Source organism: Lactuca saligna, chromosome 5 (assembly GCF_052625555.1).
Source record: "Lactuca saligna cultivar CGN05327 chromosome 5, ASM5262555v1, whole genome shotgun sequence".
Classification (NCBI taxonomy): Eukaryota; Viridiplantae; Streptophyta; class Magnoliopsida; order Asterales; family Asteraceae; genus Lactuca; species Lactuca saligna.
This window is the reverse complement of record NC_136421.1, coordinates 268,932,564-269,004,652: the sequence shown is the minus strand read 5'-3', so window position 1 is coordinate 269,004,652 and position 72,089 is coordinate 268,932,564. Positions and strand designations below refer to the sequence as shown.

At 35.3% G+C, this 72,089-nt stretch overlaps 2 pseudogenes; one reads left to right on the top strand and one right to left on the bottom strand.

Annotated features, from left to right (window-relative positions):
* Positions 1–42,706: 42,706 nt before the first annotated feature.
* On the bottom strand, positions 42,707–53,398 carry LOC145046649 (protein DETOXIFICATION 53 pseudogene; annotated as a pseudogene).
* Positions 53,399–66,030: 12,632 nt separating this feature from the next.
* On the top strand, positions 66,031–67,804 carry LOC145046648 (transcription factor TCP18-like; annotated as a pseudogene).
* Positions 67,805–72,089: the final 4,285 nt, after the last annotated feature.

Genomic DNA, 72,089 nt, shown 5'->3' with positions numbered 1-72,089 from the left:
TAGTATCAATTCCACTAGGGTTTAGTCTAACTTCAATTGTGACTAATTAATAGTCTAGCTATTATTATTATTATTATATAAGCGTTAAATAACACTCAATATAATTGTTAATGATAGCACAAATAATTATTTGAAGGACCTAATAACATTATTATAATTATTTGAAAGCTATATTAAAAATTGCGTAAGCGTAGCTCACTTACAGCGGATTTTAAAGAAAACCGGACTTTATTTGGAGCAGTGTTTTGAAACCGAAAGACTCTTTTTCTCGGGACTCCGGGAGCCTTGGGGCTTCCTTAGGGTGCTAGGGGATCACCTAGGCTTAGGGGAGGGTTAAAAACCTTAGAGAGAGAAACTTTAGAGAGAAGAAATGAAGAAAGGTGTGAGATTTTCGGAATGGCTCGCATGCTATTTATAGTAGGTTTTTATGACACTCACGTCGTGAATCTCATGATTCACTCCGTTGACTTACCATTTGCATCCCTAGCTTCGGATGGTGGCCATGACACCTCACATCGTGAGTGTCATAAAGCTCACGTCGTGAATTGGATCTTATCCTATTGCAGCTTCTAGATTCGGAATTATGACAGAATGTAGTGAGCGTCATAAATCTCACGTCGTGAATTGGATCTTATCCTCTCGCAGCTTCTAGATTCCAAATTATGACAGAATTTCGTAAGCGTCATAATTATCACGTCGTGAATTAGCTAGTTTAGGGTTTTTAAAAGCTAAATCTTCGGAATGCCATAACTTTTGCATACGAACTCCGTTTTTGACGTTCTTTATATCCACGCGTAGGTGGAGGTGTATTCTACAACTTTCATTTATATCTCTAAGGCTAAAATGTAACATCCCGGAATCACAAAAGTAGAGTTGAAGGGCTAAAAGTGTAAGTTTTAGAGGATGACTCGGCGAGTCCATGGATGACTCGGCGAGTCAGTTCGCGGTCATGGTCGCGTGTCAAGTGGCCTACTTGGCGAGTCCCTAGGATGGACTTGGCGAGTAGGTGCTGTATGGAGAAAACCCTAATTTTCGGGGTTGAGCCCTATATAAAGAGCATTATACTCCTCCACAGCCTCCCTTATTCCCCCCTTGAGTTCCAGAAACCCTAAATTCGTGGAGAGATCATTTGTGGAGCAAATTAGAGCTTGGAGAGGTGTTGTTTGAAGAGATCTTGAAGGAGAAGTGGCTTGGATCAAAGGGCTTTGCTTGGATTCGAGTTTGGCTGCTATTGAGGCATCTTTTGGAGGTAATATCTTCGTCCTTAGGCTGTGCATTCCTAGTTTCATCATTTTGGGGTTTGTGGGGAGTATGTCTTGGAATGTTTTGGAGTTTGGAGGATAGATCTGAGGTTGCTACCTCAGATCTGGAATATTGAAGGCCTAGAGTGCATTAAAGTCCCTGTGTTTGAGTGCTTAGTGAAGCCACCATGTCCCAAACCTTGGTTTTAAGGTGAATATGGCTTAGATCTCGTTAGATTCACGTAAAGTTTGCCACTTTACGTGATGGATGGATTGTAGGAGGTTGGATCTATGTTTTGGATTAATTGCATGGCCTGAGATGCTTCTGTATGGATTCAGAACGGTGGTACTCGACGAGTCACATGGGTGGACTCGACGAGTTGCTTGAAGATGGCCTGGGACTCGACGAGTTGGAAGAACAACTCGGCGAGTAGGTTGAAGATGGCCTTGGACTCGACGAGTCCATTTGGACTCGGCGAGTCTTGTCGAGGAAGTCCCAATATTTCTGGTTGAGTCGATGAATCGGTGAGTCAAGGGATGACTCGGTGAGTTGGGTATGAGTGGACTCAGAGTTGTTGGACTCGACGAGTCTTGGGGCGACTCGGCGAGTTGGGTCGCTGATTTAAGGAAGTTCTGAGCATATGGACTCGGCGAGTCATCGGGTTGACTCGACGAGTAGGGTTAGTCAGGGGTTGACTTTGACTTGTCCGTGGTTGACCAGCTGTCTTCCAGGGGTATTTTGGTAATTAAGGGTATTTATTGAGTTGTATGTTTGATGTTTAGTGGAGGAGTTCGTGTTAGAGTTCGGAGCAGCGAGATCTTATCTTTTCAGCCGACAGTTTCGAAGTGAGTTATCCTCACTATATCAACAGGGTCTAAGGCACCAAGGTCGGCCCTTTATTGTATTGAGATTCGGTTATGGTTATTATGTTATTGTTTGATGTGTCTGCATCCTGGTAGCTAGGATGGTACATGCTAGGAGGCCTTGTTAAGGTCAGTTTTCCCGATATACAGAGTGATGCTATGCTAGTGACCCGTTAGGTCGGTAACCCGGTTAGGGTAATGATATGCTATGTGATCTGCTTGTTCGGTTTGTTGACTATGACTGTTATATGAATGTATGTTTTGTGCACATGGTTGTTTGGACTGGAGATGGGTTGAGGCGGGTCCTGCTTTGTGCTGTAGGCCAAGATACCCAAGGCGGACCGGTTGTTCCGAAGTCCCAGCGAGCGGTCCGGATAGGCTGTAGGCCCCACGAGGGCGGAGCAGACATGCCGAGGCTCGGAGAGTGGACCAGGTGGGTTGAAGGCCGATGCGGGCAGACCAACCCCACTGTAGACTCGAAGGACATGACTAGACCTGGAGGATGGATCCGTTGGACTGAAGGCCCGATACGGCGGACCAGTCACACGGTAGACCCGATATGCATGGCTGTTCTATGTTCTGTTATGTTATGTATGTTTTATACGTTTTGGACCGGAAGGTCGCAGCCTGAAAGGGCGTCTACGTGGTTGGTATTTTGGGGGTATCTCACTAAGCTTTCGGGCTTACAATTGTGGTTTAATGTTTTTCAGGTTCTTCAGGAGACTGTGGCAAGGTGAAGGTGCGATCGTACCGCTCCTCATGATTTTGTAGCAATGTGATTCTGGGAATACTCTAATGACTTGTATTGAAAACCTTTTTGTAAACATTTTAATGAAAATCAGGTTGTTTTGAAAATTTTAAATTGGTTGTATTTTTCGGATGTTACATAAAAAGTCCTCTATCTTAAATTCACTATTTACGTCTCCCGGTGCCGTGCCGGTTTTGCTGAAAAACTTCGACGGGCCATAACTTCTTTTATAACTCGGATTTCAGCGTTATTTATATGTACGGAGCCCTTGAGACATATTATACAACTTGGTTAAGATTATTTATTATAAATAATCTTTTGTCGAAAAATCGTTTGCGACCCCTATTATCTCTAAATTGACTAGCTAGGATCTACGGGTGTTACAAAATTCTATGAGAATGATATACCTAAACTAATAAAAACTCTTGAATTATGAAAACATGAGGCTTTAGATAGAATTCTAATTTTTTTCGTTACATTTTTAAACAAAAAAAAAATACTTTATGTACTATCATATGATAAAAAAACATTTACTAATAGCAAACAAACACAATTAGTAGATTATTCTATAAGAATATACTATTACATATAATATTATTATTCTATTATAGATTATTCTGTCAGAATATAACGATGAATAATACTATCTTTGGTGATTATTGTTTATCTTGATCTCACACACTATCATCCAACCTTAGGATCCTTAATCATCATGTTTCCTTCACGCAGTCTATGAGAATAACTCCCATCAAATCGAATTATATAATAATAGCATTTTGTGAGAATGTTTTTATAGGACTAATAATAGAACACACTTGATTAAATACATTAAATTCTTAAAAAATGCTTGTTAACATTCTTCAAGAATAAAGAACAAAAATTAAATATATAATGAAATCAAACTTAAATATATACATAAAAGAGAAATTAAATATCCTCCTACTATTTGTTCCTACTTTTCCCCTACCCTATCAAATTTTGATATGTGTCACTTTTAGTTACACATTTAATAATCATTTAATATACTTGTCAACATTTGATAAGGTAGGAAGAAAAACAGGAACAAATGGTAGGAGGATATTTAATTTCTCATAAAATAAAGGTTTTAAAACCAAAAGCTAATCGTAATTCTTCTATTACATACACGATTATACACCTCAACGTTAGATTACCTCAAATCTAAAATTTTAAGCGTTTTTGTAAATCAATTTGACCAGCGATCAATCTCCTCCAAACTTGATTGTAGAAACTTCATGGGTTGCAATATAATTTTACGTATGATTTTTAAATTTTTATTCTTGTAACTGTAAATATCATGTGGCAGATTGTCTATCACTAATCAATAAATATGATTCAGTTGAAGGGTTTATGACCTTTAAATTAAAACCCATTATATAGGCCATATATATAGGGATTTTTTTTTTGTAATTTGAACCCTACTATACATATGGAAAATGGTTGTATAAAGTAATTGGATTTGAAAAGTGATAAGCAAAATGGAACCTGTAATAATCGTGGTGATACAAGGGGCGTTAATGGTGGAGTATTTTGCAGCCGCCGGCAAGAAGCAAGGAGAAACCACAACTTTTTTTTTTTTTTTTTTTTTTTCGCCGAAGACTAATTTCCTGATGCCATAAATATAGCCTCGATCAAAACAGTTACCATAATAATATGATTTATCTTGAATGTAAATAATTAATTTAATGATTAATTTATAATCTATCCTTACCTATTTAATTAATTAATAAATATTAGGAATTAAAATGATTGGTTTATATTAATATCTACATCCACATAATAATTGTTCATCCACATATGAACCTACATCTCTCTCTCTCTCTCTCTATATATATATATATATATATATATATATATATATATATATATATATATATATATATGTGTGTGTGTGTGTGTGTGTGTGTTACATGCCCTAATTTCATTAACACAAAATTTTTCAGCCACCAAGAGAGTTAGAGAGTAAGAAGCAAAAGGGTTTTTTTTTTCTCAATTCCCGTTTTTGAAAATACACCTGTAATTTTCGGTAATATTCCGGAGATCTAATGGTCCGTTTTCTTTGATTTTTGGACAGCAACTTCCTAACATCGAGACCTTTAGATCCAACAATTGATTTTCAAGATCAGCTCCAGAGACTCGGGAATCATCGCTTTTGTTTGCTGTTGGAAATCAATAACGTTTTTTTTTGTGATATTCTTCTGTAAAAAACTTAGAAACTCATCTTCCCAACATCATCATCTATTATATCATTTTAGGACAAATAGACAGATGGTTTTCATTACTTACAAGAAAACCTCACTACATAAATCCTACTCTACTCTCTTATACAATCACTCATCCTAATCTATTTACGAAACAGAAAAATATGAAAGATGAAGAACGGATGAACATATGAAACCCTAAAACAAGAACTGAGAGGATCTTCGAGTACTTAGAGAGTGAAACAAACTCTTAACCTTTCCACAGTACTCAACTCTTGGCTTTATACCCCCAGATAATCGGGTATAAAGATCCGCGCCTCAACCCGTGCCTTGACCCGATAACTTAACAAATTTCCAATATTAACCCTGCATAAACCTCAAATGACAAGTTTGATAATACCAAAAATATTTAACACCCCTCCTCAAACTTGGCATTTAAAAATTAAAAAAAACAATATCAACAAAAAAGATTTATTAAGCCAATTTCATCAATTAAAAAATTATGTTGTGACACACTTAAAAACTTAGTTAACATATCAGCTCTTTGTTTTGAAGAACCTATTTTTTCAACTTTTAAAACTCCATTTGTAATTTTTTCCCTAACAAAATGTAAATCAATTTCAAAATGCTTTGTTTTTTCATGAAACACAGGATTTAAAGCTAATTTAATAGCAGATTCACTATCACAAAAAACTGAAACAGGTAATGAACTTTTCATTCCCAAATCAAACAACAATTTTAAAATCCAAATAATTTCACATGTAATAGAACCCAAAGCTCTGTATTCTGACTCTGTAGAAGATCTAGATACAGTAGCTTGTTTTTTACTTTTCCAGGAAATCAGTGAATTTCCAAAATAAACAAAATATCCAGTGACAGATTTTCTTGAATTAAGACATTTAGCCCAATCAGCATCTACATAACCCACCAAGTCACAATTTTCTGATTTAACAATAGAAACACCACGACCAGGACTATTTTTTAAATATCTAAGTAACCTAAAAGCAATGTTTAAATGTGACTTGTGTGGTTTATGCATAAACTGACTAAGAATTTGAACACAATAAGATATATCTGGCCTTGTAATAGTCAAATATATAAGCTTTCCAACCAATTTCTGAAATTCAGTAACATTTTCAAGTAAAGGATCATTACTGTCACAACTCCTTTTAGGAACAAAATTTGCCTCTAAAGGAGTCGAAGCAGGTTTACAACCCAACATACCAAATTCATGTAACAACTCAAGGCAATATTTTCTTTGGTTTAAACATATTCCTTTACTAGTATCTATTACTTCAATTCCAAGGAAGTAATTCAATTTTCCCAAATCTTTAATCAAAAACTTTGAGTTAAGAAAAGTTTTAACATTTTGAACTTCAATTTCATTACTTCCTGTGAGAAAAATATCATCCACATAAACCAACAGAACAACAATTGAATTACTGTTCTGTTTAATAAACAACGAGTAATCATTTATACTTTGAATAAAACCAAAACTAAACAGTTCAAAACACAACTTTTCATTCCATTTTCTAGGAGCCTGTTTTAACCCATATAAAGATTTAACTAGTTTACACACTCTAGTATCACCCTTAGTATGATACCCTTGAGGCAAACTCATATACACATCCTCAGTTAAATTTCCATAAAGAAAAGCATTATTAATATCTAACTGATATAAAGGCCAAGAATTATTAACAGACAAAGCAATAACTATACGAACTGTAACAATTTTTGCTACAGGAGAAAAAGTTTCCTGATAATCAACTCCTTCTCTTTGATTATAACCCTTAGCTACAAGACGAGCCTTATACCTCTCTACTTCCCCATTAGGTTTGTACTTAATCCTATAAACCCACTTACAGCCTATAGGTTTACGTTTTTTAGGAAGCTCTACAATATCCCAGGTATGATTACGATATAAAGCTTCCATTTCATTATTCATTGCTTCAATCCAATTTGGATCTAAACAAGCTTCTTCAAACGTTTTTGGTTCAACAGTTTTATTTAAATTAGAACAAAAACACTTATTTTCAGCACTAAGAACAGAATAATTCATCATATGTTCAATTCCATATCTATGTTTCCCTTCAACAATATAATCACTGAATTTAACAGGCATTCGAGACTCTCTTCTAGACCTAGACGCCCCTATTGACTGTCCTAGAGAAGGCAATGAAGCTGAATGACTATTTTCCTCAGTTGAATCTGAATGACTTGGCATAGTCCTATCAAATGAAGGTTCAGATACCTCGCTAGTCTGGTTATGACTATCAACAGTAGTATCAACCAAAGTTTCACCAAAATCCTGAGCTGCATTAGAGCCATCCATTTGATGGTTAACACTCAAGTCATTAAGATCTATTAAATCATTCACATAATCAGAATAATCATAACCATCATAGGAAAAAGGGTCTACTAAATCTCTAGAACCAAATTGATTATCAACAGTTGTTGATTTCAGTTTAAATGGAAAGACTGACTCATAAAACTTCACATCCCTGGAAACAAAAACAGAATTTGTATCAAGACTCAAAAGTTTATAACCCTTTTTTCCAGAAGAATACCCTAACAGAACACACTTTTCAGCTCTTTCAGAAAACTTATCAAAATTATTAAGTTTGGTAGCAAAACATAAACTGCCAAAGACCCTTATATGATCAAACACAGGCATTTTCTTAAACACTAACTCATAAGGAGACTGTCCTTTTAAAACCGAAGTTGGCATTCTGTTTATCAAGAACACTGAAGTGAGGACAACCTCTCCCCAATATTTAATTGGAAGACCAGACTGAAAAAGTAAAGACCTAGCAACATTAAGAATATGCCTATGTTTCCTTTCAATTGCCCCATTTTGCTGGGGTGTATAAACACAAGTAGTCTGATGAATAATACCATTAAGATTAAGAAAAGATTCCATTTTATGATTTAAAAACTCAGTTCCATTATCAGAACGAACTGTTTTAATTTTAGAGTCAAACTGATTTATCAAAACATGAAAAAAAGAAGTAAAACTAGTATAAACTTCATCTTTACTTTTCAAAAGGTAAACCCAAGTAGCCCTTGTGAAATCATCCACAACAGTCAAAAAAAACTTATAGCCTTCTCTAGTAGACACCCTATAGGGACCCCAAACATCTAGATGAACCAGTTCTCCAAGTTTAGAAGAACTATGATCACTACGAGGAAAAGACTCACGAGTTTGCTTTGCTTTGTGACAGATGTCACAAGGAGGAAGAAAAGAATTATCAAAACAAAGAACATCTTTTAAAGAATTTAAAGACTGTTCTGCAGGATGACCTAACCTACTATGCCATGTAAGTTTAGAAACACAACACTTAATCAAATTACAAGAACTAATACCTGAGGGAAAAGCATTCAGATAATACAATCCCCCAGACTCTCTACTACTCTCCACAACCTTCTTGGATTGTAAATCCTGAATTTTGCAACAAGATTCATTAAAAACAACTTCACAATTTGTGTCTTTACATATCTTGTGAACAGAAAGAAGATTTACACTAAAACCAGGAACAGCAAAGACATCAAATAGTGTTAATTTTTCAGAAAACTGTAAGTTTCCAATTTTTTCAATTTTAGCAGAAGAACCATTAGGATGATTAACAAGAAGATTCAATTTAGAAACATCAACAGTGTCTTGTAACAAAGACTCAGATGAAGTCATATGTTGATTTGCACCTGAGTCAACAATCCACTTTTGATGATTAATAGTAGAACTGCAGGCATTAAAAAAAGGAATACCTGCCATATTTGCACTAACTGAAGTATCCTCAGAAGTTGAGGATTTTTCATTGATAAGACTCAACAGTTTATGATATTGTTCACTTGTGAAACAATATGTCCCATCATTCCCAGGAACACTAGAAGAAGAAACACTACTAGAAGGAACAGAAGAAGAATTAACAGAAAAAGTCTTATTCTGTTTTCTTTGATTTTCATTAAGTGACTTAAAATCCTTTGGGTAGCCTATCAATTTATAACATCTGTCAATAAGATGTCCTTTTAAACCACAGTTTTTACATTGTAGATTTTGATTTCTGCCTCTAGTAAAATTAGAATTAGAATTAGAATTAGAATTAGAACTCTTCTTATCATTAAATTTACTGTTAAACGCAGAAGATTGAATTTTAGACACATTAGAAACAGAAGTCAAAACTCCATTCTTTTGATGAGACTCCTCCCTAGAAATAATTGAGAAAGCAGTCTTAACATTTGGAAGAGGTTCCATCAAAAGAATGTGACTCTTTACTTGATTAAAAGAGTCATCAAGACCACTTAAAAATTGCATTAGCTTCATAAGCTTAGAATGATCATTATATTTAGCAGCAGCCTCACAAGTACATTCAGCAAGATTAGTAAGACCATCAAACTCTTTCCAAAGTGTATCTAGCTTATTAAAGTATTCAGACAGAGAGGAACCATCCTGTTTAAGTGCATTAATTTTTTGATGTATATTAAAAATAACAGATCCATCTGCCTTATTGTATGTTTCAAAGAGTTCATTCCAAATATCTACAGCAGATTCAGAATAAGCATGACCAGAATAAATTGATTCAGACAAAGACCCAAGAATCCAAGAACACACTACAACATTAGCTCGTTCCCATTTTGAGGATTTGATTATATCAGTGGAGTCATTCTTTACAGTTCCTTCTACAAACCCTAGTTTATTTCTAGCCTTAAGACTCCTAATCATAGAGCTGCGCCATATACGAAAATTATCTGTCCCAGTCAACTTAAAACTCACAATTGTGGTTACAGTATTATCAGATGGATGTATGTAAAGAGGATCATCGTAGTTCAAGGGATCAACCTTTGAACTACTACTAGTCTCAGGAGGAGAATCAGCCATACTAACATAAAATCAATCCAATGACAAATAAAGAAACAAACAAAAAACTCCTATGATCCTTATATGTCCAGATGGTCACCACAGTATGTCGGGGCCCAAGACAAGAATCACAGAGTAAAAAAACCAGAAGATAAACGAGACTAACTGGTGTGCATAAGACAACCAGGAAACTCACATCTATAGCTAAGAAAGAGGAAGAAAAGGGCAAGAGAACATCTCACAGAGCTATAAGCAGATGGATGAAATGGATCGACTCCTGTTACTCCGTTCTCTTTGAGAAACAACGGTGATGAAATCCGTTGTTTAGAGTTATTTCAGAGAACAGGATTAATCGACCAGAAAATGAAGAATCGACTTATCAACCAAGGATCTCCACTTGATGATGACAACAATCACTCAAGGATCTCCACTTGAAGATAAACCTGCAAGATTACAAAGAAACTCGCAGTACCAGAATCTCAAGAACCAAAGACCAAAAAAAGATGATTCAGATCAAACTGATAATCACAAAAAAACGAAAAAAGAACCCTAGATGTTCACAGAAGAGTCAGATTTCTGAGATTTCAACGAAAATCACAGTACGAACCCAGCTATGAAGATCTACAAGGATCTAACAAAAGAAAATAGAAATCGAGATGAAGCGTACCTTTATGAAGAACAATCTTCAAGTACAGATCGAAAGCCCTAATGCTCTGATACCATGTAAAAAACTTAGAAACTCATCTTCCCAACATCATCATCTATTATATCATTTTAGGACAAATAGACAGATGGTTTTCATTACTTACAAGAAAACCTCACTACATAAATCCTACTCTACTCTCTTATACAATCACTCATCCTAATCTATTTACGAAACAGAAAAATATGAAAGATGAAGAACGGATGAACATATGAAACCCTAAAACAAGAACTGAGAGGATCTTCGAGTACTTAGAGAGTGAAACAAACTCTTAACCTTTCCACAGTACTCAGCTCTTGGCTTTATACCCCCAGATAATCGGGTATAAAGATCCGCGCCTCAATGCCTCTAGTACATCTAGAGAAGACTTTGTATTGCTCTAATATTGGTGATAGTGGATTTGAAGCGACTCTAGTTGTTCCGTGGTTTTACTCTCATTTCTTGAGAGGTTTCCATGCTAAAATTCCACTGTATTTATTGATTGGTTACTTATTGTTTTAGGTTTATTATATTAATCATATAACTTGCATTGCGGCTGATTTGTTGCAAGTGAAAATATCATATTTGTTTACATCTTAAAAGGTTCATTCAAGACGGGAATAGTTTAGTCAAACGAAGTATTATTCCACATTGTTATTTACCGTTGTGGCTACGTTTTTCCCATCAGATTGGTATCAGAGCCTGATTCTTGTTAGTAGGTTACTTGTTTGAACAATGGAAGCTAATACAAAAAGGATTGTAAATTTGAATGGTTTTAATTATCAAGTTTGGAGAGGTAAGATGGAAGACCTTCTTTATGTGAAGGATTATTATATGCATGTGTTTAATACTGAAAAACCTGAAGATAAAACAGATGTAGAGTGGAATATTTTGCAAAGAAATTTTTATGGGTATAAGCGACAATGGGTTGATGATAATGTTTTGAACCATATTAGCGCGGAGACTCGTGCTCGTACTTTGTGGAACAAGCTTGGGCAGTTTTACGCTTGGAAGACCGGGAACAATAAATGGTTCCTTATTAAACAGTTGATTGGCTTGAAGTACCATGATGGAAATCCTATTAGTGATCATTTGAATTCTTTCCAGGGAACTATTAATCAGCTTGCAGGAATGGGTAACAAGTTTGAAGATGAGTTACAAGGTTTATGGCTCCTTGGCACTTTACCGGATTCTTGGGAAATTTTTAGGACATCCTTGTCCAACTCTGCACCAAATGGAATTATCACCATGGAATTGGCTAAAGGTGATGTTTGAAATAAAGAGATGAGAAGAAAGTCACAAGGTTCCTCTTCACATTAAGATGTCTTGGTCACGAAAAGTAGGGGTAAGCGTAGGCGGGTACCCGTCATATTTGACTAGAGCTGGAACCGGAACCGGAACTGGTGGTTCCTTGAAATTTGGAGCTAGAACCAGAACCGGTGATACCGTTTCCTAAAATATTGGAACCGGAACTGGCGGGTAGCGATTCCAAAACCGGGTACTCGGTTCATTAGTTTTTTAGACTTTTAATATCTTAAAAAACCTATATATTTTGCATACTTACAAAAAAATAATTATAAATAAAATCAAACTAGTCATTCATTAAGCATCAAGAAGTAAGAACCGAACGATAACTGTAGCATAATTCTAAAAAGCATGTGTGACCCATTTAGATAGAAAATTTATCATGCAGACGTATTAACATTTTTTGTGTGCAGACATCAATTTGATATTAAATTTGAAACTAATTAATTGACATCACAGTAACCATTACACAATAACAAATCAAACTACTCAATAAATCTTTCATAACTGTGTAAGTCGTTTAAATTACTATATATATATATATATATATATATATATATAGATCCGGTAAGAATTTTTTTTTTTGCTAGGAAGGTAAGAAAATTTTTTTCGACTTATTTTTTTGGCCAAAAAAACAAATGAATCACTAAATGAATCAATAATAACATGATTCACCAAAAAAAAAATCCCGAAAAAACATTTCGATGAATCATTTTTATGATGATTTTGTTGATATTCACTAAAATTGTCATAAAAGCGATTTTTTTTTTAGATTTACTTAAAAATGAATCATGAAGGTGTTTTTTTCGGAATTTTTTCTTGTGAATCATCTTATTTTTGAATCATCTAATGATTCATTTCATTTTTTGCTAAGAAAATATGCATATAAAAAAATTTCTTACCTTCCTACCAAAAATTTATATATATATATATATATATATATATATATATATATATATATATATATATATATATATATATATATATATATATATATATATATATATATGTATGTATGCCGACAGTTACCCAACGGTTAGCGGTTCCAAAAAACTAAGAACCGGAACCGGAACGTTTGGGAACCGGAATCGGAACCGCCTAAGGCGGTTTCGGTTGCAGAACCGGTGGTTCCATGGCAGTTCCAGTTCCTAAAGCGAGTACCCTGTTCCGATGCTCACCCCTAATAGAAAGTAGGGGAAGAAGTCAAAGTAGAGGTCCGGATAACAAAAAGAAACATCGTAGTAAAGGAAAGTTTGATGATTATGAATGCAATCATTGTGGTAGAAAAGGGCACACAATATGATTCTGCAGACAGTTGAAAAGGGAGAACAAGAAGGCAAAGTACAACAATCAAAAGAACAACCACAAGAAAGATAATGGTGGTAATGACACTGCTGGAGTTAACACTACTACCGAAGAATTCTTTATTTGTTGTGATTATGATATGGTTAATCTCGCACATGGTGATTTGAGTTGGGTTATTGACAATGGTGCTACTTGTCATGTGACATCACAAAGGGATTTTTACACATCTTACACTCCTGGTGATTTTGGGAATGTTTAGATGGGTAATAATGATTTTCAAAGATTGTTGGTGTCGGAGATATTTGTTTGAAATTTGAGACTAGGATGGAGTTGGTTTTACACAATGTAAAACATGTTCCAGATATTAGACTTAATTTGATATCTACTGGCTTACGTAATGATGATGGTTACCATAGTACCTTTGGAGGTGGCATTTGGAAACTCACTCGTGGTTCTTTGATCGTGGAAAGAGGTGAAAGAACTCAAAGTTATACATGACACATCTCAAGATCTCCAAAGAATCGATCCATGCATCGATACATTGTGACATGACCGATTTGTGGCATAAGAGACTTGGCCACATGAGTGAAAAATGGATGTCTTTATTATTGAAGAAAAACATGTTGACCAATGTGCATGATGTGAATTTGAAGAGATGTTCTCATTGTCTAGCAGGTAAGCAAAATAGAGTTTCCTTTAAGATCCATCCTCCTTCCAGGAAGGAGAATATACTTGATCTTGTACATTCCAATGTATGTGGTCCCATGAAGACTAGGACACTTAGGGGTTGCTTGTATTTTGTCACATTAATTAATGACTATTCAAGGAATGTATAGGTTTATACTTTGAAGACTAAGGATCAAGTATTGGTGTGTTTAAGAAGTTTCATGACTTGTATGAGAGACAAAGTGGGAAGAGGTTGAAGTGTGTTCGGACAGATAATGGCGGTGAATACATTGGTCGTTTTGATGCTTATTATAGAGAGCATGGTATTCAGCACCAAAAGACTCCTCCAAGGCACCACATTTGAACGGTTTATCAGAACAGATGAATAGAACATTGGGTGAAAGAGTTAGATGTTTGCTTTTATATGTAGGATTGTCTTATTCTTTTTGGGAAAAGCTATAAATATGGCAGTACATGTTATTAATCTTACTCCTTGTGTTCCTTTGTCTTTTGATGTTCCTGATAGGGTTTGGAGTGGCAAAGATGTTTCATATCGTTATTTATCAGTCTTTGGATGCAAGGCTTTTGTGCATATTCCTAAAGATGAAAGATCAAATCTTGATGTGAAGACCAAGCCATGTATATTCCTTGGTTATAGCCAAGATGAATTCGATTAAATGTTATATGATCCAATTATGAAGAAACTTGTAAGGAGTCGTGATATTGTATTTTTTTTGAAGATTAGAGTTTAAAAGATATTGAGAAGACAAAGATAGTTCCTCAAACTACTGATGATCGTGTTGATTTGGATCCGGTCCCCCTCAACATTTTGAGCCAATTAATGAAGATGTTCGGAATGATGAACAACATGGTACTGATGAAAATGATGTTCCAGAGCAGTTGGAGTTGAATGAGGATCTTAATCCAGAGTTGTCGGTACCTGATATACCACCATTTGTCCCACTTAGGTGGTCTACGATAGATCGTCATCCTTCCATCCGTTATTCTACTGATGAATATGTTTTATTCATTGATGGGGGAGAACCTGATTGTTATGCCGAAGCTACGGAAGATGAGCATAAAAGAGAACGAGTTGAAGCTATGCAAGATGAGATGAATTCCTTGCATTAAAATAATACCTTTGAGTTGGTGAAGTTGCCTAAAGGCAAGAGAGCTTTGTAGAACAAGTGGGTCTATAAAGTAAAGACTGAAGAACATACCTCACGACCCAGGTACAAGGTTAGATTGGTGGTCGAAGGGTTCAGTCAAAGAAAGGGTATTGATTTTGATGAGATTTTCTCTCCGGTCGTGAAGATGGGTTCCATTCGGGTGATTCTTGGTTTGGCTGCTAGTCTTGATCTTGAGGTTGAGCAGATGGATGTCAAGACAACTTTCCTTCATGGTGATTAGGACTAGGAAATCTATATGGAGAAACCCGAAGGTTTTCAAGTTAAAGGCAAAGAAGACTATGTGTGTAGGCTTCAAAAAAGTCTTTATGGGTTGAAGCAAGCACCAAGACAGTGGTAACAAAAATTTAAGTCGGTCTTGGGTGAGCAAGGCTACCACAAGACTACTTCAGATCATTGTGTTTTCTTCTAGAGGTTTGGTGATGATGAGTTCATCATTTTAGTGCTTTATGTTGATGATATGTTGATTATTGGCAAGAATGCAGAGAGAATTATTCAGCCGAAGAAACAATTGAGCAAGTCTTTTGCTATAAAAGACTTGGGGCCAACAAAACAGGTTCTTGACATTCGGATGACTAGATATAGAGATTCAAATAAGTTGCATATGTCATTAGAGCAATACATTGAGATGGTGCTTTGTAGATTCAACATGGATAAAGCTAAAGTGGTTAGTTCGCCTCTAACTATCCACTTTAAGCTAACTGATAGAGATTGCCCTTCTACTAAGAAGGAGATTGAAGAGATAGATAGAGTTCCATATGCATCATCCGTTGGAAGTTTGATGTATGCCATGGTGTGCACAAGGCCAAATATTGCCCATGCAGTTGGTGTTGTTAGTCGGTTTCTGTCAAATCCGGGAAAGAAGCATTGGGAAGCAGTTAAGTGGATTTTCAGATATCTACGTGGTACTTCCAAATTGGGTATAACATTTGGAACTGGAGCACCTATGCTTGTTGGTTATATAGATTCTGATATGTCACAAAATAAGGACAACATGAAATCCACTTTTGGATATTTGATGACTTTTGCAGGGGGAGCTATGTCATGGTATTCAAGCCTACCAACATGTGTTGCCTTATCTACAACTACGGATGAGTATATGGCAACAACAGAAGCATGAAAAGAGTTATTGTGCTAGAAAGATTTATGAAGAGCTTGGATTTATGAAAAAAATGCTATGTGGTTCTTTGTGATAATCAAAGTGCCATTCACCTTGCTAAGAATTCTATGTTTCACAAAAGAACAAAGCATATCGATGTGATGTATCATTGGATTAGAGATGCTCTTGAAGACAACTTGTTTGAACTTGAGAAAGTTCATACCGATGATAATGGTTTCGATATGTTGACTAAAGCTTTAGCAAGGGAGAAGTTGAAGATATGTTACTCGATCTATGGGATGGCGAACTCTTCCTCATAGGCTAAAAAGGGGGAGATTTGTTGGGTTTTCTCTTGGGGTTTTTAGCTCATGAGGAAATCCTACTTCTTTAGCCCATGTATATATATATATATATATATATATATATATATATATATATATATATATGTGTGTGTGTGTGTGTGTGTGTGTGTGTGTTACATGCCCTAATTTTATTAACACACAAAATTTTTTAGCCACCAAGAGAGTTAGAGAGAGTAAGAAGCAAAAGGGGTTTTTTTTTTTTTTCTCAATTCCCGTTTTTGAAAATACACCTGCAGTTTTTGGTAATTTTCCGGAGATCCAACGGTCCGTTTTTTTTTTTGATTTTTTGACAATAGCTTCCTAACATCGAGACCTTCAGATCCAATGGTTGAATTGTCGAGATCAGCTCCAAAGACTCAGGAATCGTCGCTTCTGTTTGCTGCTGGAAATCAGGAACGTTTTTGGTGATATTCTTCTGTTTTTTCTTATTTGATTCCACATGCTTGATGTGATTTAGTTCCAAGTATATGATGATTATTGTATGCCTCTAGTACATCTAGAGAAGTCTTTGTATTGCTCTAATATTAGTGATAGTGGATTTGAAGTGGCTTTAGTAGTCCCGTGGTTTTACTCTCCTTTCTTGAGAGGTTTCCACGCTAAAATTCCGGTGTATTTATTGATTGATTACTTATTGTTTTGGGTTGATTATATTGATCATATAACTTGCATTGGGGCTGATTTGTTGCAAGTGAAAATATTATATTTGTTTGCATCCTAAAGGGTTCATTCAAGGCGGGAATAGTTTAGTCAAACGAAGTATTATTCCACATTCTTATTTACCATTGTGGCTATGTTTTCCTATCATTAGTTTCCATGATTTTGACTTTTGGATCTTGTTCTTCCGTTTGATTAGAAAGAATAAGATTAGAATCGAGAATATTATTGTGATTGACTGACTGGAATGAAGATGGAGATGACGAGCTTTGATTTGTTGATGGAAACCAAATGATGTTTGAGATTTGAGTTAGATTCGCAATGAGGGAGGTGTGGTGAACAGAGGTTAAATTTTCCGGAAGACTGTGCTGCTAAAGTCTTTTTGTTGGCCGTCGGAGGGGCTCTATCGGAGAAGTAGTCATTGAAGTCTTTTGGACTGCGTGTACGGTGTGATATTTACTGCTTCAACTATTTGGACTTCATAACAAAGCACATAGAGTGAGAAAACGAAGGAGAATCAACAACAATGACAACATTTAATGTACCATAAACAGTTCCTTCTCCTTTCTGAGAACTGTGAGCAACTCTGGAAAGCATTTTCAGGAAATTTGTCCTCACAATTATTATATAACCTTCCTCTTACTCGCATCAACACTTGATTAGTTGTGGGATCAGATCCGTATTGTTTTGATCTCCAATCATCTCGATTATACTTGACATTCTATTTTGATTGTTGTTCTTAGTGATTTGCTGTTGAGCCTTGCATCATTTTCCCCCAAATTGGTTATGTGTTTCAAACAATATTTTAACATGAAAATTTTAGTTCCATTGATTAGTGTTTTATTAGATGAATTTGTCAATCCCAGATCCATAAATATGATTTGTATGATCAGGATTGCGACTATTAAGAATTGCTTTTAGTTTGAAATCTCAAAAGGCTAATCCCCTAAAATATGGTTTTGAAAACTTCGATGATGAAAATGAAACGAGAGACCTTATTTTAACTCATAATCCTCATATAATTCGCTTAACAAATTCAAAGAACTAAAGTATGACTAGTGGGCCTAAACTTATATTCCCTGTTTAAAGAAGAATATCGAAACTGTGATAGTAATATATGTGAGGATTGAGGAAGTTAATAGTAATCTATATGGGTAAGTAAATAGTAATCTATGTGGACGCCTCCTAAGCAACATATTTCATTAACTTGAATGCATTTTGCCATGTAGGATGCGAAGTCAACATAATTAACTTGAAAGTCTGTTAATTTTAAGGGAGAATTTCATATATGCCCTTCTTAAACATCAAAATATCATATTTACCCAACTTAATTTCTAAATATCATATTTACCCTTCATAAAATTTCTAAATATCATATTTACCCTTCATAAAGTTTCAAAATATCATATATGTCCTTTTTAAACATCAAAATATCATATATACCCTTCTTAAATATCAAAATATCATATATGCACTTGTTAAACATCAAAATATCAGTGGTAATATCTAAAATATCCTTCATCTACAATATAATAATAATCAACAAAAATAAAAAATAAACAATCAAAAATATATATTCCATAAAAAGGGTTGAAGATGAATCTTTTTGTCTGTGAAGAGGCTGATATTCCAACAATTCAGAAGTTCACATTCCATTATCATAGACATAAGGATAATATGATTAAATTTCTTAATTATTATAATAATTCTAAGGTATAAAAAATGATTATAAAAAATGATTTGGGCAAATATGATATTTTGAAGGTTTATGAAGGGTAAATATGATATTGAGAAATTAAGCTGGGTAAATATGATATTTTGAAGTTTAAGAAGGGCATATATGAAATTCTCCCTAATTTTAACACCAAACCCCTATTTAACAAGTAAAATTCAACTTTAATGACTTATAATGTAAAAAAAATATTTTAATGAGTAATCCGGAACAAACGGTACAATGTCATTTACCCTTTTATTAACTACATAAAAAGAGTTAAGCATACTTATTTGTTTATTTTTATTGACCAATGACCCCTTAATATATATATATATATATATATATATATATATATATATATATATTAAGACTCTGTTTGGCGCACTTATTTTTCAAGTATTTTTAAGTTGTCATGTTTGGCAAGCCAAAAAATAGCTTATAAAACTAACTTTCTAAATGCTACTTAGACTAGCTTTTTAAAAGTTTTTTTTTTTTTTTTTTTTTTTTTTTTTTTTTAAATTTCAAATATACCTTTTAATTAATTATAAAAGACATTCTTTTAAATGTTATTTTATGACATTTCATATTTTTCAGCTAGCTTTTTATTTAATAGTTAGTTTTTCAACTAATACGACAAAGATAGCCTAAATGGTTATTATACTTTTATGTTTAGTCCATCTAACCTTTCATTTATTAATTATATTTCATTTTATCCGTTATTTATATTTTTGTTTTACATATTTGTTATTTATTTACTAATTTATTATTTCTATTAAACATTTGATGACTATTCATTCATGACAATCATATAACATTTTCAATTTTTTTATTTTATAACTATGACCTAATAACTTTTTTTTATATTTTATGTATATAAATAAAGAGTCAACTTAATTGTATTTATAATTTATAATTTATGTTTGATTGTGACATTTTAGATATAATGTACGTTTAAAAAATGAGTAATTAAATAAGATGGTTTTTATAAAATATTTTAGATATATCAAGATAGATTAGTTAAAATTTGAAAAAAAACACTATTGAAAGAGGTTAGTCATTAAAAGGGTCATTGAATCATAGATTAAAGTTAGTGGAACGGTGAGTTTGACAATTTTTCAAGTTATATAACATAGTTTAACCATCGAATATGTTTTGATTAATTACCGGGGTAATCTACAGTATTAAATTAATATGGAAGAAATCTTATAAATTGTCATTAAAATTTACTTCCATTTCAATCCCTAGACATTTCCTATTTTCAAAGTAAGTTATTTTGCCATATGTTTCTTTCATTGGATTTTTGCCATATGTAATGATTACTTCCTTAATCATTATCTTTCTGAGTCAGCTTCTAAGCATAAGCCACTATTGAACGTCATGTATACAACTAGTACCCGATCAAAAAAAATGTTATGTAATAATGCTTTGAGGGGGTGTTTGAGATTATTTTTGAACATTAAAAGTCCTTTTTGTAAAAGGATTTTTTATAAAAGGATTTAAAAAAAAAAAAAAAAAAAAACTCTTTAAAATGTGTTTGGATTAGCAAAAGGACTTTTGTGTTAATTTTTACATGTAAAGTCACAAAAAGTTAGGTTTTTGTGACTTTTTGAAAACCTTTATTTTACTCTATGCAAATAAAAGGATTTTTTTTATTACCCAAACACCTTTTGTTTACTTTTAAACTTTTTGAAAAAGTTACAAACCAAAAATTATTCTAAAAACAACCTCAAACACCCCTTGAGTCAACTCAAAAATAGTAGACCATGTAAAATCTAGGAGTTTTGTGATTTATCATTGTGCAACAACTTTTAATTAAATTACGCTTGACTTGAATATGAATTTACACAGATCGATGGAAGTACATTGAGAATTTATTTATTTATTTATTTTTAAACTGTCGTCCAAAATCATTGAAATAGACTTGAATACAGAGCATATGAGTAGCACCTAGGTTTCAGTACGATTACAAAATTAACACGAATTAAAAGAAAACTTTTATCGTTTTAAATCTGATGACACACATTGATACAAAGGCATACGGAAAAAAATAACTGAAGGCCAACAGCCCAAACAAGTTCTATAATTTTGATGGAGGGAAAAGAGATACCTTCAAGGCTGCAAGACTAGGGCGAAGATCAAGCAATGCTGCCTGCCGGGAATTAGGGCACCACCGGGAAAAGCCATGAGCGGCGAGCCGATGAGCTAGGAAGAGAGGGGAGGAGGAGGACCAGATAAGAGGGGTCTGTGCTGAAATTCCTTGGTTGGGCCGATGAGTAAGCTTTACTTTTGAAAAATAATTGTATTTTTAAATATAAAAATATCAGATTCTAGATTTTTATTTAAAACATTTGATAATTATTTCCACACCAAATGAAGGGTGCGAATAGTTTTTTCAGAAATTAATTTCTAGAACCGATTTGTACGACAAACAATGATTAATTTGTTTCGGTGAACATGACATATTAAAAATAAGGCACAATATATTCTAGCGAACAATGAATTATTTTCGACAAACAATTTATTAGGTTTGGATAATAGTTTCCGAAAACAATTAGTTTCTTTAGGTAGATTATTTCACGTTAAAAGTAAAAGAATGTTACCGTTTTGAAATAAAAATAAGGATATGTCATAATTTTTTGGTAAAAATAGAAATTCTTTTGGATTATAAATATATTTATGTTTTCAATTTCAATTAAATATAAAACTGTACTGTGATTTAAAAAAAACATTATTTTTTTTAACAAAAAATCAAATATACTTCTAAATTACTCATTAATATGACATATGTCCATGACAAGACTTTAACACTCGGTCTAAAAAAGGGAAGATAACACCCAGTATCATTCGATTGAAGAGCTTTGATTAGATAAAAAATAAAATAAAATAAAAAACTAAGAATTATTCGAATATCGATGAAAATTTATACCAACTACATAGAATAACGAACAAAGAAAATGAGAAAACCTCAAAATACCAATCCATTTTCTATAAATTTCGGATAAATATGTAAATTATATTATTCATTTTTTAGTTATTTATTTTCATTTCAAAAAAACTATCGGATTTATAATAATCATAAGAAGACCATAAGCTTTATTGCGAGTTTAAATCATTTGCAATACATATTAATTTCTTATCTTAAAACATTTTAAATTTTCATCTTACCTACTCAACTAATACACTAATTAATATAACTTTTTATTTTATCGAAATAAATAGGTTATAAAATTAAAAAAGTGATAAAATTATATGATTTAGTCGTGATTTTTTTAGACCAGTAGTGATGCAACGGAGTATCTTGGTGTCATCGAAACCTCTCTAAGGAGAATAACCATCCCGAGTCTTTGTACCTAGTTTTTCTTTGTGGGGCTTCGTGCCTTAATTAGGATATGAACTTGGCTATTGCTCTGGAAAAAATCCCAAAGATATGCTCCATTCATGAGTAGAACCCCTAACCTTCGTCCACATAGATATATAACCCGATACCTCTGCCGGACTGGGGTCATTGGTATTTAATCATTGATTATTTAAAGCCATATATTTCATTATTAAACTTTTTGATGAAGAGAACATTTTAACTTTAGTATGCAATTTTTTGTTAAAATAATAACTTTTAATAAATAAAACTAATATTATTTCGTAAATAGTACTCAAAACGTACATGATATTTCATCCATAAAATATGATTAATGATTTTTTTAATATTAAATTTAAACTAAAATTGTTTGCATATAATATAATTTTTTTTAAAAAAAAACACAGTTAAATACATATATAACATTAAAAATAATTATACACACAAATAATAAATATGAATATATGATGAAAGGGAAATAATAAAGTTTCTGCTCTTTAAAGATTTTTATTATTCTCTTATTCCTGGATCAAAAATGGAAGAAAAAGAAAACAAATGCCCAAATAATTCTCGCATCAAACCAAATATAGAAATAAATTATTATTTTTAATCTATTACAACAACTTCCATTCGGTTAAAACAACATGAAATGGTTCCTTTTTCCTAGAGTTCACGTTTGGCCTTCGAATAAGTGGTGACAGTCCTCATCGATATCTAAACATGAAAATAATTGAATTATGCATGATGGTTATCATTATTATTAAAAAATAAAACAAAAAACACACTTACATAAACATAGTAGCACAGGAAAACAATGATGATAAATTACCAATTTAAAATGAAAAACATAAGTCTAACAATCCATAGATAACAAAATGAACTACTTTAGCAGCTTGCTTCATCAAATGTATTGTACTACCGAATAATTCACCAATTATTCATGTGAATCTATGGATATTGAAATAAAAAAAAGGTTCAACACATTCATGCCCTATTTTTAAAAGTTTAATTCAAAAAATGATTTTTCTTGTTTAATTTTAACCAAAGAAAATTCAAAAATTACCATCCTCCCTCTGTTAAGAAAGGAGGCTTGCCAAAGCCTTTTTGGTATTTAGCAAACTATATAAGTGTGTATTGACACAATTTCTTAAACATCTTTTTTATATTTAACATTGTTCAAAGTATATGGAATCCCATGATATCCAAACCTAAGATTCGGTTTACACTATTAATATATTTTATTCATCTTATTTTATTTGTAATGTAAACAACCTAATATTTACCAAATCTTCATCTGTGTAAAAAAATCATATTAATTTTAAACATGGAAACAACTTCATGTTATAGAACACCTAATCATATGTAACCGAAATACATAAAGTGTATTGTACATGTTCTATGTGCAGCCATGTTAAAAGTAAAGGATATAAAGATATAAGACCGAACTAATTGAGTTAGTGTTAAAAGAAGATAGAAGAAACAAACAAAAAAATCGAATGAAGGAAAAATATGAAAAAACTACCAACAATTAAGTTGTGTCAAGGCCTAGTCAAACATAAAGTTTTTTATCACAGAAATAACATTAATCACATCATATGATTATATATCATTTGTTCCTGAGAAATCGCATAAAGTTTTGATACCAAATATATAATAATTGTGTTTTTTTCATGTTTACCACCAACTAACTAACAGATGATACTTGAAGCAAGAAAACTAAATAACATAAATGTAGTAAAAGCATAATACTTTCCTTATTGACATTAGAAAGTTAAATTTGCTAAATACCTAGAGTTTGTGGCATATAACAGATAAAAAAACCACCACATGTCGAGATGATTATTGTTAAACCCTATACATTGTGAATTTGTGATGGTAAGTATCTATAGAAATGAAAATTCAAGGTCAAATTAGAGAAGATATATGTATCTGATAAAATCAAATAAGGAACAGGAATAAAGATTGTCACCAATTTAGTATCTTTGTCAATTAGGTTTCCAATGTGCCAGTAAAAATCTAACATTACTGCTCTTATTTTATGTGTCACATTTCCCCGGTTTCACCCACATAATATTCATAATAGTATCAGATACAAAAACAAACACACACTTACAAAATAAAGAATATCCAAAATAATTTTTTCCTCTTTAACTTCATCGAAGGTTGTTCCTCCTGTTTCTACAACTTACTCATCTTTCTTTTGCTCATCAAAATATCCATAGCTATGTTCTCCAAATTGTACCTGTAAATCCAAATAAAAACTAAATTAAATAGAGATAAAAGTTGTAGACCGGAATCCATGAAATCGATACACATACATGGTTAAACACAAATCTACAGAAAAATAGGAAAAGTGGTGGGTGACGATTTCCACCCCCAAAATAAATAGCCTTATGACTGGAACCTATAATCAGCATCCATTTAAACAAAAAAACAAACCTATCCAACTTCAGATTGGCAGAAAACCCACAAATCTTTTCAGCATAATTCCTGAAATATGTACAAATCACATGATAAAATAAGATGGAACCAGAAAAAGAAAGAGTTCTCATCACTTTTTAGAAGACGATTTTTAAAGGGGCGAGCTTCTTATAGGACAAAAAGCTTCACGAACAATAAAATCATAGAATTTCAAAACCGATACCCTATAACAAAACAATGGATGTGAAAAAGATGGTACCTAAAGTTTAGGTTAAAATGGGCCGATTTTATTTTTCTAAAGTTAATTTCACCATATGTTGTCATTCTGACATTGAGATTACAAAAAAGAACACAAAAACATTCAAAATCGCTAAAAGAGAGAGGTAAGAACGAATAGAATATGGCGATGGAGTGTAGATAGGGTGAGTAGTTGTGAAAGACTTGTGTGGCGATGGTCAACTGAAGATAAGAGAGTATGGTGGTAGGATGGTTATTAAGTATAGGGTTTGCTGAGAAAAGGTAATGTATTCTAAAGAAGATTCAATTTTTAAAAATTAAATCGGGATCCAAGAAGAGGTTGTATTCGGGTGAAAGTATGTATATGTGAGTGTAGGACAAACAAGCTGCAAATTAATAAATCAAACCCATATGTGAAACAGATCCTACAAATATGGGGAGAAATACGATGGAACATATAAAAGTGGGTCTAATTATAAGTCATAAAATCAACGACCAAGGTCAGGAGCAAAACATCAGCATTGAGTTGTAGCTGGTGATAGTGGAGGCGAGCAATGGAATATCTAGTGGTGAAAATCTTAGGGTGTGTGCCAAAGATCGAAGAAGACTGAGAGAAGAGATATATAAAACATGTATTTGTTGTTGACCGATTAAACTGGAAAAAGTGTGGGATAACCAATTCTATATGCTAAAGGAGAAAGATGACCGATTCAAATTTGATAGATTCATGAGTTCGTCCAGCTTGAGAATTGTTACTTAGTCAAAAGAAATAACCTAATAAATCATCAGTTAATTCTTATATTGTTTTCAATGCATAAAGTTATTGTACATATTTCATAAAAGCTTGTATGATTTAAAATTCAACATTTGACTACATAGTTTATAAGATAATATATATATATATATATATATATATATATATATATATATATATATATATATATATATATATATATATATTAATGTAGAGGTACCTTTATGAACAATACTATGTTCCTATTGGTGGGTTTTTTTTTTCTTTTTATATTTTTCATAAATTTTGAGCAGTGGAGTGGGTGATAGTAACAACAACGTGTTCTCAATGTTAGGTGCTACGTGTTACTATCTGCTCCCGCCTCCCATTACTTCCAATTACATACGTCCAACAAATGATCTACCTGTTCTTTTCCCACCACCTCTTGTGAATTCCCTTCATATGTCTTCTTACCTTTCTCTTTCCATAGTTAATCCTCAACCGCTTTTCGACATCTCCCTAACGACGACTCTTTATACCTCAGATGAAACGGTTTCGAAACAATGAGTGGTATCTGGTGATTTATGAAGGTTTTTGGCTGATGGTGGGAACCGATTCAGTGAACTAAAGCCACAAAAATCCCTAAAACCACCCCACTCTCATTAGATCTTCTGCCTCCTTTTGTTCCCCAAAGGTTTCAACATCAATTTTCTGCATCGCTCGTCTAAGATGAATGTTTTCGCCACCTCCACACCGGTACTCCATCATACATACACAACCAGAAGAAGGAGATATGCCAGAAATGACGATCTAAATTTGAGGGTTTTTTTCGCCTGCTCCACCACCGTCTCCACTGCCTTTCCATCTTCTTTTGCTTTCGGAAAAAAGAATAACATAATTGGTATACCCTTACTTGCTTTCTCTTTCATCTCATTAATTTCTATTTTCCCCTCCGCTATAATAACTTCGTCTCTCTCCGTTGAACTCTAGAAAATATTGGTTATGGAAATGGTGTCCACTATGGAATTGGAGGTTTGTTTCTTTTTAGATTTCAAAGACTTTGAAGTGGTTTCAAAAATAGCCCATTAAGTTTTAATATTTCCAATTTTAATTTTAATTTTTTTATTATAGGTGGTATCGCGATTAATGGTGCTCTTGCAACACTAACAATGCGGTCATCTACAATCTCTACCTTGAGTGGGGAATCCAGAGTTGCAGGCGCGTCCCAGAATTTCTTGTTAAGCGTAAGAGACACGAACGATCGGGTAGCACCCGAATCAAACAAAACATGCGATGACATACCATTAACCAAAAAGGTCCCTATACAAGCATAATGTACACATAATTCATACAAATCATAAGGAGTAGAGAATAATAGATACGTACCAACCACAATGTCTAGCGCTGCCAAAGCCTCCTCGGTGGTCAACTGAAATGCACGACTCTTCACCGCTGGAAGATCCGCCTTGGCAGGGTGGCCATCGGTAATATCAATGTGGTGGGTGCAAGTACCGCCACCACTCATCCCCCTCCCTACAACCTCGGACAGTCGACTTGCTTGTGGCTGCTCTGGTTACAGTGGAAACAAATCAAACCCTTCTTGGGGCAATCCCTGATCACGTGGCCCGATTGGCTGCAAGCATAACATCCCGAGCCTACCATACAGAAAACCCCACTATGCAGTTTACCGCACTTAGCAAACCGGCCCTGCCCTGCTGGCCCCTTTTGGAGGTATCAGAGGTCTTAGGCTTCTTAGCCTGACCCACCACTTCCTGTGCCTTCTCTTGTTTCTGCTTGGTGTGGAAGTCTAACTCCATCTCCTATTACCAGGCCTTCTCCAGCATCTCATTCAGGGTTTTGCACCTTGTAAAGCTCACAAATACTGGATATCATCCCTTAGCATGGAATGATATCTCATCTTCCTCAAATCCTCATCCATAGCATACTGCGAGATCAACAAAGCTCGTTCCCGAAACTTGTCGGTGATCTCCGCCACAGCCTTGGTGGTCTGCTGAAGGTCGTGAAATTCCCTCACAAGCCGTTACACCTAATAGGTGATACAAAATCCACAACGAATCACCAAAAAAACTTGACCCACATCATATCAGCCACAATAGCTGCTCCCACCTAGCTGGTCACCTCTCCCCACCAATCCCAGGCTCTGTCTCTCAGCATACATGAAGCAAAACCCACCTGGGCCGCATTAGGGCAAGAACGAGTGTGATGGGCATTCTCAATATCCGCCACCTAGTTTCGACTAACGATGGGGTCCCTGACCCTGTGAAACTCTGGCGCTTCGCACGCCTTGAACTCCTGGAACGAGGGAGTTCAGGCCCCAACCTGACCTGCAACAATCTTATCCCTGAATGCCCTAAGTCTCTCATTCATAATCTCCATCATACCCTCCTTGACCGTCCCAAAAATGACTGGGGTAGCATTAAGGACGCCCCCAGTAACCTTGGTTGCGATGAGCTCACGCAGCCTCTCATCAATGACATCGGTACGCCTGATCCTGCCCCGGATCCAGATCTCGATCCTGATCCTCCTGCTCCAAATCGTGTCACCACCATGCTAAACTGAAATGACATAAATCATAATGATCAAAATTTCCATATAAGGGATTTTCCCATAACTGCCCTTCTTGAAGTCGTCAGATCTAGCATTGGTTCGGATATAGGTCCTATGCTTTCAGTAGTACGGTCCCAATACTACCTTCCACACCTACCTGTACCTTTCCCCAATGCTCTGCCTGATAACTTTAATTCGTCCCAAAACTAAACCATATCCCACAAACTATCGCATACATCAAATCTCAGGCTATTATAATATTTGCTCTACTCATATCAATCAAACCAATCATAACAGGTTGCCTTTATGCATGCAAAATAGACACAAAAAAGGATCAAATAGACTTTCGAATAAAAGATTCTACCCTAGAGCCACAACCAAATAAGGAACATGAAATAAGGCAAAATCAATCATTTTGAGGTTATAAGCTGCTAACCGTATACAATTTTAAAAGCATACAAATAGTAAGTTCCATACGATCCTCAAAGCTCAAATATTAGTATAACATGGCTAACATATTGGGGACTACTTACTTGGCTCGGCTGATCACGTGCGTTGCACTCTCATCTTTCCCTTTCTTTAAAAAAAACCCTGTTGTGTTATTTTTGAAAACAATTTTACCATTTCCTTAGATTGAATCCTGACACACCCGAGAGTGTGCCCGAATCCCACAAACCAAGGCTCTGATACCAACTTGTAATGACCCAAATTTTAAAAGAAAATTTTCATTTTCAAAATTTTCAAATACATTTACATAAACCATGAAATCCCAAAACAATTGTTTCCAAATCCACATTCATTACAACTTTATTTAAAAACAATTAGAGTGTCCCATAACATATCAGTGTGTGTGTGTTTGTGTGTGTGTGTGTGTGTGAGAGAGAGAGAGAGAGAGAAAGAGGGTATGTGTGTGTACGCTGCGCCATCACGCTTTTCCTTTGCCCTTGGGCTCAGATATACCTGAAACAAGTCCACAAATGGTAAGCTGAAAGCTTAGTGAGATCCCCAGAGCATATCCACACACAAACCACATACAACGTATCATACTAGCTAAAAGAAATATACATATCACATAAGCCATGCATACAAAAGATAAGGATGCCGTGGGCTCATCCCCAGGGTTTTACTCAGGGATGCCATGGGCTCCCCACATGGTATTACACCTAAGTGCCACAGGATCTCCCATGGTATTTGATAGAAAAATCCATGGGCTCTCCATATGGTCTTACATCCAAGTGTTATGGGCTCTCATATGGTCTTCCGTACAAACATACCATACATACTTCCTATCTCATACCAACTATCATGCAAAATAATACAATTTGTAACAACATAAATTTTCAAAACAAAATTTTCATCTAAACTATATAATTCTCAGGACACATTTATAAAAACCTCATTTATTTAATTTACAAACGCAACTCCATCTTTGTTTGATTACAAATCCAGGATCCTCGAAACATAACTCTTTCACTGGTGTGTATAATCAAGTCGGTGCCTTCCCGCGATCCTGAGAAAAACCTGAAACACATAACACTTAACATGGTAAGCACGAAGCTTAGTGAGATCTCCAAAATACCGCATACAACACATACGCCACTCGAGGCTACAGTACGACCCACTGGTTGATGTGTCTAAGTGGGACCCTCCAATCATGTAGCTCGTTTGACCCTCTGGTCTGGTCATAGCTCGTTGGGCCCTTCGACCCGGTTTGTATCGTTGGACCCTTTAGTCTGGTCTGTATCGTTGGACCCTTCGGTCTGGTCTGTACAATCATATAACATACATATATCACATAGCACATAATCTCATACATAGCACATAAGACCCTCTGGTCAACACATAAATACCACTCTAGGTAACATATAGTGAGAAGACTCACCTCGAATGATGAACGACTCCTACAAATGTCGCAGTTGCACACCAACCTCTACATCTGAGCCATATCTACAATGATCTCAAATTAGGATCTAAGTGCCAACCCTCATTCTCTAGGTCTAAAGGTAGTCCATTAACTAGTCCATAAATAACCCCAAAACCCATTGGGGCGATCAAGGCCGAATAATAAATGGACTCTACTGAGGCCCAACTCTCAAGTCCAAGAGGCAAGCCCAACTCAAGGGCCCAAGGCACATATACATATTCCTCTGGTCCAAATCTCAAGCACATCAAGCCTAAACTCCAGGCCTAACACTTAAGGCCCAATATAAGACTTAGCCCAAAAACTCCACAGTGGGGTTACGCGGAGTGTACCTCCCTTGGTACGCTCAGCGTACTCCCTCGCACACGAATCCTGATCTGGGACACCAATCTAGTATGCGGGGCGTACTAGATTTACGTTGAATGTACGCCCAGATTTACTTTTTCAACTCTTTTGGTCTTAATTAGTTAAGACCATAGCTATACTCTTAGATCTGGATTCCATAAGGGCTCATACTGAATAAAACTCGTGACTTTAAGCCTTTGCATGGCTGATCAAGTCCCAAACACAAAAACTCTCACTCATTACTACTAAAAAATTCTCATATCTCAGGCATGGTTTGATTCCAACATCCAAAGACTCATTTTTATTAATCCTTTCCACTCAAAACACTTAAAGGGACATATATTAGGCTGTGGAGTTTAACCACTCATAAAGCTTCAAGCTTTGGGACCAAAAATCCTAAAATGGACCCAAAACAAAAACTAGCACAATAATAAGCAGGTTCAAAACATGATACCTCTGGAGGATTCACCAACAAGAGAAGAATATAGTTCCAAAAGTTAGGTGCTCAAGCCATTCTCTTTCAAAGCTCTTTCTTCTTCAAAAGCCAAACACAACAAGTCATCACCCCACTAGATCCATATGAGAAAACCACCAAGATTCAAACTTTATGCTTTCTGGAGCTAGATCAACATGATCAGGGCTTGGATCCACAAGCTCCAAGCCAAGCAATGCTTCCTCAAGATACTCCTTCTTCCATAATATGCACCAAAAACTCACTAAATCACCAAAATGCTCAAGAATCACTCAAATGGAGGCTTAGGGTCGATTTCTAGGGTTTAGAGGGATGGAGGCTGAAGGTATTAGGGTTAGGTTATGAGTTAAGGACCTTAAATAGGTTCCAAGATCCTAAAATAGCGTTTAGGTGTGTTTGTCGTATGCCTAACGTTCATATGGTATGCCCAGCGTACTCTGAAGAACATTTGCGATCCTCCCTGGTCAGTATGCCCAATGCACTCTAAATTACGCCCAGCGTACTGAGTACGCCCAACGTACTCTAAATTACGCCCAGCGTACTCGACTAAGCCTGAAACCATAAAACATCTGGAGGCCATAACTTCTGCGTTATAAGTCCGTTTCCGACGATCCTTATATCCACAGAAAACTAACGAGAAGCCCTACACTTCTATCAAATTTATTCCTCCTGAATCCCACTCGAACTCAGATCCAAAATTCATGAAAAGCCTGAACCAACGACTTAACAATACATTCGGGCTCTGAAGGACAAACCGACTCTTTTATCACACAACCTACCTCACACACATCCCAAAAGGGAATAACCTTTCTCTTTCAACGTCTCAAAACCATCTCATACTCGGATTAAGGCCCATGGGCCCTAGATCACAAAATAATCCAGAACAGGGTGTTACAATTCTCCCCCACTTGAAATTTATTTCGCCCTCGAAATCGCTCCTTATCAACACATAGGTTGAACCCAATGATTCAGGAAGGACCATCGAAAGAACCCCATATCATACAACAATCTCTTCCAAAAACACCTAAAACCAACAGGAACTCCCGACCCCGAAGAAGGACAAACCATTTTGTCGCTGTGGTACCTGATCTGCCTTTCCAAAACTTGAAACTCTACTGGTCTGTTTCCCTGCCAAACCACCCTCGCAATATCAGCATGTTAATCGCTCATCGAATAACATACTCTAAGAATACTCAATCAATTTTGATTCTCTAATCGATCTCGGTCACAATTCAAAAGGGATGGAAAGGTCATATCCCACTAAGGACCCACTGCCTGAACAACTATCATAACTCTTTTGAAGGAATGGTCCTCAAAACTCTATCCTCGGACACAAGAAAGCAGTCAAGCCAGCTCGGAACGATCCTCTGGAACCCTAAATCATAAGCCCTAGTCCCTCTCAAATGTTCCATCCGACACTGAACACCACGTCAACTCCTGTCCCGACAGTTGGACCTTCAAGGGCTACCCACTGCACACCCAATAAAACGACTTACCGGCTTCCTTCTCACAATAACTATCTCGGCCCATTGTGACACCAAGTAACAAATTTCGCTTTACCCCAAGCGAATACTACAATCCTAACTGAAATCGTCTCACCCTCAACCCCTATCGTCTACTACTCATTATCTTCATACATCTCGCGTTCCGTCCCATACAAACGAACTGACCCACACAGGTCTAAAACATCAGATGACACACAACACCCCTCAGAAGGAACCCATCTCTAAGCTCGAAATCTTATCTTGCCTTCACATTACACCACTAGAGCCAAATCAAACTCAAGAGTTTGGGTCGACGCGAAATTGGAATCACTCGTCCCAATGAAGCTCTCAACTCATAACCCATTACTTGCAACTTTCATGTATATCACTACATTCAATTCCTTCCGAATGCGATCACCACACCTTAACTTTGAATAAAACAACTCCTGACCATTAGGGAGACCCCAATCTCACCCATGCCCTGTCTACCAGATTCCCACAGACTCACTGATAAGGCTACCCAAGCCTAGGAACTCCTCTGCGCCATGCTCTGGCTAGTGAAAACTACGGATCCCCGCAGTTCCACAACGCTCTCTCACTAACCAGTAAAAGCTACGGCTCCCTGCAGTTTCACAATGCTCCCTCACTGCTTGGAAAATACTACGACTCCCCACAGTATCGCCACATCATCTTGCTGGCTGGTAGATACTACGGCTCCCCACAGTATCACCACACTCTCTCGCTAACCAGCGAATTCTACGGCTCCCCGCAGTATCATGACACTCTCTTGCTGACTAGTGAGTACTTTGGCTCCTCGAAATACCCTGATACCCTCTTCCACTCAAGCACTCGGAACCTCGAAATATTCCCATCTCACATATTGAAACACGAAGGAAATATCACTGACTGAAAACATGTTGACTAAATTCCGAAGCTGCATCCTCTACTGATCACCACCCAAGCGAAACTACTCATTCCAACTCTAAAATTGGTTGACAAATCCATTGCTACCCCTCCTAAAGTATAGATCACAATTTATACCTATACCTGCAAATCTCAGCTATTGCATTCTGAGCTCAGCTACCCAACCGCCTCGAACTCAACATTTGCAAACCCTAAAATTTCTTAGCCATAATAAATTCTCTGACCAACAACCAACAGCCGTGGATTCACTCACCCTTTCGTAAGCACCTATACATACATCATCTTGCATCGAACCTCACCTCCTTCACTAAATAACCAGGTTTCATGTGTCCACACCACAAATCTCCATAACCAATCCTATAACCACACTTTAACGAATCACTGATCCTTCTCAAAAGAATACATAGTTCTCCCCCACTCAGGGTTCAAACCATCACCAATTGGCATACCAACAATCTACTTCCTAGACTGTTTGACCAAGTATATCACATTGACTCTTGGAGTGTATCACATAATCACTTTAATGATCTTCCCGATGGAAACCAAGCAACTCCACATATCCCGACTTTGACCAAAAATCTCAGTATCCTCCCAGCGTGACTGCCACTATTCATCTTGAAGCCTCAAACCAACACACCGTCGGATACCCCACTGTTCTGAATTAGATCTGACTCTCGGTCCGGAAATGATGCACAATCTCACTCTTCGACTCTGATTCCTCAACCCGCTTCCCAAACCGGAAATACTCATAAAAGCAATAGACCTCACTCTTATTGACGATACACAACGCAGACCACGAGGGCCGCCGCCCCGATATACTCCTCTTAGCCACCAAGAACTCGCATCAAACATACTGCCCAATTACTCTGGTGAAAAGGTCGCAGCCCCTTGCTACCCCACTGGGTCTACCTCCAACTCTGAAACTGGAATATCAATATCCCTGCTACTTCTCACAGAAAATAGCACAACTCTGGTGACAGAAAATGCCATATCTGCTATCGGCCGACTGCTCAACTCAGACCGTAATCCTCCAAAAAGTACCACCTCTACTTATATTTGAGTCTTGTGACTCCAACTGACATCTCACCAAAATGTCTCGGGAACCAACTCGATTTCTCTTCAAGGTGTGCTCAATTGAAACTTGTTCAACATGGTCCTCTTTCCCCACACTCTATCACGTCTGATCCGAGTCTGATCAATCTCAACAGGATAACTGGTAAAACCAGAAGCACCATCCGCCACGAATCATGGTACTCGAACCATGCTATCTCCTCTCAATCTGCTACGAGTCATGGTACTCTAACCATGATATCACCTCTCGATCTGACACCAATCATGGTACTCGAACCATGACATCACCTCTCGATCTGCTACCAATCATGGTACTCGAACCATGACATCACTTCTCGATCTGCTACTTAGAACCTCTGGAATTTTCCCTGTATCGAGTATGGGTTCACTGCTTTCAGTAGTACGGGCCCATACTACCTGCCACATCTACCCATACTTTCCACACGGACCATCCTAGATTTCCTAAGTACCTGCTCAACTTCCCCAATCACCAATCTCGTCATACCTGGTCTCTCTCCTGCGAAATGCTCTACTCTGTCGGCGTACTCTTCTGACTAAGGTCACATCCTAGGCTCATCCTGGGTTCTCACACTTCTCCACCATCAGCTGCTAAGAAACTCCTTATGATGCCAGTTATCTACCTCCTGAATATCGTCACATTCGCTTGGTAGCTGACTCCCATCATCAAGAATTCCACAAAGCATGAAGCAAGCAGCATTCGAGCATCGAATAAACACATAAAACTCGCTCTAGGTGATAACTCCACTTACTCTACTCATACTCAAAAGATATCACCGAACTCTGCAACTCTACCCTTCGCGGGTATCTAGCTACTCTCTCGGTAGACTCCACAAATGTTCATCTAGGTATCTCTCCTAGATTACTCTTCTACTCAAATTCCCCTATACAATGATTCCTACTGGATACTCTCCCTCAGCACATACTCGAAAGTGCATCACAGATAACAACAACTCCTAGGCTAAGGCATCACAAATCAGGCCACGCTAGTCCTAAAATCTGAAATACCTAGCCTATCTCTGGCATGCATAATATCTCATAACATATTTCATAACACAAAAGTACGGGTATTTTGGGAAATCACCGTTAGGGCTCTGGCTGATTGTACACACTGCTCCTTCTCGTTTTCTCACAGAAAGTCTTGCTCATTTTAGAAAACAAAAATCCTTTCTTTTGAAAATTCATTGTCAAATCCTCAGTTTGAGTCTAGATTTAGCCGAAGGTGCATCCGAATCCCTCAAACCAAGGCTCTGATACCAACTTGTAACAACGTAAATTTTCAAAACAAAATTTTCATTTAAAATCATATAATTCTCACGACACATTTATAACAACCTCATTTATTTAATTTACAAACGCAACTCCATGTTTGTTTGATTACAAATCTAGGAACCTCGAAACATAACTCTTTCACTGGTGTGTACAATCAAGCCGGTGCCTTCCCGTGATCCTGAGAAAAACCTGAAACACATAACACATAACACGGTAAGCACAAAGCTTAGTGAGTTCCCCAAAATACAACATACACCACTCGAGGCTACAGTACGACCCTCCGGTTGATGTGTCTCAGCGGGACCCTCCAGTCCCGTAGCTCGTTGGACCCTGTGGTCCGGTCATAGCTCGTTGGGCCCTTCGACCTGGTCTGTATCGTTGGACCCTTTAGTCTGGTTTATATCGTTGGACCCTCCGGTCTGGTCTGTACAATCATATAACATACATATATCACATAGCACATAATCTCATACATAGCACATAAGACCCTCTGGTCAACACATAAATACCACTCTAGGTAACATATAGTGAGAAGACTCACCTCGAATGATGAACGACTCCTACAAATGTCGCAGTTGCACACCAACCTCTACATCTGAGCCATATCTACAATGATCTCAAATTAGGATCTAAGTGCCAACCCTCATTCTCTAGGTCTAAAGGTAGTCCATTAACTAGTCCATAAATAACCCCAAAACCCATTGGGGCGATCAAGGCCGAATAATAAATGGACTCTACTGAGGCCCAACTCTCAAGTCCAAGAGGCAAGCCCAACTCAAGGGCCCAAGGCACATATACATATTCCTCTGGTCCAAATCTCAAGCACATCAAGCCTAAACTCCAGGCCTAACACTTAAGGCCCAATATAAGACTTAGCCCAAAAACTCCACAGTGGGGTTACGCGGAGTGTACCTCCCTTGGTACGCTCAGCGTACTCCCTCGCACACGAATCCTGATCTGGGACACCAATCTAGTATGCGGGGCGTACTAGATTTACGTTGAATGTACGCCCAGATTTACTTTTTCAACTCTTTTGGTCTTAATTAGTTAAGACCATAGCTATACTCTTAGACCTGGATTCCATAAGGACTCATACTCAATAAAGATCTTGACTTTAAACCTTTGCATGGCTGATCAAGTCCCAAACACAAAAAATCTCACTCATTACTACTAAAAAATTCTCATATCTCATGCATGGTTTGATTCCAACATCCTAAGACTCATTTTTATGAATCCTTTCCACTAAAAACACTTAAAGGGACATATATTAGGCTGTGGAGCTTAACCACTCATAAAGCTTCAAGCTTTAGGACGAAAAATCCTAAAATGGACCCAAAACAAAAACTAGCACAATAATAAGCAAGTTCAAAACTTGATACCTCTGGAGGAGGCACCAACAAGAGAAGAACATAGATCCAAAAGCTAGGTGCTCAAGCCATTCTCTTTCAAAGCTCCTTCTTCTTCAAAAGCCAAACACAACAAGTCATCACCCCACTAGATCCATATGAGAAAACCACCAAGATTCAAACTTTATGCTTTCTGGAGCTAGATCAACATGATTAGGGCTTGGATCTGCAAGCTCCAAGCCAAGCAATGCTTCCTCAAGAAACTCCTTCTTCCACAATATGCACCAAAAACTCACTAAATCACCAAAATGCTCAAGAATCACTCAAATGGTGGCCTAGGGTTGATTTCTAGGTTTTAGAGGGATGTAGGCTGAAGGTATTAGGGTTAGGTTATGAGTTAAGGACCTTAAATAGGGTCCAAGACCCTAAAATAGCATTCAAGTCTGTTTGGCGTACGCCCAACGTTCATATGGTACGCCCAACGTACTCTGAAGAACATTCGCGACCCTCCCTAGTCAGTACACCCAACGTACTCTAAATTACGTCCAGCGTATTCTAAATTACGCCCAGCGTACTTAGCTAAGCCTGAAACCATAAAACTTCTGAAGGTCATAACTTCTTCGTTATAAGTCCGTTTCCGACGATCCTTATATCCACGGAAAGCTAACAAGAAGCCCTACACTTCTATTAGCTTTATTCCTCCTGAATCCCACTCAAACTCAGATCCAAAATTCATTAAAAGCCTAAACCAGCGCCTCAACAATACATTCAGGCTCTAAAGGACAAACCAACTCTTTTATCACACAACCTACCTCACACACATCCCAAAAAGGAATAACCTTTCTCTTTCAACGCCTCAAAACATCTCATACTCGGATTAAGGCCTACGAGCCCTAAATCACAAAATAATCCAGAACAATATGTTACATAATTTCACCTATGTGACATCCCCAAAATCACGGCCAGAAAAAGACTGGTTTTGTTTATACTTTATTTCAAAATCAGAGTTATCTTTTAATAAAAGGGTTGCGGAATTTGTCCCAAAACAATAATATGATAAAGATTTATCAAAAGCATTTCCATAGAAATGTATTTCATTAAAAGACTCGGGATGTCATGTTCGTACAGATCAAAAGTATAAACAGTACAATATAAGCCTTACTACATTATTTCATATCTACAGGCCTATATCCGTAATCCCTCGTCCAAAACATCACACCTATGCTCATGCGCCACTACCTGTAATACATAAAACTGAGTGGGTCAGGCTTGGGAGCCTGGTGAGCACATAGGGTTTTCAACCCACAATAAATAAGTTTATTAATTTCATCAATCAACAATAACCTGATTACACGTTCCCGTTATCCTCACTTTACGTCCCTAAACACCTACCATAAGGGACCTAGCCTAAGGATCATCATCGGGATGGACACTACTGCTATGGGGGTTCCTCAGCAATAAATGTCCTAAAGGCAACCATGTGGGGGATGGAGTACACCGGTGAACACATCGTTCACAACACCTACAGGTTGCGAGCCTGCTAGTGTTCCACTGGACTATCTAGAAGAGTCCGTGGTCGTCATCTATACTCCGCTAGATGACTGAATCAACAACAACAACATTGAGGCCTCTCATCATTTTATCACACATCGTCTTATTACATCTACCCATGTTTTACCCCAACATTTTTGTAGATATAAAATACATATACAGTTTAAATCATTTAAAACTTGTATAAAAACATTCATCCAGCATAGATAACAAGTATACAGATAATATGCAGACATAGCACGTAATATATAAAATACTTCATATCTATGTGTAATATGAAAGTAACTATGCACTCACCTGATTAGGTGGTGACTCAGCACTCGGACAACGCTTCGATACTCTAAAAATGATATTCCTTCGATAAAACCTAGTATCGATACCACTAGGGTTTAGTCTAATGATAACCGCGACAAATTAATTATCTGACTATTATTATTATTATTATATAAGCATTAATAACACTCAATATAACTCATAATAATAGCCCAAGTAATTATTTTAAGGACCTAATAACATTCCTATATTAAAACATAAGCTAAACTAAAGATAGGATAGGTACAGCTCACTTACAGCGGGTTTTTCTCGAAAACCGGGCTTCGCTGGAGCAGCGTTCCCGAGCCGAAAGGCTCTTTTCTCGGAACTCCGAGAGCCTCGGGGCTTCCTTCGGGTGCCAGGGGGTTTACCTAGGCTTTTAGGGGGGGTTAGGGAGCTTAGAGAGAGAGTTTAGAGAGAGAAAGAAGAAGGTTGAGGGGTGAGGAAATGAGGGAACCCGACACCTCTATTTATAGGGGAGAAATCTGATGGACTCGCCGAGTAGGGGGGACCTACTCGCCGAGTTGGTCCATGTGGTGGCCTTCTGGTGGTGCCACGTGTCCAATTCTGGTGGTGCGACGTCAACCCCTATCGCGTATCAGCCTTCAAACTTAGAAAAATCATAACTTTCGCATACGAGCTCCGTTTTCGACGTTCTTTATATCCACGCGTAGGTAAAATCAAGATATACAACTTTCGTTTAGACTCCATCGGCTAATTCTCAACCGATCTCAAATTTAACAGTAGGAGGCGTTTAGACTATTAAATGACCGCGAAGAATTCATAACTCCTTCATACGAACTCCGTTTTCGTTTGTCTTTTTACCGTTGAGTTCCTATTAATGAGATCTTCAACTCTCATTTAGGTCGCGAAAGCCAAAAACCGCTCGAACTAAAATTCGAGTTTCGGGCCGTGCACTGCTAAGCCGAATCTTAGAAAAATCATAACTTCTTCATACGAAGTCAGATTTGGGCGTTCTTTTTATCGATGTTCTTAGTTTAACATATTCTATGACTTTTGTTTAGATTGCTAAGGCTAAAAAGTCTTCTATCGTAAATTCACTATTTACGTCTCCCGGTGCAGTGCCGGTTTTGCCGTAAAACTTCGGCGGGCCATAACTTCTTCGTTATAGCTCGGATTTCGGCATTCTTTATATGTACGGAAACCTTGAGACATATTCTACAACTTTATGTAGAGATATCAGGATTATCTCACATTTTAATTTTGACGCTCATTTTTATTCTTTATTAATTATACATTTATAATTAAATAATAAACACATAAACACACATAATTCACATAATACTCAATATTTCATCTTTATTACTTCAAAAAGAGTTACAAGAGTTGACCTAGACTATTATATTGACAAAAATGCTTAGCCCTGAAACCCGGACGTTACAACCTAGGACACTAAATATCAAGAAATGGGCCGACCTTGGTGCCTTAGACCCATTGGTATGGTGAGGAGACTCACCTATGTCCGAAGAATCCAGAAACTTCTCTCCTAACTGTCTGTAACCTCCCGTATTGAACAATAAAATTAATCCATGTTAGGAAATCACATAATCAAAGGGAAAACCAAACCCCAAGTCCTTCCAAAAAGGCCCAAATATCATTTCTTTGTTAATGTGCCCAAAGGCCATGCCCAAAATCATTAATGGGCCTCTTGGCCCAATAAGGCCCTACCATAACACCAATGGCCCAAAGTAGATAAAATGGCCCACTATTCTCATAATGCAACCAAGTCCAATAACTAAATGAGGCCCAACAATTCAAAGGCCCAAAACAGATCCAAGCCCATCTGTGGTGCGTACGCTTAGCGTACCACCCTGGTATGCGTAATGTATTGGGTCTCTGGGACTTACACGCAGTGTACACTTTTTTACGCCCAACTTACTAACAGATTAAACACTTTCTCCATTAAATGCTTATTACTCGATTCGTTCACGTCTAAAATTCAGATCTAGGCTTATTAAGACGACCTAAGGCATAAAGTTGGCAACTTTATGCCTTTGCATGACTCATATGCTCATAACACCCCCATTAAGACCTTTTCAAGGTCCTTAACCCATGCATGAGGTTAAAACACCCACCAAGACTCCATTTTTATGTTGAGAACGGACTAAAGGACCTCATTATCTTTACTTCCGTCTTCTGGAGTTGCTCAACTCACAAAAGGAGGTCCAAAATCAACAAAAGGGACAACACTAGAAAACCCTAGCTAGATCTAGTGATTTATGTGGAAAGGTGCAAGCTTTATACCTCCAGAAGCTCCTCAAGGTCTACTATATGCAGATTCTTGAAGTCCAAGGCCACTCAAAGCTTGTTTGGCAACCTCTTCTTCTTAAATGAACACTATAAGGACCACAAATGCACTCTTAAATCTTCAAAATTTACTCACAAATGGTATTAAGGTTTCCAGAGATGTTTGAAGGTGAAAATGGCTGATAAGGTTGAGGCTCAAATGAGTTAAATGTGTTTATATAGGTCACAAGTCAGAAAATTTAGGGTTTGAACATTCGGCACGTACGCCCAACGTAGGTGATGCCCCTCCACGACCACCCATGCGTAGTATGCTAAGCGTACTCATAAGTACGCCCAACATACTTAACAGACTAATATACTAGAATTGATTTTGTTTAAGGGTTTCAAAGAGTGTTACAGTTATGGTGCCCGTGCTTTATATTGGGATGTTGTTTTCATTTTTTTGTTGGCACTTTCAAGACCATTGCTTCTACTCCATGAATTATAACCATTGGAATGTAATTTGTTGGTCACTTAAGTGCATTTATGACTTAATCATTATAGCTCAATTTTATACTATCTTGAAATGTATTCTCAATCATTTTCATATATACTTTTAAGGGAGAGCCCAAATGTTGGTACAATGTTTATGGTAGTAAAGTTAGTTGTTTTGCAAAGGTATGTCATTGTTGTATATCATGGAATTTTCTATTAAAAATGTTTGAATCCTTACATTATTAGTGTTGTTGTGATGGAATTTCCATTTTACGACAAATGATGCGAAACATCGTTCAATCCACAACCTGACTTACTCTTTCAGCTGGTTACTATATTCAATCAATTTGTTCTACAAGCACATAATGTTCCAATTTACACTATATTACTGGTGGACAACTGAAGTTAAAGGTGAATGTTATTTCAATCTTGTTTCGAAGATCAAAGGATGTATAACACCAATTTTACTTCTACATTATGTTTTTTGTCCTTAAAAATTTAAGTATCTTCTTTCACTTATTTGTACAAACATTTCCTAGTGGTGTGAGATTGCTGGGTAATATTACTGTTTTTCTCTTCATCCACCCAAAAAACATAGATGAGTTGAAATTCTTACTTTAATTCATAGGGCGGTTTTAATTATATACCATATATAATTTTATACTACTCAAAAAATGAAATATTTAAATAAAGTCAAAATTTAAATGGTAAATATTTAGATAAGAAAGAATGATCAACTTAAGATAAAAAGATTAAAATCGAATGAATAAGAATTTAGACGAATATAGAGATAATTATCAAATTGTATTTTTTATTGATCATGCCTAGGTTGTAAAAATGACTTATTTAACAAATAAAATGGATTAATTACTAAATTCATTGGCAAAAATGTAAAAAAAAAAAACTTAAACAACAGTTTAGAGCACCTCAAATTTAGCCTACTAGCCAGAGTTTAGGAACAAATAACTAAAAACGATGTTATTTGGTCTTATAATAGTAAAATACTGATTGATCATCTCTTATGAACAGTTGCAAGTTTAATAACACTGATATGTGATGCTAAAAAATAAAAATACTTTATTGAGTGCGATTTTCCTCACTATTTCCACTCCTAACAAGAATCAATAAACCAATTAATCATCTAGCAAAAGCCAAAATAAGAAGAGTAATGTCCCCTAAAAAATGTTACAAAAAGCTTTAACAGGAAGTGTAAAACAATAGCACTCTAAAAAAGTCCCAAGATGGAACAACAATATACAAGACTTGACATCAAGGGACAAGTTCTATTGACTCTGTATCATCCTTATTCACAATCAATGTTAGTTCCTCTGCTCTCTTAGATTCATTAATCCAATCAGTTTTTATCAACGTATACACCATTAACAACGCACAAGCAACCTGTGATGCAACCAACCCTAGCCATAATCCCTGGTAACCCATCTTCAAGTTGAAAGCCATCACAATTGACATAGGAAGTCCTATAAGGTAAAAGGCAGCTATGTTTATCCTCACCCCCACTTTGGGTCTAGCTGAACCAGTCAATACCCCACAAGCCGCCGTTTGTAGGGCATTTCCCACTTCAGCGAAGCCCATAACAGGTAGTGCTGAAGAAAGCAAGACGAGGATCTGCGTTTCACGAGTGTACAATATTCCAAGAACATTTCTCAAAGCAATATATATTACAGAGATTACAAGTCCATATATAAAGGCGATTGATATCCCAACTCCTGCAGCCCACTGTGCACGAGCTGGTTGCCCAGCTCCTAACTCATGTCCTACGCGTTGTGATATACTCATACTCAAAGAAAATGGTAACACATAGACGATGCCTGTTAGCTGCATTATGATCCCAGTTGCAGCTACACAAGACTCAGGGTTCTTTAGCAATCCACTAAGAAAAAGAATGATTTCATACCACCACCACTCCAAACAAACCGAACATACACTAGGGATGGCTAGACTTAACAATGGCCCCCAACCTTTCAAAACAAACACCATGTTGGTTGTTGCAACCCAAGGTTTGATTGCTACTTTTGATAGGTAAAGATATAGCAACAACCCGATATTCATGTTATATGTGAAGCATGTGGATGCCAATGCAATGCCCTTCATCCCTAGGTTTAAATAACTAATAAGAAAGTAATTTATAGGGAGATGTAGGATTGTAGCACAAGTGGCAGAAATGGTGGCTGGTGAATTCAAACCTTGCGTCCTCAAAAAGGAACGCAAGGGTAGAAGGTGTGCTAAGGCTGGGAGTTCTGGGAGAGAGAACACTAAGTATGATGCTGCGACCTTTGTGATAACACGGTCTTGACCAAGGCCTTGTAGAACAGGCTCGATGTTTAGCCATAGAAATGTGATGGGAATGGAAATAAGCAAGAGGAGAAAGAACGTTTTAATGTAGATTTGGCTAACAACTGAATATCTCTTGGCTCCGTAGGCTTGAAAACAAATGGGATCCATTCCCATGCATAGCCCTTTCATGATTGAGAAGCCTGTGATATTTGCAAAACCAATGGCTAAAGCACCTCCTGCTAGTTCAGATTTTCCCATGTGACTTAAGAAGAGCATGGAGATTACGGATTTCGAAAATACAAGGAAGGTGGTTGTTGCCACAGGACATGCTGATGTTCCTAGTAATATTAGTTCTTCAACCACCTACAGCACAAACAAATTCAAAATATATCAATTTTTCTCAGTCACAAAGTAAACTTAACCTTTTATAAACCACATATTTTGAAAAAATATTTAACTTTTCTTTTGAACGGAAACAAAATATTTAATAATAACCAGAAATGATCATAAACATACATGTATTAATTAATAATCTTTAAGGCTGTAAAGAAACCAAACAAATACAAACACAAGTTTATTCATGTTCGTTCATTTGTTCAACTAATTAAACGAACGATCATGAACAAACTTTTTGTTTGTGTTCGTTTGTTAATTTGTTTAGATTACTTATACAAACGAACACGAATTGATAAATGAACAAATATTTTTGTTCATGTTTGTTCGTTAATGTTCATTAAGTTGCTAAACGAATCGCTACACATGATCATAAATTAACAAACATCAAAAAAAAAAAAAAAAACATAAATGAACATACATATAAGCCTAAACATCCAAATCAAGAATTGTAAAAGTTCGTTGTTAACATTTCTCATACGTTGATCGTACTTATTAGTATCAATTTTGATATTTTTATGAACTCTAGAAGTTTTAAAACTTAGATCACGTTTGGAAGTGCCACTTTCACTCTCACTAGTTAAATTATAAATATTTTATTATATTACACACACACACACATACATATATATATATATATATATATATATATATATATATATATATATATATATATTAAATAACATAATGTCAATTAATGTGTCTAAGGACTAAGATCACAACTAAATTGGTATAAACTTGCAATAGAAGCATAGCCTTTTTTGATTGCCTTCATAATCATAAATAACTATAAATTATATCAGGAGAGAAGGATAAATGATTTGTTAATATATTATGTGATTAATATATTAATTGAGAATAGATAATTGATATGTTAATTTTTTATGTGATTAATACATTAACTTGAGATCAATAGTTAAATAATTGATTTGTTAATTTATATGGTTAATAAATTAATAATAAATCAAATAGAATTGATTAATTATTAATCAGAACTAATCTAACATTAATTCGGGATTAATTTGAATTAGTTAAAGGTGCAATGAGTGAATGTAATTGTTTAATATTTATCTAAACTAAATAAGTAAATGGAATCAATTAAAATGAAACTTCGACACCTTATGTCTTTACATCTCACTTAATACCCTACACAAGGTAAATGTACAAATGACATAAAAAAAAAACCGTTTTAAAAGATGCCATTTGGCCATGGTTTTCGATCGTAGCATGACTTGTCACGGGTTTTTTAGTTTACAAATTTCAATATACGATTTGAATCACTTAAAATGAAACCTCAATACCTTTTGTCACGCTTAATAACTGACCCATTATAAAAAGAGGACCTTTGCCCACTGTTTAAGGTCGTCGCACTAATTGTCATTTTTTTATGTAAAATTGACGTGAATGTGTGAAGTCTAGTGTGAAATGGTGACTCGTTTTCAGTAAAGTGTCGTAGAAACAATCATATGAATTAGTTTATGACCTTTAGCGAAGAGAAGTTTGAAAACCGAGAAGACCTGGTTTTCAAAAGCCGATGCCATAGTGCAATTTAGTACTAGTGTTAAGCTAATAACTAAATTGGTGTAAACTTGAAATTATAAGCAAAGTCATTTTGGGTGGCCCTCATAACCAGGAATAGCTAGAAATGATATTAGCAGAGAGAGAGAGAGAGAGAGAGAGAGAGAGAGAGAGAGAGAGAGAGAGAGAGAGAGAGAGAGAGAGAGAGAGAGAGAGAGAGAAAAGAAGAAGAAGAAGAAGAAGAAGAAGAAGAAGAGAGAAATGATTTGTTAATATATTACGTGATTAATATATTAATTGTGAATAGATAATTGATATGTTAATTTTATTTCTAATTAATAAATTAAAATGACATCAATAGTTAAATAATTGATTTTTTAATTTATATGGTTAATAAATTAATAAGAAATCAATTACAATTAATTAATTATTAATTTGAAATTAATTTGAGATTAATTGAAATTAGTTAAAGGTGCAATGGGTGAATTGTAATTGTTTAATAATTTAACAAAAGAAGCAATTCTAGAACCATCAATGGTATGGACGATTTTGGCTTGATTCCTAGGGTTTTTGGAAGCCTCATGGATGCATATAAAGAAAGGATTTTAATTGAGATTAAATCTATTATTTAATTAATTAAAATGTAGCTTTGCATGCAAGTTACCTAAACTATAAATAGGATCCCTTGGCTCATTATTTTGGTTCATGACCTTCCTAAGAAGCATCATAATGAAATTTCTTTCTCTCTCCTTTCCATTCTAGAGTTTCTAGCGTTTTGGGTACAAACCATTATAGACACTAAACTTTTGGTGCTTGTTTTCCAAGGTTTTCAATAAAGATATTGGTGTGATTCTTAGCTACAATAATTAAAAGGTATGTAACCCTAATCCTATGTATATTTCGATTATAACAAGTTATTATTAGGGTTCTTGATGTTCATAGTTTATTGTTATCATTAAAAAAAAACATAGATCCAAATAGGTTGCATGTGAATTTAAAAGTTAAGTAATTTTCGTCTTATGCATAGATTTATAACCAATAAACCTATCACATAATAATAATAATAATAATAATAATAATAATAATAATAATAATAAACTAGCAAACATAAATGAGCGCACATTAATGAACGTTCACGAACGCAAACTAACGAATAAGAATATTGCTTGTATTTGTTCGTGTAACTGTTCAAACAAAAAATCTTCTTAATATTCATTTATTTATCAAATAAAAAAAATAAACGATCTTTTCATTGCACGGTTCATTTACAATCCGATTGATATTGATAATGACAATAAATGAACTTAACTAAGACGGCCTAGGAACATTTCTTAAAAGGAGAGAGAAATGAAGATCTCAAACAATTAAGGATACTAATAATGCATGGAACACTTTTAAATTTATTGAATTTACATATGAATCATTTCATTTTTCATATAAAGTTACCATTTAATTTAATGACTTAACACTATAAGTTCAACTCTATATTTAAAAACCAAAAGTAAAAAATTGTTTTCTCCCTCGTTAAACAATTCAATGATCAATATTAAACTCCAAATAAATTGAATATAAACTTAGTATCTTCTTATAATTAAGTTTCATCTATTGGATGTTAATTAGGTTTTTCATGTGATTCAAACATTTCATTAAACCATGCATAGTGGACTTATTAGGTATAATATTTTACAGTGAGACGATGGAAATATATGATATCTTTTTTTTTGAAAATGAAAATTATTTATATTGTCATCGAAAATAGATGTATAATACTATTTCTATTCATTCTGTAACTCTTGTAGTATAAACAATGATGTATACTTTTATTTTTATATCTATTATTTTAAGGAAGTATCTAAATTTTCAAGTTCAAAATTAACCATATACCCTACATCATATGCCAAAGAAATCAAATACCATCACTAGTACAAACCCTATTTAATAGTGCGATTGGTATTTTTTTTAAGGCGGTGATAGCATAAAACCGCATCATTAAACTATTTTCACATTAATAAACTATAAAATTGCACCATCAAATATATTTATTAATGCGGTTTCTATAAAAATGCATTAAAAACTGTTTACTAGTGCGATTTACTTCAAAAGCGCATTATTAAAGATTCAATTCCCTCATAATATTTTGTTCATGGCGGTATTTCTCCCTTCCAATTTTTTCATTCCCCGCTCACATCTTTCCTCACAATATTTTGTTCTTAAACTCTCACCCAAAGGGTAGACGGCAAAGACACAGCAGATCCTGACGACCTCGTGCTTCTACCGACTTCCTCCTCTTTCTCCTGTTCAAAATCTGAAAACCCTAGCGTCGATTTTTCTGATATTCTATTCTTAAATGGTAAAATGTCTTGATTTTTTGTTTCTTCACTAATTCCAGCTTTTTTTTTTTTGTCATATACACGTCTCAAAGACCCTTCCCTTGTAGGCTTTTTTCTCTTTCCAGCGTATTACATCAACGATCTCATCGATTTCTATACCGGTGCGGTAAGGTAGCCTCCACTCCAGCGCAACAACCCCTTCGAACGATGAAGTTTCATCAAGTCTAAAATTATTGTGTTTAAGTGCTTCAAAGACCGATAAGTAATAAAAAGTCTCTTTTTTTGTGTCCTTTAATTATATGTACTGTATGTAGTGTATGATTGTGTGGATGTGATTGCTTCGCAAGATCTAATCGATCAGTGTTGGTAGAAATTAAAACAGGTAAAAATGAGATAGGGTGTTAGGGTTTATCGAATGCACTCTACATGTTTGTCTAAATTCCTAAGGCATCTTCGAACAACAACAAGTAGGTAACCTCTGTTAGCTTTGGCCTTCTATGTCTCTTGATGCCTTTTTCCACTAAAACAACTCCCTTTTTTATGTAAGGTGCCAGAAGATGTTGTGACAATAGGTGGCTAGAATTCTCATCTTTGTACAATCGTAGGTTCAATTAAACACGCCATGAATGAAGAAAAGTCAAAACGCCATGAATGGAGAAAAGTCAAAAGAGATGGAAGTTGTCACAACATATGGATGTTTCAATCCTTAAGGTTTGGATTTGAGTTACTTTCTTAGGTTATATTCGTTTATCATCTTTAAAGTTAAAATGTAATTTTCAAACACCAGTGAAATCAAAGTTTCGGAAATCTAGCAAATGGTTCTTTTTTTTTTTTTTTTTTTTTTTTTATGATTTAATAGTATGATGTGTAGTCACTATATCAATTTGAAAATAAATAAAATGATGAGAAAGTTAGAAAAGAAGCAATAATAGCTCTGCAAACTTGTATTCAACAAAATCTTTTAGCTACAGATTTACTACTTTTGATGAGGATGAGGAGGACAATTTGTATCTTTTGAACAGACAAAGGATTGGTAGAATAATTTGTGTCCAAGCTCACTGCCTCCGGTTTGTGTCCAATCTCTCTGCCTTTGGTCTTGTGAAAAAGAGAATAGTTTTGACATAGGGATGTAAACCGTTCTGAAACCTGCTCGAATCGAATCAGAACCGAAAACGAAAATGATGGATTGGGAGATTTGGTAACTTGACCGAATACCACTAATTAATCGGTTCCGGTTCGGTTCCGTTTCACAAATGTTTGTTATACCTTGATAATATAAATTAATTCCATGAATTTCCTTGCATCGTTTTGTGTTCCTTTTACAGGCTTAATGTTCAACAGCTAGAATCAAGCTAAATTAAACTAACCCCATTGGAACAAGACTACAAGATTTGCAAGGAGTTAGAGCTCAAATGATTATATCTTTCTTTGTTTTCTAGAATTAAATGCAACTTATTTGTTAGATACATTGAATCGTGCTCATCGCATGTATTATGACATTATATCTTTTAAGATTCATGGGTTGATTTTTGTTTTGTTTCTGTGCTATATTTTAAAGGGGTTTATGTTAACGGTTGAAAAAACTTTTAGATCTTTCAATAGTTTATCTTGGTAATGTTCCAGTACTTTTTAGGTGGGTTATTTGTTTATTTAAAGATACGGTTCTTTACTTATTTAAAGGAGCGGTTCTAATTTAATGATGCGGTGTAATTTGCTGTTATGGAAGAAGCATTTTGTTTTTTTAGGGTGGTTCTGGCATTTTTTAGGGCGGTTTGAAAACCGCACTATTAAATAAGGGGATTTTTTAAGGCGATATTTTTTGGTGCGATTCAATAACCGCATCAACAAAAGCTTTTTGTACTAGTGCATAGTGCTAGAATGCAGGATCACAACATTCCTTTTGGAGTGAAAATAAGATGGAGAAGCATACAAAGGTGGTAGTAATAAAGGTTAGTATTGAATGACTAAACCAACACAAAAGATAAATATACCAAACAAGAATATTGAGAAGAAATAAAGGACCAAAATGAAGTCTAAAGGTGAACGATCTAATAAACGATTGATAATACAAAACGTTAGTCGTACTTGTTTAACAATCAATCATTTGCAATACTAATTTTAGGCCCCCAATCTACTCCTAAATTATATAGTTTTCTCAAATGAGATTTGTTCTTGGAATAAGATTTCAATAAGCACACATAATAAAGATGTGATATAAGAACACAATGATCTACATGGTTTACTCGATCAGAGTGATCCATATGTGAAGTAAAGATATTTTTATTAGATTTGTAGTTGCCACAATCTTCCTGCTTAGAGTTACAAACGTTCAAGGAGATCTACTTATAATGAACAAAATTGCCTAGGATTGCTTGTAAGCCATGACGTATAAGCGTAAAACATCACCATCAGGTCTGACCCTATGCTCTAAGCACTACAACTAAATTGTTTGGCACTATACACCACAAAATCGAGCACCATAAAACTTTTGATAAATAGCACGAACCTTTTACTCAAGCATCATAGAACTACATTATAGCTGACAACATAGATCATACTCCACAACGCAACAATATTCCACCTAGAGGTTAATCAACCAATTTACACCTATGCAACTCTTTAAACCTAATCTCTCTCTAGCCCAAACCATCTCTTCATTTATCATGAAGCTCGATTGAAACCATACATAAGCTTCAACTTCTCTATTGTAGCAGCTTTACTAAACATATGTGATATGTCTGGAAATTAAAATGGTACTTCATATGGATATGTCTTGTTATTTTGTGAAACACTAGATTCTTCGCAAGAAAAATACCATGTCGTTATCATAATATAGGACATAGTATTAATGTTTCTTTCCTAATTTCACTCCTTCTCAATCCTCTTTACGTGTGTGTGTGTGTGTATATATATATATATATATATATATATATATATATATATATATATATATATAGAAGATGATTTGTACACAACAAATTTTCTCCATATAACACAATTGATGTTTTAAAATGTTGTACTGTACAACTCAATAATGCATAAATTTTTATGTATGGTAAAAAACTGTTTTATATATATATATATATATATATATATATATATATATGGTTTGGTTCGACATAAAATCAAATTATACAACTTAACCACAAAACCTCGTTAAAATGACTCATGTCCATTTATGAACATAAGTCATTTTGATGTTCATATATAAACATATGTTTTTTTAAATGGACTTTTCTAGCAAGGGTTTCTAGGCCACTTTAGAACACCGACTAATTTCATACTGGAAACATGAGGCTATATGCCTAATATCACAGAGTTAATATAGACGAACCTTCACAACCACAAGAGCTAAGTAGTGACGAAATTTGAACACGAGTTAATGGGTTGCTCACTATATCTTTTACATGTCTTATCAAGTCATCATAAATCGAAGTGGTAGAGATGAACATATGTTTATAAGTGAACATTGGTCATTTACATGTATAAACCGCAAGGTCACCAAACGAAACTTCCATCGATTCGTTCCCCTCATGGCTTGAACATAAAGGTAATCAAACTAATTATAGTTTTAGTAAATTATTGCCTAATTAACCATATGTGCTCTGGCTACTTGGTTTTGTTAGAAATGTGCAACTACGGTTGAGAGTCCAATTCACATTTTGGACAAAAATGTAGAAATATAGATTAAAGAGTAGATTAAAAGTTGTTTTAATTAAACTATTACTTAATTTGCATCAACCTACAATAATTCTTGGTACACCAGCATAAGCTTAATTTGTATGGCCATTTACAATCATACTTTACTTTTCAGAAATTAAACTGGGAAAGATGGGAATCATGTGATGCTAGTTACATTGGTTTATGTACACATAATTAGTTATATATATTAAACGGGGAAAAAGTTAACTATGATAATTGCTACTTACCGAAGAAAAGCAAACTTTGTTGGTATGTACCACCAACTTTTTGCAATCAGGAAAATAAATTGCTTAGAGAACAATAAAAACTACTTGAAAAGTACAAATCCGACTCAATCCAATAAAAAATTGCTAAGTTGTATCTTATAATTTGGTGTAAATGATATAATACTTACAACTTGGTGACTTTTTCCCTAACCTTTTTCAAAACTTTTGTGGTCCGGAAAAAAGTTTGAGAATCTTTCATAATGGAAAAGTTGATGGTCCAAGTGATTTTGATTTATTTGTGGTAACTAACGGGCACAAAATCATTGTACATAAATCGATCTGGTTGGCATTGATGGGGTTTATCTTGAAGCATTTTGTGTATTGGGATTATAATGTCAATGGTAACTCGACGTTACCTTTCCTTAGTACCCCAATTCCTTTGAATGTAGCTTCCAGTGTAGAAAAGTAAATCATTCTTGCGATTATCAACTAAATTTATCATCTTCAACCACATTACAGGTGCAAATCACAAATGAAGTAATTAAGGGTTTAGTTTCATTCAGTTATGAACAAATTACCATGTAATGTTACATTCTGAAACAATGTGAACCCGTAATATTAATTTTTCACCCACGTTATTGTTTTGTATATGAGCATTGACAAATGCTATCTTTTTACACTTCGATAAATATATGTAACTTCAATAAGGTGTGCATGAAGTAGATGAGTAGCTTAAAAGAGCACTGGAAAATACGTGGAAAAGCAGAACACTAAGTTTATAAATCAACAAGAGAAAGATAGGACATTTTCTAGTAAGCATTTGATATTATGTGGAAACTGACCGACATCAAAACAATTCGGAATGTTACACATGATCAACTAACCCCAACTAGGCCACTTGTATAAACCATAAACATGAAAATGCATTAAGATATATGACATTTATGCGCTCAAATTAAGGTTTATCATCTCAGAGCTTAATCCATGATTTGAATTCTAAGCCTCTAACTCCGTATAGTAGATACATATATATACATATAGAGAGAGGGAGAGAAAAAGTGAGAGAGAGAGAGAGAGAGAGAGAGAGAGAGAGAGAGAGAGAGTAACCTTATGTAGAAGTACTTGTCTGCGAAGAGGATTACAGTAGTTATCTTCTCTTGCTCCATGAATTCCATTATCTTGAATCTTTGATGGTTGTTTCTTTTGTTTAATCTTTTCATGATTGATTACAATGACAGTATCAGTATCCCTAGGCCCTGCTTCATTTACATCCATCATGCACATGCCCGCTTTTGAAACAGACACTGAAGATAACTCACTGAAAATAGTTCGTGTGTTTTGTCGTGAGAAATATTAAAGAAATAGAGAACTCAGAGGAAGGAACTGATGCGTGGTTACAGAGTGGAATGAGAGTGGATTTCATAAAGAATATTATTTGAATGAATTCAAAGGAAAAGTATTCCTTCGGAAATGATGGGCTGTTTTCATGGGTGTACAGAAATAAATTATAATATCCTCAAGCATAAAATAATATGATGTTCAGAAGAACTAAAATGCCTTTTTTATGAATATATATGCGAACCTTAAAATCTTCGAAGTAGGTTCTGCTGGTTCGTCGTTTAATACTTGGCTGTGAACTTCTTCCTCGACCATGGCCTTGAAAGTGTTGAAAGACAAAAGATGAGGGCACGCATGCATATGTTACAACTCAACTCCAAGTCATCAACACATGATTGAATGCATTCGCCAATGCATTTCCATTTTTCTCCAACAGAGAAAAAGTAACTATTTGAGCTCTTATTCACTAAGGCATTATCATTTTTAAAATGCATCCATATATACAACGATGCTCAATGTTTGGTGACAATAAGCATTGTTATTTTCAATGCTTTACGTGCATGCCATGATTAGCCTAGAAAGATATCTAAAATGTTAAATATAATATATAACTAGCTCGGCACATTATATGTATATGGTTCTAAAGTTTTGCAATTTGCGGTTAATAAATTTGTAATTCAAATTTCTTAGGTTGGTTTAGGAAATCACGGCTAAAACTTTGAATAAAAATATTTATGTACATAAAAAATTTTAACGACCGAAAATGCTGGTCATTAAAAATTTTAATGTTATCAACACATTTATAATTAGTATAGTTGTGACATCCCCAAAATCACGGCCAGAAAAGACCGGTTTTATTTATACTTTATTTCAAAATCAGAGTAACATTTTTATAAAAGAGTTGCGGAATTTGTCCCAAAACAAAATATGATAAAGATTTATCAAAAGCATTTCCATATAAATGTATTTCATTAAAAAGACTCGGGATGTCATGTTCGATACAGTACATAAGTATAAACAATACAACATAGGCCTTACTACATTATTCCGTATTTACAGGCCTAAAATCCATTAATCTCTCATCCTAATACATCACATCTATGCTCATGCGCCACTACCTGTAATACAAAAAACTGAGTGGGTTAGGCTTGGGAGCCTAGTGAGCACATAATAAATAAGTTTATTAACTTTATCAAACCAAACAAACCCAATTACTCGTTCCCGTTATCCTCACTTTACATGCCTAAGACATCTAACACAAGGGACCTAGTCTATGGACTATCATCGGGATGGACACTACTGCTAAGGGGATTCTTCAGCAATAAATGTCCTTAAGGCAACCATGTGGGGGATGGAGTACACCTGGTGAGCACATAGTTCAAATAAACACCTACAGGTTGCGAGCCTGCTAGTGTTCCACTGGACTGTCTAGAATAGTCCGTGGTTGTCATCTATACTCCGCTAGATGACTGAATCGTCAATAACATCTATAACGAGGCCTCTCATTATTTTATTTTGTCACACAGCAACGATTACATCTACCCATGTTTTACCCAACATATTTTGTAGATATAAAATACATATACAGTTTAAATCATTTAAAACATGTATAAATTTGTTCATCCAGCATAGATAGCAAGTGTACTGATAATATGCACACACAACACGTAATTTATATAAAATACTTCATATCTATGTGTAAGCTGAAAGTAACTATGCACTCACTTGAAAGGTGGTGACTCAACACTCGGACAGCACTTCGATACTCTCAAAACAATTTTTCTTCGATAAAACCTAGTATCAATACCATTAGGGTTTAGTCTAATGTCAACCGCGACTAATTAATAGTCTAGCTATTATTATTATTATTATTATTATTATTATTATTATTATTATATAAGCGTTAAATAACACTCAATATAACTCATAATAATAGCCCAAATAATTATTTGAAGGACCTAATAACATTACAATAATTATTTGAAAGCTATATAAAAATTGCGTAAGCGTAGCTCACTTACAGCGAATTTTAAAGAAAATCGGACTTTATTTGGAGCAGCATTTCGAAGCCGAAAGACTCTTTTTCTCGAGACTCCGGGAGCCTCGAGGCTTCCTTAGGGTGTTAGGGGATCACCTAGGCTTAGGGGAGGATTAAAACCCTTAGAGAGAGAAAGTCTTTTAGAGAGAGAAGGAGAATAGTGTCAAAAACTCGGAGACCCTCGCCCCCCTTTTATACCCAGTGAGGCCTCGGATTACACTGGGCGTAATCCTTGGCTACATTGGGCGTTCCTCAGATAAGGGCGCCACCTGGATCCAGCTGTCTCGCACACCGGAGGAGATAAGAAGCGAACGTATGTAGGGCGTACTTGACCTCGGACGCGGGGCATAGCGAAGCGCCGTGTCATCATCTGAAGCGAGCACCGTGGTCAGCAAGCGACGGCTCAGATGCAGCCACGTCATCACCTTTCTCGCAGATTCACACTTTTTGCTTCCCGACTTCTAAAAATCATAACTTTCGCATAAGAGCTCCATTTATGACGTTCTTTATATCCACGCGAAGGTGGGAACGTACTCTACAACTTTCGTTTAGACTCTGTCGGCTAATTTTGACTTTATTTTAAGACTTATATTATTAACAGGCCGGGACATGATTGGTCCGTTAAAAATTCATAACTTCTTCATCCGACGTCCGTTTTCGCCCATCTTTTTCTCATTACGCTACTATTAACGAGATCTTCGATTCTCGTTTAGGTCGCTAAGGCTAAATCTCATTCTATCATAAATTTACTATTCACACTTCCCGGTAGTATGTCGGTTCCATCACGAAACTTCAACGTGTCATAACTTCTTCGTTATAACTCGGATTTCGGCGTTCTTTATATCCCCGGAATCCTTGTTTCGACCACTACAACTTTATATAAAGATATTGGGCTTATCTCACACTTTAATTTTGACGCTTATTTTTATTCTTTATTGATTATACATTTATAATTAAATAATAAGCACATAAATACACATAAATTCACATAATACTAAAATATTTCATCTTTATTACTTCAAAAAGAGTTACAATAGTTGACCTAGACTATTACATTGTCAAAAATGCTTAGCCCCGAAACCCGAACGTTACAATAGTCAATATTTTATTTTAGATAAGTTGAGTTTCCATTTAGGTGTATTTTGAGACAGGGGTGTGAAATGCACACTCGGGTTGTTGGAGTTTTTAGTGATACTAGACATTTTGTAAAACTGAAACTAATATCTAACAAGGGTTTATAGTTTGTACTTTATATTATATGTTTGGTATATGCGGAACGCACGCATATATAAGATTAAATTATAAGTCGGTACGATAAAATGACGGAGGTCAAAGGGATCGTGCCCCCTTGCAGTGTTCAAGGGATAGAGCCGTAGCGGTGGTCGTGTTGTCAAGTATAGATACGACTAATCTAGTTTTGGAAATTTGAATTTTAAAGATTATGGTATAATTTCAGTGGATGATTATGGTAAAATTGACAAACTTCATTAGTTTTGGAAACTATTGATCATACCACTAATTTCAATATTACTTGACTAATTACGAAGACGAAAATCATAACTGTAAAGTATAAATACATCTCGTCTCTTTGACCCACAACACACTTTTCTCTGCTCTCTATCTTCTCTGACGAATTCAGAATTCTTCTAGCGATTTGACTTGTATTTTTATGTCTAGATTCATAAGTGTCCCTTTGGATTATCTTAGACAGAATTTGTGACAATCGTCAATCTAGAGTCAAGTCAAGTCATCAAGTCAAACCGGTCAACTCGATTTAAACCCTGTGTATTAGGGTTTGTGTTATGTACATACTGTATAACTCGTTATATTAATGGGAAAACATCACTTGGGAAAAAATCTTGTGTTAAAATTTCCTGAGCCTTAGTGCTAATCAATGAATTAAACTGATAAAACCATCTTGCATACTCAGCGGGAGTGTGTAGGATCCTTAATCATGACTTAATGAGGCTCAAGAACCTTGCGTTGCAGAGCCAAACACTCATAATTGTCACACAAGGAACCTCTCTCAATCGTTTTCACTCTATCTCTCTCTCTCTATGTCAAATCTCTCCAAGTATGTGAAATCTCTCTCAAATATCTCTTTGTATGAGGAATCTCTCTAAGAATGTCAAATCCCTCCAAGTATGTGAAATCTCTCTCAAATATCTCTTTGTATGAGTAATCTCTCCAAGAATGTCAGATTTCTCCCAAATCCCTCCAAGCATGTGAAATCTCTCCCAAATCTCTCTCAAAAGTTCCTTGGACTTTTTATAGTCTTTCGGGCCATCCCGACCCTTAACCAGGTCAAAAACGGCTTAAAACGGGGTAAAAACGAGAAAAATGGACCTTAGGAACCGAAACCTCCTTATAAGAGAGAAGCCTCTTAGGACCCGAAGGTCCTCTCAGAACCGAACCTGAGCCCAGGAGGAACCGAACCCGAGCTCAGGAGGAACCGAACCCGAGCCCAGGAGGAACCGAACCCGAGCTCAGTAGGAACCGAACCCGAGCACAAGAGGACCGAACCTCGCGCACCACCCAAACCCGAAGGTACTGTTCATTTACTGTTCATTCGGCTCATTTCGGGTCTGACCATCTTCGCCTCTTATCTCCGGACCGAACCTCTCGCCTTCGCCTCTCACTTCCGGTTCGCCCCCTCTCGCTTCCTCGCCTCGCTTCGTTTCCGGCTACAGTCCTCAGCAAGGACCGAACCTCGGCCTAGGACCGAGAGGTCTCGCTAGGAATGCTTTTCTTCCCGGTTTTCGTGTAGTTTTGCGTTTAAGGCCCGTTTTTAATTATTTTAACGCGGGATTTTCACCCAAAATTATATTTTAACATAATGAACCCTAAATATTCACAATTTAATCATATTTTCATGAAAATCTTTATTCAAATAATAAAAGTTAGTGGGTAAAGTACAAAGAGGTGGAGTGTTGACTTTGCCTTAACTTATGTCACAAGCAACCACCCCACACCCACTTTATGACCAGCCACACCTCCCCACCTTACCTAGGTCACTTCAATGTCCCTTACACTCAATTTCCACTCATTCCCACGTTTTTAGTGCTGGAACAAACATCCTCTCTCCTCATTTCTCTCATTTGCTCTCCTTTCACTAAGTATCAAACACCACTTTTCTCTCATACTTTTTCTCCACCAAATTCGAGATTCAAGGCTGATTTTCAAGTGTTCTTCCACTATTAGTAAGTATAATTCATCCTCCTTTTGATTATTACACTTCATTCTACTCAAATCATTAATTGCTTACACAAACTCCATAACTATCATGTTAGATTCTCGAAAATCTTCAAGGCATCTCCAAGTGTTCTTGAGTTAAACACTTCCATTCTTCAACAATCATCTACTGAAATCACTTAAGGTGAGTTCATACCCCTACATTTTCATGTTTTCTCAAGTTTTTAGGGGGGGGGGGGGGGGGGAATACAAGTTAAAACACCAAGAACATAACTAAACTTTTCTAACAGTCTTCATCAGAAAAGTTCAACTCCATTCACGGACTGTTTTGGGCATCTTAAACATTTTTGTTTTCAAAACTGTACAAGGTGCAAATAGTTCAAGTTCTTATCTTTAAAATGACTACTTGCACATCTCTATACGATTTTTCTACAATTTATGGTGATTTTTACAAAACTGCCTATCATTTCAAACAACAATCCGGACCAGTCTGTGATTATGGACTTTTTCACCCAAGTTGGAGGTCATTAAAAATCGTGATAAAAATTATGAGTAAACTAGACACATTTTATGAACTCTCAGAATTTACGGATCTAGTTTTCGACTTCGTATGATTTTTCTATGATTTTTCCAAAACAGTGCAGAATGGATAAAGTTAGCCAACAACATGTAAATATCATAACACTTTGTATTATGTTGAGCAAAGTGTATAATCATAAGTTTTAATTATTGAATGTGTTTCTTTATTAGTTTATCATCATGAACTGAAACTAAGTCATTCATAATAAATATTATTCATTCATTTTAGAACACGTATATTAAACTATAAAAAGTATAGTTTAATAAATTCATAACACTAATACATACCCATAAAAGAGTTCTTACATATTACAAACGTTTTAGATGAACTAAAATAGGTATAGTTTATGATATATCGCATAACACACTCGTACTAAAAGAGTACATTCATACAGAAAAGGTTTACACTCACACACATTATACGTAAACTTGTTACCCTAAATTGTGAGACATTCTCTTTTTCCATACGTCCGAGTGCGGAATATAATTCTTGGTAGTTATAATCAGAGTCTCCTGGAGGGAGAACGTGATACTTATATATAGATCTATATTGGGTTTGACACCCCACACCTTGCTGCTAGCTACAGTGGGACCTGCAGGTCTACGGGTGACAAATGTCATTTCATTTTCGTGACGCTTGAGAAACGTCGTGGCAGGTTCACATAGTCATAGTATGATTATAGCGACTCACATAGGGAGATAACAATTCATAAAGTTTACGGGATTTCATAAAACCTAAGTAGATTTTAGGTTGATTTAAATTCACTTTTTATATCAATTCAAACTCATGACATTTCTACTAAGTAAGAATGATTTCTTATACATTTTGGTCTTTGGTCATAAGGCTACATTATACGGATTTTAAGGAAAATATTGGATTTTTCTGAAACAAATGCGACATTTACATGAGAAAGACTTCTATTAAGTTTTATAGCAAAAACTTATGAACTCGCCAACTTTTGTGTTGACACTTTTCAAACAACTTGTATTCTCAGGAAATCACTAAACAGGTAATCAAGTGCTTTTGAGGATGGGACGCTAAGGTGTCAAACTTTTCATATTTTGTCAACATATTGTAATTGATTTTGAAACATGTAATTCATGCAAGTGATGTAACTTTTTCAATTATATATATGTTGGTTGTGTTTGCTTAAATTACTATTGAAATTGTGGTTATGATACTATACATGAAGTCCTCCACCCCCGGACGTTTCCGCCATCCTTGGTTTGGGGGTGTGACATAATTTATTGTAACTCGGACATATGGTAGAAATATCAATTCGGAAAACAAACATGAGTGATCCATAGGGAATCCATATTTCCATCCTAACCCTTCTTAACTCTAACATATAACTAATATTGTAACACCCACAAATTGGGGTTAAATGTTTAGAGTATAATAATAATAATAATTATTATTATACATTTTATCGAACAATTAAAGCATTGATTATAGTAATTGTTCTTCATATGTATTACTAGCTAATAATATTTATCGTTTACTCGATATATAAACAAATATTATTATTGTATAATATTAATTATAGAAAACCAAAATATAAAATTCATCGTAAATGATAAAATAACATGAAAAATAAAAGATTATTTAGGATAAATAATCTTAACAAAATTTGTAGTAATTGTAATAACAATTCTGCGAGTATAAACAACGCCTAAATCTGACTTTGTATGAGGAAGTTATGATTTTTCTAATTTTCGCCTTCAAGCTAACATGACAACGTGTTTCATAAAAAGTGAATCAGAAATAGGTTGCTTATTAGTCTAAGTGATTTAAATGAAATTTGTAGTAATCGTAAAAAGGAAAGTGTGTATATAAAAAACGCCTAAGTCTGATTTCGTATGAGGAAATTATAATTTTTCTTAACAATATGGTATAAAGTATGTGTCATAGAGTACGGAATAAATATCGGTCGCTCGTTAGACAAAATTATCTACACAAAAGTTGATGTCCATGAAATTACGAATCTATCGATATAGATAACATCGAGAACGAAGCTCATACGCGAATGATATGGATGGAACTTGGTCCCTACTATTCAGACATAGCAAATTCGATATAGATTTGTAAAGTTGAGATCGAATGAGAATTAGCCAATAAGTCTAAATGAAAGTTGTTGTACTCGTCGATACAAATTCGGTGACATAAAGAAAGTCAAACATGGAGCTTGTACGCGGAAGATATAAACAAAACATGGTCCATACTCAAAGGACGTGTATGTTCAGTCTCCTATAAATGGAGTGTCACTCTTCTCATTTCCTTGCTCATCCGAATTCCTCTCTCTAGAAACTCTTTCTCTCTTTAAAGTTTTGGCCTTTTGAGCCATGAAATGTTCACGATGAAGTGTTAATATGATATAAAGCCCGTCAAAAAAAGTATTCGATGTCAAATTTTTGCCCATGAACTTTCCGAACTTCTATCATAAAATCAAGTAAGTTAAGTTGCACTTACGCTTTAAGTACAATTTATAGTTATGTCCATAGTCATTATTACAAATTTATAAACAAGATTTATCAGTAATAACAGTCATTATACTTGTCGATCGACTTACGGGAATGATATCTAGGCTAGATTTGTGAGGTGGTTAAAGTGAATTTTCCAAATAGTACATATTTATAAGTCAAACAGATCTTACCTCCGATACGATCTAACATGGTTGATTCTTATCAGCTATAAGTCAATATTTCTTTTAGGATTATTGATAAATCTAAGAAAAACATTATAACGATTAAACTTTATAAATACGAATGAATATTAAGACTTAGTAATATTTGTGTTTAGGTCGCTTTAAAGGGAAATCTAAAGTGTCAGTCAAAGAGCTGACTTTCCCGCGAGTCTTTAACCTATATCAGGTGATTGCATAGTCATTTTCATAAACATGGTTTTATTACAAATATTTGTTAAAAGTATTAAATATTTGTTAAAAGTTTATACGTAAAATAATGTGTTTATTATCTGGAATATATGTTAAACAAATATTTGATAAATGCATTGTTTGAACCAAATATGGTTATATACATGTTAAGTGAATATATGGTATTACTATATGATAATCTTAAAGAATATTACTACATAAAAAGATTAATGCGTATTAAACACTTGATATTTTGTTTTAGATATATACACCGAATTATGATGGTGTTGTCTGGATATGGTTAGTATTGAAATTATGATTATAAAGATTATCATCACATCAAGTTTCAATCTAAGACATAGAAAAAAAATTAATCCGGCTAAGTTAGATAAAACTATAGTCCTATAGTGTATTGTGATATTATGCTATAAATAAGAAAACAGTTTCTATATATATATATATATATATATATATATATATATATATATATATATATATATATATATTGGCATTATAATCTTGCATAGTAATGAAATAAGACTTATAAATAATTTTTAAGTTGGGAGAATATTAGTTATACCCTGCATTGTAAAGATATTACATAGGCAGGAGATTTGTGTTGATTATGAGCATTATAATCTGGAATAGTTATATACTAAAGGCTTATAAAGAAAGTTTAGTTCGAGATAAGTTAAAATGATGTTAGTTATATCATATAATGTAAAGATATTACATATGTAGGAATTTTGTCTTAATTACGCATATTGTAATCTTTTTTAGTTCTACCCTGCGACCTAAACACGACGCTTAATTCAATTAAGTTTGGATATTGGGTAGCATCATATCAAGGGTATGTGTGAGATGGGAATAGAGAGTAGAACTTTGTTGAAGGATACTGATGATTTGGTGAGGTATGGGTACGTACTAGAGTTCTATATCAGTATTCCCCCTCCTTTTAGATAACCAGATAGGATGCATGTGTTAGACCATTGCTAGGTATGTCTGAGTCATCCAACGGAGTATAGATGGCCACCCCTGACTAAACTAGGTATTATGGGGTTCATGAATCATACTAGCCCAATGAAAAAGGATCGTAGTCTCCTTCATGTACTTTACCCCCCCCCCCCCCATGGTTGTCTTTATTGACTAACACCTGCTGCCATGGACTCCCCAAAGTAGTATTGTTAAATCGTTGTTTATAGTGATCCTTCAAGATAGATCTTATAAGATCATTATTATATGATTAATATATGTAGATCGACAGGATGAGTAACTAAGGGTAAAATTCCTTATAGACATGTATATTGTGTTGTTTGATAACAGTTGGTTTTGTAGGTTTATTGATTATAGGTTATTATCATAATAACATTGAAAACCCTATGTATCTTACCACATTTCCTAACCTACCTCCATTTACATGCATCACAGGTAGCAATGTTAAGACTAGATTTGAATAGGATGTTGGGTGATTAAAAAGAAGACCTGCAATAGTGTTCAAAGTTGTAAGTCTTTATGTTATAACATATGTTGTGTATTGATTATGAGATCCTTAGAGTTTTTGTATGTTGAAACACCATCTTTACTAAATATATTTTTATAAAATGAAACAATTTTCGCAAAATATATTATTATACTAGGATTTTCCATGAACAAAGATGTTATGGTTTTTGAAAGCATAAAGAAAAGTTTTTTTCGGTTTGGAAAAATAGGGAATGTCACAAATACAAACTCGGAAGCACAAAGGTTCGGGATAGAGCCCCTAGTGGGGTTCCACTGGGAATCACCCCTAGCAGGGTCGAAGGGGCAATGCCCCTGCCTGAAACCAAATCGTTATCTTAAAGCACTGACCCGGACACGATTTCCTACCAAAATTAATCATCACTACTGTTGGGAACAATTGTGACTTTTTCCTCCAAAAATAACTAAATTAAACTAGCATCTTCTTTATATATTGATGGTGTCATAGAAAATTGCATTGTCATTCTACCGAAATTTTGTCTCACATACACAAAACACAACAAATATATAATGTGTTTGCAAATCAGATTACTCTTGTAATTTGATTTATTTCCTTGGATTATCCTACAATTTTATTTTTTTGCAATCATAGGAATAAATTCAAATTACAATTTTTGGAAAGTATTTATACATGATCCAATAAATTGTCCAAGTTTTATTGTTATTCGGAAACTGTAATTCTAATAGAAAATAGATATAAAACTGTCTAGAAGTTAATTAGAAGAAGAGTAGAATTTACATGTTTGCTAAAGGGTTAATTACACCATTGTTTTAGCAATGAGGATGCAAAAATTGGAACAAATGATCTTTAATCCGACATGCTTTTTTAGGAATTTGTTCACCCCACAAGATTGTGACACCTCGCACCATCAAGGATGAAACCTTTTGTTTTGTTCAACACAAACTTTTGTGATAAGACTCCTAGTAGTAGAAGCATCACGAGCAATATCTAGAAAGTGGGATGTAGAAAGCATACTGGAAAAAAAAAAATTAAACTTAAAGTGACCATTAGATGTGGCTATGGAGGAAGCCTTAGAAAAGGGCCTTGACAAAGGGGTTAGCCTTCCTAAAAACAGGCCTAACCTTTCCATATTTCAATTCATAGATGACACTTTTTTCTGTGGGAGTGATATTGTTTTAATGTCTTAAATCCATGCAGGTTTTAAGGTGTTTCCACATTAGCTACAGGCTCAAAGTCAACTTGTTAAAGAGTAGAGTTATAGGTATTTAGAGTTCAAAAGCAAGAGGCTAAGGATTTGGCCTCCTTGATACTTTGTATTGAGGGTTGCCTACCCTTCACCTATCTTGGAAATTTGATACGTGATAGCATGCTAAGAATGGCGAATTAGACACCGTTTATAGATAAGTTTCATCACAACATGGTGGTAACACACAAATTGGTTTGCATGTACCTATACGGGTTACACGCTTGACCCAATATGAAAATTAAGAAAAAGCTGATAAATTAAAAAAAGGAAAATTATTTTATTATTTATTATATGCCTAATAACTAACTAGAAATTAATTTAATATTAATAAATATTTAGGAATTAATTTATGCAAAATAATTAATTATGCCTACAAGAAGAAAAAACATCATAAATGGTCCCCGTGGTTTCTCAAAATCTGAAGTTTAGTCCCCGTGGTTTAAAAATATCATAGATGGTCCCTGTGTTTTCAAAACTTTTGACGATTGGTCCTTATTGCTAACACCGTTAACTTTTGTCCGTTAACTGAAGGGCATTTTCATCATTTCACTACCACAAGGACCATTTAAGATGTTTTCACTTATTTAAAAAAATAAAATCATATACAAATTGGCCCCTCTCTCTCCTTATTAACAAGGCTGGTCTTCCCTCACTTGTACTGCTTTCCTTGTATGATACAAAGAGAATAAAACATCTGTCTTCTATGGGTTTTAAGATTCACTCTTAAGTTATTTGATTTCGACTTTCATCAAACATCAACAAAAGAACAATAATTTGCCTTCTTCAATTTACAATTTGATTAGGGTTTTTCGTTTTCTGCTTCATCGATCCTTTCTTTCTCTCCCGAACTCTTGTTCTGTAGGGTTTTTCTTGAGCAAGAGTGGTGGAAGATTACATGGGAAAAATGAGATAGAACAATAGCAGCAATAATATGGGCACACCATCTACTAGACTACTACTCTCTTATACGGGTCAGGTGGTGGATCGGTTCTTTCCCCAGATACCACCAATACTTCTTTATATGGGAGAGGAGGAGGCAATACTATTGAAAGTGGAGGTACCCAGAAATTTCGTAATTACCCTTCTGTGATGAGCTTTCATAACGAAGATAAATCTCTTTAAGCTAAGATCATTTCCCACCCTCACTATTCCAACCTTCTTCAAGCGTACATGGACTGTAAAAAGGTGACCTAAATTCATACAATTCTCGAACTCAGAATTATTACAGGTTATATACATAATATTACGAGGAATAACAATGGGCTAATTTACCTGATAGAAGTTGCAGAGAGATTCTTCAGGTTGCAAGATATGCTTGGGTTCGATAAGGCCAGCAATATTGCCGACTGGCTGCTCGTGAAATCAAAAGTCGTTATTCAAGATCTACTCCCCAGCAGTTAGACCGTACTTGCAATCTCATTGGTCTATCAAACAACGGATCTACTACATCAGAATGTGAAGTTATGTCTGGAATTGATGATCAATCCATGGAGAAATTAGGGAAGATAGGGTGCTTATAGTAGGTAACGCAAAATCGACTTCCTCTAGCAGTAACAAAGAGAAGAAAAAGCTTGATAGAGGAGTTAGGAAAAGTGTGTATATTCATCACTCTCTTGCTAAAGAAACTAGGGAACAAGCAAGAGCAGGGGTAAGGAAGAGGACAATTGAAAAGAGAAATAACAAGATTAGAGGGGTGATGTTGGTGGTTCTGGCTTTGATAAGGTGATGAATCAAAATGTAAATCGATTAGGGTCTTGGATTCCCTTTGGATAAAACCAAGCTCAAACAATTGATCAAGCGGAATATCCAAATTCCCATTTTCAATATAAGCAAGGGATTATTGGTGATAACTCGTCAGCGATGAGAGAGAGAGAGAGGAGGGAGAGAGAGAGAGAGAGAGAGAGAGAGAGAGAGAGAAAGAGATTTTGCATATTATTATTATTATTTTAAATAAGTGAAAACATCATAAATGGTCCCTATGGTAGTGAAATGACGAAAATTTCCTTTAGTTAATGGACAAAAGTTAACGATGTTAGATATAAGGACTAATCGTCAAAAGTTTTGAAAACACAGAGACCATTTATGACGTTTTTAAACCACGGGGATTAAACTTCAGATTTTGAGAAACCACATCAACCATTTATGATGTTTTTTCCTAAAAAAATTCTATTTGGAAAAATAAGATATAATTCTAGAAGGTTATTTATCAATGACTAAAATAATATTATCATTGCATTTAAATTAGAAGATGATTTCCATGCCTATAGGATCATTAAGGATTTCATGGGATTTGAAACCCTAATTTCGCCTCCCTTAGGCGAGTGTTGAACCAAGGGGTAGTACATTTAGAAAACATTGACTAATTGGTAGCACACTGAATTTTAATTACTAAATATGATAATTTTAATTATATAAATAGACAATTTTATTCTTAGTATTATATTTCTTATTGATTTTATTATGTAGAACTCATTCACACCGCACCACATAACAATCCGGAGTATAACTCATCCCTTCGGCGACTCCATAACCTTAAGATACCTTCATCTAGGGGTAAGCATATGGACCAAACCAGACCAGTTTTGGAAAATATTTGGACTGTGGACCATATCAGAAAATGTTTATTGGGTCTATGTTTTCTGGTTCTTGGAGCGATACAACTTGACATGCATATAGTACAACACGTTTTTAGGTTTGATATAACTCGTTAAAACGAATATGTTGTTAGTTTTAATACGGTACAACTCGTAAAAATAAATATGTTTTTGTTTCTCGTAAAAATAAATACAATATAATTAGCATGCCTGCTCGAATACATCCCGTACTGAATTCTATATAGATGTACCAAACTTTTTGCTTGAAGTGAAATCTTGTGTATGTTTGTGAAAGGTATCATCATCTTTTCTTCCTATTGGAGTACAACAAAAATACAAATATAAGATAATAAGATAATTATTTGCCAACGATCTATCTGAATGTTGAAGTATAGATAATTTGGTTAGTAATTTAAAAATATTTCACTAAGTAAACAATAGATTTAGCATTAAAAAAATTTGATAAGCACATTTAAACCGTTGACAGTAAGTTGTATTTAAAAAAAAAAAAAAAAAAAAAAAAAAAAAAAAAAAACAAAAACTTTAAAATAGTGCAAAAGTAATGTCAATATCTTTAAAACCATATTAAAGTACATTATAAAAATTTTAAGCACCAAAAAAATTGATAAGCACCACAATGGAGAAAACAATTAACCCATACAAAGAAAAATCAGCATTCATCATTTTATCTATCATAAGCTCGTTCAATTATTAAAAGCCAAAAGGTGTATATTATTTACGTGACTTTAGTCTGTAGAGCATTTTTCTTAAAAGAACAGGGATAAACATAAAGAATAGCAATGTGTAGTTAGAACTTAGAACAAAGATATAGGAGAAAGTTGTACACTTTCTTGCTAAAATCAAATGGATATATATATATATATATATATATATATATATATATATATATATATATATATATATATATATATATATATATATATATATATATATATATATATATATATATATAAAGATTTTTTTTAAATAATCCGGCCAAAAACCGGTTTTTACAAGGAACTGGCCGGACTGGAGCGGTGAAAAAACTAGACCAATTTTGATCAATTCCTAGAATTGTGAACCGGCCCCAGGGGTCCAAAATAGGGTCCAAGTTCGGGTCCCGTCCACCGGTCTGGTCCGGTCCATGGGTCCAAATGCTCACCCCTACCTTCATCTCCTTCGTAAGAACATTCAAACATAGAGAAAAAATTATCCCACTGACGTAACTGCAAAGTGTTGGTGTCGTTGGTTGAGGAGTAGTGATACGTTTGAATCAGTGGTTGATTCTAGAAAATTAATAGTCATTGGTTTCATTGATTTAATATCATATTCTTAACGTTTTACATGTGGATGAATAGTAAAAGTCGATTCCTAGAACCAATATATCATAGTGATTGTTAATGAAATAAAATACCAAAAGATCAGGGATTATCAATGAAATAAAACACCAAAAGATCATTACGGGTCTCGTTAGAACAACAAAAAGTTCATAGTCCTGATACTTTTCCGTGCTACAAGTTCTCTTAAAGTTCTCAAACTACCTTAAGATACTCTCTAAAAAGAAATTCTAGATTCTATCAGAGTTACAAAAGAGAATTAAATTTACCAAAGCATCAAGATTTGTATCAACCAACTTGCAGTAGGAGAGGTCGATACATATCAACCTTCCATTACATCCGAATAACCAAAGTAATATCAAAATGGGAAATAGTACCATTACAGTAGATAACAATAATAAAAGGAGATTTTTGATAAATTTCGTTGTTTTAGAGTAGATAACAAGAATAAAAAGAGTTGTTAGTTCAAGGTCTATATTGTCTTTTCAGCAATCTAGGTCTAACTTGGTTATGTTGGGTCTAAAAAGGGTGTCAATTCTAAAATGGTTGTTTCAGGTCTAAAACGGATGTTTTCATATCTAAAAAGGGCTTGTTCCTGAAATGCAAACATTTCATTCTTGAAGGGACAAATTAGCCAAATTGCTAAAAACTTTTTGCTTTTAACCTCAATTGAATTTGGATTTGAGAGAGAGAGAGAGAGAGAGAGAGAGAAAGAGAAAGAGAAAGAGAGAGAGAGAGAGAGAGAGAGAGAGAGAAAGAAAAAGAGAAAGTTTGAAGACTTCTTGTTCTTTCCATTTTATGGATCGACATTTTCTAGGGTTTCAACTTGTTACATCCAAAATTTATGGTATGTCTTGAAACCTTTAGAATTATAACTGTTGCATAAATAGTCCCTTAAGTACGTTGGGCGTACTTAAGTGTACGCTTAGCGTACTAAGTCCTTTTGGTCGCGGATGATTGAAGGTACGTTGGGCGTACCTTGAGCTACACTAGGCGTACGCGCCAGGGATCAAACACCCTAATTCTCGGACTTGAGGCCTATATAAACAACCTTGAGCTCCTTGGACCGAACCCTAGAGAGCCTCCACTGCCCTAGAACGTCATTACACTTCTAGAAACCTTGAGAGATCATCTTTGAGCCTTAAAAGTGTGCATTTTGGCCTTTTAGTGTCCATTTCAAGAAGAAGGGTTGGTCAAGAAGGCTTGGATAATGTGGGTGCTTCAAGATCTTGCCTCATAATCATCTTTCAGAGCTTCTGGAGGTAAAAAGATGGCATTTTTCATTTTTGTTCTTTAGATCAAGCTACGGTTTTGAAGTTGGTCCCTTTTGATGAACTTTGAACCTCCTTTGGCCAAGTTGAAGCCCCCCCCCCCCCCCCCCCCCATTTTATAAGAAAGTCAGATCTAGGGTCCTTTAGTCATTTAAAGGCATAAAATAGGATCTTGGTGGAAGTATTGATCTTGTGCATGAGCTAAGGACCATGAAAAGGTCTTAATGATGGTTTTGGAGGAATAAGGGGCACGCAAAGACATAAAGTTAGCAACTTTATGCCTTAGGACGTGTTAAGCAACTCAGATCTAGCTTTTGGACGTAAAATAATGGGATATTAAGCACTTAATGGAGAAAGTGCTTAACTCAAACGTACGTCGGGCGCACTTAGTGTACGCTGCGTGTAGCCCTTGAAAACCCAGTACGATGCACGTACCAGGAAGGTACGTTGAGCGTACGCATGACAGGTTGGGCCGTTTCTGTTTTAGGCTGACGAACTTTTGGGCCTCATCTTGGTTATTAGGCCGACTACACTCTGTGAATTATGGGCTATGACTCTTGATTTGGGCCATGGACTTTTGGGTGGGCCTTAATGGGCCAAGAGGACCATTAGTAAATTCGGACTTGGACTTTGGACCCATTATCAAAGAAAGAATAGTTGGGTCGCATGAATAAGGTGGGACTTGGGTTCTTCCCCTTTTGATTAATTTAAGGATCTAACATTAATTAATATATATTATCATCCAGCCCACGAGATTTCAGATTGTTAGGAGAGCAGCTTTGGTATTCTGCAGATGGAGATGAGTATCCTTACCATACCAATGGTTCGAAGGCACCAAGGTCGGCCCATTATATGATTATGATATATGTGTTAGTCATTCTATGTTTGATATGCTATGTGATTATATGTTTGCATGGAGACCTCAGGGGGGTTCCCGAGGCACTTAGGTGTAAGACCTTGGAGGGTTTCCTTGGCATCCTAGGTCAAAGACCTTGGGGGGGGGGGGGGGGGGGGGGGGGCTCCCGAGGCACTTAGGTGTAAGACCTTGGAGGGTTTCCTTAGCATTCTAAATCAAAAACCTCGTGGGGTTCCTGAGGCATTGGGCTAAGACCATGTGGAGATTCTCATGGCACCCAGTGTAAGACCATGGAGGGTTTCCAGTGCTTCCATATGTGTTTGGCATTCATGGCTTACAAGTTCTGTATAGTTGATTAGCTCGTATGATATGTTGTATGCTTTATGTGTGGGTGTGCTCTGGGGAACTCACTGAGCTTCCAAGCTTACCTTTTTGTGGATTTTTTTCAGGTTCATCTGAGCCCAAGGGCAAGGGCAAGGCGTGATGGTGCGGCGTGCACTCTACCTTTCTTTTACTACTACATTTTAGGACACTCTGATGTTTTAAACAATTTGTAATAAAAGCGGATTTGAAAACCATTGTGGTGAAATTTATGGGTAATGCAAGTATGTCTATTATTTAAAAATGAAAATTTTTCGTTGTAAAAAAATTGGGTTGTTCCACAACTCTTTATCTCCAAATCACTATAGCTCATTGTAATCTCTTTAATCAAGCTCTGTAAACACTGCAATATTTTAGTGGATTGGCTCTCGACTTACTCTGGCCGTGTTTTTTTTTCCGATTTGGGTTTTTCATGTAAATATTTGTGCCTCTTTGATTTCCATTTGCTTGGTATTTTTCATTGCATGTGATTGATTGTGGTTTGATATTTTAGTCATATTCCTCTTGAATTAATATTTTTCTCGTGATTCGGATTTCTAGGTTGTTTGATGCATTAGGGCTTTTTTTTGTTTTAGTGCATCTTACCCTCTTTGTTTGCTACAATTGATATTAGAGCATCCAAGTTTTAATATTAGTTTATTGGGATCATTTTATCAAGTAAGTGATCATGTCTTCGATGAAGTACGATATTCCGTTGTTGGATCGAAATACCATATTTCCCTTATGTTAAGTGAAGATGAAAGATGTTCTTATTAAGATGGATTTACACAAGATGCTTCTGGATTCCTAG